This window comes from Caloenas nicobarica, chromosome 2 (assembly GCF_036013445.1).
Source record: "Caloenas nicobarica isolate bCalNic1 chromosome 2, bCalNic1.hap1, whole genome shotgun sequence".
NCBI lineage: Eukaryota > Metazoa > Chordata > Aves > Columbiformes > Columbidae > Caloenas > Caloenas nicobarica.
The window spans coordinates 125,595,039-125,656,130 of NC_088246.1; the positions used below are offsets into that span (position 1 = coordinate 125,595,039).

Genomic DNA, 61,092 nt, shown 5'->3' on the forward strand with positions numbered 1-61,092 from the left:
GTGGCTTATTGAATGGAACCGTGTTGGTACTATGTGGATTTCATTGACTCAACAACCTCCTTCTGTGCTCCCAGCCCTTCTCAGGGAGATGCTGGACCTGACTATTCTTTCATTGTTGAGTATTTGCCCTTTAATTTTCTCCAATCTCTCTCTTCCATTCTCTGTGCCTAGTAATTATCTGTTACTTATTATATGGACAGGACAAATTTCCTTCATTACTTCATCGAAAGCCCTTAAGAGGATACTGCTACTGAAAACCTTGGGAAGAAGGTAGGCTTGGGAGATGGTGGTTAGTACCAAAGGCCACAGCTAATTACAGATGCCAATATAGGAGTGTGGAGGGGAGCAAGAGGTGAAGGGAGGGAGCATTTGAAATGGCATAATCAGCAGATGTGGCTTGTTAGCAGCAGTGTTATAGCAAGTAGCATGACTAGTGAAGCCCTAGAGTTTTAGCCTGCCTTTATTACTTCCTAATAAAGTAATATAAAATAAAGTACTGTCTGTTTTCACACGAGAAATTCAAAGGATAACATATTCACTGTTCTCATGATTTTTCCTCTCTGATTTTAAGATTGTCTTATTCCATGTGGACAAGTTTATGCACAAACAAGTTAAGCTCTTATCTGATGCAGCCAGAAAAGAACCCAAAGCCTACAGTTAGCATACAGACTATTTATCAGCTAGGGTCCCAGAGTGACATAAATCCTGCCCAGGATGAGCAGAAAGGCTTGTAACCTTTTTATTTTCAACTACATCAGCTTTTTTTCCAACTCCATCAGCTGCTCAAACAAAAGATATTGACTCTCCAAATGAATGTTGCCTCAGCTATACTAAATCACACATGTGAAATTGCCATCCATCTCCAACTGTGGTCCTGATAATTGTTCTATGGCAAAGTCACTCTTTTGCAAATATGTCAGACAGGACAGTAATGGCGATTTGTACTTTTAGGTAGTAGTCTAACAGCTAAGGGGAGTAGGAAACCAGAATTTGGGCTTCTTCCTTGGCTGGGACAGTTCATGCACACACTGACCAATTCCCAGTAAATGTCCCCATCTTGGTGCTGTAGGAGAGGTGAGATACAGAAAAAGCAAGATACTTGCTGTCTTCTGTGTTACTATACAGAAAGTGAACAATACTCATGTAGCTGGAAAGGGAAAGTTAAAAAATGAGCAAATATCCCATTAAGTTCGTCCTGGAGAACCAGAATAGCCATATGAGCCCTGCAGAAACTGATGCTGCTTCTTTACATTTGGTACAATGTCCTTTAACACAGCTAGGCAAGGCTGGTACCTCAACAGGCTCCTGCAGGACTAGATCAGGCATCTCTCACAGATAACATTGTGCCACAAACACTAAACTTCTGGATCAATTGGTCCTCCTAGTGATTCTGATCTACCCCAGAAAGCCTCTCTTATTTTCATGCTTTCATAGGGTATACATACGTTGTTTCATTTCAGTTTATTTCAGTTCCATTCGCAGTTTATTATATCTGCAGCATTAGGCACATGCCTTACCAAACTTTGCAAACATTAAAGAAGGCAGGGCTCTCTAGGCAATATTTGCTTTTCACAAGCAAATAGCCAAAATTCTTTTATTATTTTAGTTTCTATATAAATTATATATACTTACTTAAGGTAAACAAAAAATGAAAGAATCTAATGAAATTGGCACTTAACTTGACTCTTCCTTTAGTCTACTTAATTGAAAGTCCAGACACACAAAACAGTTTGTATAAAGCGCTAACACAGATGATTTCCTCTACTTTGATGCGTTGCAAATCCTTCCAGCAGAAATTACTGGTTAACACTGTCTCCATTATGCGTTGAGTTTTCCAGCCAGGCTTCAGTCTTGTGAAGATTTAACGGCCTTGAATAGCTTTGGTCTTGCTAGCTCTACTGTCTGATTTACATACACATATGAGCTGCTGCCTTCAAGAGAGGTAGACCTATAAAGCCTTGGATTTGAATAATTTGATTGTAAACTCTTTGATATATCAGAAGTACAGTTGGGAGACAGCATTTTGCACATTACGGACACTCCACAATAGGATGTACCTCCATATAGTTATGTGCTGTCTCTGTAATCTTACACAATTATTGCAGATGTGGATTGCATTTTAGATACCTCCTTCTCCAGCTCACACCAGTACTAAAACAACAGCAGTAGCCAAAGTAACAGAGAAACACATAGAATTCACTGAAGACACCGCCAACAGCCTGTTCTTACATGCAAAATGAGTTCCCTCATCTTTGCTACTTATCCATCTTTTCCTTTAATGAAAGGAAGCCAAGAGAGCAGGAGATGAAGAAATTAGGAGAGGAACACCTGAACTGAAATGAAATCATTTTAAAAATAAACCCAGCTGGAGGTTTCAAAATTAAGGATGAGACCAAATTCATGAATATCAGCCAATATTTCTGTTGAGCAACTAGTGATTTTGAGTTCCTCACTTTTCCAATCCCAACTGCAGAATTCCCAAGCAGTCTGACAGTGCTCAGCATCAGACCTCTGGAAATCTAGTCTCTTTCATCAACATTAAAGTGGGCATTCAGAATTATTACTTGCTTTTTAGAAGTAGTAGACTTTGTGAATGTGCCCCTCAGAAGATAAACATTTGTCTTTTCATTCACTTTTCCTTTCCTTTTTATGCTTCTATAGCTGTTTTGTACCAGGCTGCCAATCAAATGCATCAAACGGGTTCTGCTGTTGTGATTTAGCATAGGCGTTTGTTTTAGGATGGAACAGAGAGATTAGTCCAGTAAAGGTATCTGTGAGTAAGTTTATGTATGGAGAAAGTATAATCCCATGAGTTTTCTGCCACATTATGGATGGGCTGCAGACTGACTCAAAAATTAGAGCTAGCCCTTGTTTCGGTTATGGATACCCAAGTGTATCTGTTGTCAGGTTAATTCAGGCTTTAGCAGAATCCATTAAAAATATGTTATCTGCACAAAAAAACCCAGCCCATCTCCTTCTGCCATTTGAGTCTGACAGATGTTCAAAACCCCCTGAAGATTAGGCTTGTGGAGATAGAATACGTGTGAGTAAAACTAAAGGTAAAACCCTAGCTTCATAAAAATAAATGGAAAATGTCCCATTTCCATCTATGGAGCTAAGACATCACACTGAGTGGCTTTGTACAGAGCACTTATATTTCCAAAAGCAGCCTTTTCATGGGGAAGCTAATTTATAATCTGGTCAGGATCTGTGGACGGGTGTGTACATTCTTATGGCTGCCATGAAAAATTTCTACCAGCCAATCACCACTCATGAGCAGACTGGAAGCTGGCAGAGTAGCTAATTACTCTCACTAAGAGAAAGCTGCTAGCTTGATTAATGCCTGTTTACCAATTGTTGTTGGTATTTCAGCTGTAACCTCAGAAAAGGGTTTGTTAGGGATGACTCTCCTGGAACTTTGTTTTTCAGTTTTCCTGTGCTACAGGCAATGTCTCATTCTTCATTCCCAGAGGCAGCTCCTGGGATTTCCACATAATGGTAGTGATAGCTGTGAGTATGTAGTAATTAGTATGGTGACTGTGTGGCACCATCCTCTTTCTCAATGCCATTCATCTGTAGATCTCAAACTGCCTTTGGAAGGAGGTATCACTGCCACTGTTTCACAGATTAGATCTGGCTGCTGAGGTTAACATTGAGGCTTCCACCTCAGTTAAAATCTTCCACCAGGGGTAAATAAATACTACCTTAGCTTAAAGACACAGATGTTGTCAGCAGGCACCTGACAGAGTCTCACTGAAGTTAGCAGAAAAACTAACATTGATTTGGATCAGGTTGACAAAGCAAGAAGAACAAAGAGGGTAACTTCAAGACTGCTAATCTCCTATTTCCATTTCCATCTTCACTGAAAAAAGTTCTCTGTCACTATGTAGAAATCTGCCGCAATCTCTAAGTCCATATTACTAAAAAAAAAAAAGGAAGTTCATTAGGAAAATAAAATTGTTCAGCATTTGTCCTATAGTTTATATCGCATTTACAGTGCAGATAGTGGCCATGTAATGACTGTTAATCAATGCTTGTTTTTTCCATAATATCTCTTTCTGCCTTAAGAGGTTAGTTACAAATGACTGGATGGATATAGCAATCACATTTATGATTTTGGTGGCTCTTGTACATCAAGGATTTCTTTTGTTTATGGCATATGTAGCACTGGGGTATGGGCAGGGGAGTCACCCAGACTATGGAAGAGCTGTCTCTTCCCTTACAAAGGGGCTGAAGTGAGGTGGTTAAAAATACACCATCCAGTTTGCTGTTCCAAGACCTAACAGCTACTAAATAGTGTATTGTCATTCTAAAATGAAAAAGAAAGAGCCATTACTGTCTTTTGCAGAATGTCAAGTGCACTTTAAATGACAGAAGTGTTTGTCCACCTGCACAAGCCCTCTTCCAACAATAATTCACCCTGCCAAGTAGGCTGTGATTGTAGTTGCTTGGGAAAATCAGAATGTGTGAAAATGCATCCTGTCTTTTTTTGGGAGCAGTATTCCCCAGATTCCCCCGTGAGCTCATTCTGGGGGCAGGAGCCAGTACCAAGCTGAGCCTGCCAAGCCCTTTCTGACTTAGACTGGTTGGCCAGGGCTCCCACCAGGCCCTGGTGCAGTTACAGATAACCAGAGCGCAGCTCACTCTCCCTTCTCGTGGGAAGGAGGCCACTGAGAAGGACTGGCAGAGGGACAGCTTCAAGGCTCAGAATCCTCCAGATCCCCATAGAAATAGTGCAAATAAGTATTGCAGAGTCTGTACAGCTGGCCCTGATACACCTTCATTATACCAGTGATGCTTTTTTGCATAGCATTTATACCTTAAATAACATCTTCGCATTTCAGCACTTAAAACTGGCCATACTGAGGGAACCTGGCTATGTTCCGACTTAGTGCTCTGGTTTGGTCTAAAGCTGTGGTTTGTGTCTGAACGTGAGCCTAGAGCCTGCTTGTATAGCTTCTATTGTTCTCTTTTGAGACTACCTCAGACAGCAGTCCTCCCAAAGGAGTAGCTTTGTGCTTTTTGAAGCAGCTCTCCCTCCTAATGAAGTCTTTTATCCCAAATGCCCTCAGAAACAGCCATGCGCAACAGTTCCTTCTAGCGTGAAACTTGACTCAGACTGAACACAGGGCTCAATATTTGTGAACTTCAGCTGCTTTTTGCAAATTTTAGAATACATAGGTATAAAACATTCAAACACCCAAGAAGCTGGCAAACTCCACCTTACCTCCACGCATGGGAGGGGAAGGAGGAAGAGGCTAGGAGGAGCATACCTGGCCATGGGGTCTTGGAGGCTACCACCGATTCGGTGCAAACCTCAGCAAGTCAGTGGGGCGGTTCACTCACATCTCCTGGGAACCAAAATGCATCACTTGTAGGTTATTAATCCAGAAGTGGTTTACAAACTTTTAATCTATTTTTATTGATGAAGGGGAGTACAATTGAGATGAGTAATGGATAGCAAACATTGAGAGAGAGAGCTGAGGCACAGTGCAGCCTCACAGACCATAGTCCCTGTGTATGTAGTGTACACGCTGCTGTGCATGAAGCACTGATGAAAAGAGCTGGGTGCCTCTTTCAGCTATGAGGAGTAAGAGTGTTTCTCTGTTGTGAACAAATTCTGGGGTAAAGACACCTGAACGGGACTCTTTCTATAGGAAAGTTAATGGGTTCTCTTACCTTCAGATCTCTCCCCCTTCTCTGTTGAAATGCAAGTTTTCTGGAAATAGTTCCTCTTCCAATGATATATGGGTAATTTATTTGCCTAGGTTGATGTTTATGTTTAAAAGCTAGCTATTTCTATTGTCATTCCTTACCAATCCAAACAAATAAGTAAAATAAAATTAGTTCTCTGAGGACCTTTTTGACATTTCACTGTCAACACGGCAATAAAGAATGTTTGACAGAGCCTCAAGGCAAATTATTAAATTCTTTATCTGTCACACCAAGGAAAAGCTGCTCCTCTTGGTAATAAGGCTATATTTGTTGTCCCTCAAGGACAAGGTGTAAAAGAAATTCGTGATTAGAAGCCATAAAGCTTTACTGGTTGTATGGTCTCTTTCAGGAAAAAAATAGCTCCTTTGGGTTGGGTAATAGATATTCCTTAATCGTCAGTTGTCATTTATCACAGAGATTTCAGAAAATTGTGAATTCCTGCACTTAAACCAGTAGTGTTTCCCTGGGAAATATGAAAGATGACAAAATCTGCAAAAGCAAACGGTACCAATAACATTTTTCTTTTCAGCCTAATACAAGTTCATTTCAGTTAAATATATTATTTTAGCTTTTTCTACAATTCAGCAATATTTAAAGGATTATTTTGTTATTTTAAAAATAGCCTTCATCTTGGGAAGATGTTAGATACTCATAGTGAAAATGCCCTGGAGACCATGATGTCATGAGCAGAAAGATGACGAATCACAAGTTGCCAGGAAAAAATCAGACTGTGTATCAAAAGCACTACCTTGGAGAATAAAATGTTATTGACAGGACTGAAGCAGTGCAATCATAGCTGGGGAAAAAATGAGGTAGTAGCAATCACAAATCTTTGGAGCCTTTATTCCCATAGCAAAGGTCATATTATCAGAGGTGAATGTAACTTGCATTTCTTATGCAGTATGTAGGATAGGAAACACTAAGCTTTGGAATTGGTATTTTATATTAGAATAATTCATGGGCAGGGCAAAAAACCAAGTTGAAGCTTATTTAGTTGTGTTAGTGGTAAGTAAAGGAACGGGAAAATCATGAAGATGGGCACCACAGGTGGCAAAAGACCTGAGCAACAAGTGTTGAAGGTGCTGTCTTTTTGGAGATGGGATCCTTCTAAAGTAGCACTGAGTGTTCTGAAAGCTGGTACAGGATTTAGAAATGCTACTTGATTTTAAGAAATAAATATGTGACAGTGAACCAACTTGAGGGTTTTTTTCTTTCTGTTCTGCCAGAGTCATGATTAAAGAAGTCAGAATATTATGTTTCTGTGGTTCAGTTGTGTTATTAGCCACTCACACTTAATCATAAAAAATATGGAAGAAAAAAAAAGCTGGTTAGTCAGTTCGCTGTGCTTTTGGCTTCTTTGAGGCATTGTTTGGTTTCAGGAGTCCCAGCCAGTGGGTTTTATCCTGACAACAGCACTGAGCTGCAGGCTGAGGCAGTGTGCAGGTCTTACCACAGTCTGCCTCTGCAAGCCCACTCCTGCCTCCTGTGCTGGGAGGCACATCTCTGCTTTGCACTGCAAACAAAATCTATCTGCTGGTTTTAACGCCGTCTCTGGTTGACACATTAATATTCCAGAAACAAGCAATGAAATTCTAACAAACCTGGAGAGTATCTGGCAAGGGTTGTTGTTTAACCCTAGCTGGCAACTGAACATCACACAGCCTCTCACTCAATCTTCCCCCAGCCGAGTGGGATGTGGAGGAGAATTGAAAAAAGTGAAACTTGTGGGTTGAGATATGGACAGTTTAATAGGACAACAAATGAACATAATAATAATAATAATAATAATAATAATAATAATAATAATAATAATAATAATAATAATAATAATAACATACGCAACATGAGTGATACACAATTGCTCACCATCCACTGACCAATGCCCAGTTTGTCCCTGAGCAACAATCCCAGACCGCTGGCCAGTTCCTCCCAGTTTATATACCGAGCAGGATGTCAGATGGTATGGAATATCCCTTGGGCCAGTTTGGGTCAGCTGTCCCAGCTGTGCCCCCTCCCAGCTTCTTGTGCATCTCCACACTGGCAGAGCACGGGAAGCTGAAAAGTCTTTGACCTACTGTAAGCACTGCTTAACAATGACTAACACATAAGTGTGTTATCAACATTATTCTCACCATACCAGCTACTAGGAAGAAAAGCACAAGACCTTGTTTCAGGTCAGAGGTGAGGTCACGTGTAAGAGCGATGCGGAGGATCTTGTGGAGTATTTGTTGGCAGGAGCAAAGCCCTTGGCTGTCTTGCTGCTGGATGAATTCCTAAATCCACTCATCTGTATTGCAAAAGACAAGGCAACTTTTCTAGAGTTAATCATAACCAATTTATGTTTCCAAAAGTGTCAAAATGTTATATAGAGAGAGTATTTTCTTGAGTAGCTTGTCCTATCAAATACAATGGCTTATTATTACTGTTTTCATTACAATGTGAATATTGCCTCATGACTGGAATGAATAACACCTTCCCTATTTAATTAAGCTGTTCAAGATTGCATTCGTACTTGTTGCAGCCATCACTTTTCTTTCCTGGGTTACCATGGCCGCACCTCAGCTCAGAGGAAAAGGTAAATTATTAAAAGATGGTTGCTTAATTGTGAATTAATCCAACTGCTGAGAGTGCTAACTAAACATAGTGGCTGGCATCTTTGCTGCAACACCAACCTTGTCATCGCCCCCACAGCTGCACCAGCTGGTTGGCTCAGTCCCTGGATTTTGATATGTGCTCAGATGGCACACAGCATGTGTAGATACTGTATAATGTGTGGAAATTATTTATGAGAACCTCCATTAAATGAATTTCATGGAAGTTATGCATGCTGCCTTCAAGGGCTTTATTAAAACCATCTGCATGTTAAGCTTGCAACATTTAAATGAAGTGCCATTTGCACCTCGCCTGTAAGATTCAAAGCAGGTGCACACCTTCTGTGGCATCCACCTCGTCTCCTGTGAGGTATTTTGAAGCTGAACTCTCAGGCCAGTATGAGACCTTGTAACACACACCAGAGTTTCCCAGTATTGGTCCTTAGCTCCTTCACAGAAACGCTTGCTTAGTGGTTATGCTCTGGGAATTTGGCTGGCAAATGTTCTAGCAGTCTGGATTGTAATGAGAACACCACTACCCAGTGTCTCTGGCAAGAGGCTTCACAAACCAGCAGTGTCCTGTTGAACTAGAAACAATGGTTACCTGTAATAATTTTATGTGCAGATTAAAAAAAATAACATTTGGGAGTGTTAACATATAGGAAAAGCTACGCTTCTGTGCAGGAAGACAAGCTGTAATTAATTTCATTTATATAGCCAATCTCTTCCAGGGAGAGGCTGTGAAGTCGCCATCCTTGGAAATATCCAAATCTGAAATCAATAACGCGTTGGGCACCCGCTCTAGCTTATTGTGCTTTGAGCAAAGGACTTTGGACTAGACAATCTCCAGAGGTCCCATCCAACCTCAACCATTCTGTGACAAAACAAACAGGTACTAAAAATACAAGAGTGTATTGATCTTCCTAATATATATTGTATCACAAGGTGAAAGAACTACTGTGTTATTTCCTTGTAGAGGAAAATATAAACTGTCCAAGGAAGAGTAGAGAGATTTAAAAGATAACCACATTTTAAGAAATCCTTTACAATAGTAAGGACACCTTCTTCCAAAAGCTTAACAGTCCTGTGTTCACTAGCTCATGCTTCAACCTGACATCATTTCACTGCTTTGTGAAATTAGTTCTGCTCTTCCGCATACCTGTGGTGTGCACTGCATACTCTGCCTTCTGTTTCTTTCATCTGTAAGCAAAATTACAGCACATAAAAATGTACACGCGTGAATGATGAGCGTACATTTGCTCATACTCGTGTATGTGACAGATTTTCAGGGAATCACCAGGCCACCCCTCCAGCTAGAAGCGGCTCAGTCGGACGACCTGCCTAACACCCTACACAGCTATTTCTTCTATAGGATGGCTCAAAAGCAGCCTACACTGCACTGTGTGGTCTCTCGGCTTTCCTTGGAGACAGCTGGCACACTGGCTGTCTCCACCCAGTCTTTGTTTTTCTCTTGCAAGTCCTGACAAAATCACACCCTGGAGTGGTGCAACTCTGGGCAGTTTTTAAACTTCAAGGGTTATAATACATTTTGCAGATGCTTGTACACTACAATCTCCCAGCTCAGACCCTGGAAATCATGCTGAAAACCCTGTTAATATGTGATGAGAGCATTTCAATTTAAACAGCACATATTATAAACCACATTATTGTGTGTCACTGGAGACATAACAGTTTTATCCCTCCTGGATTCTAGACTTCTTAACATATATATATCCCAAAGCTTTGTGTTAAACCAAAATAATTTGTTCCTATTTGGAAAGGGAACCTTTTGATGCACATCTGATAAAGCCATCAAAAGCCCCTGTTATTATGTGCTATAACGGCCCACAGGAGTGTTTGATTAGAGTATTTTCCTTGTCACGCTGACAAGCTACAAGATAGTATCTGCCTCGGGAGGCTAAATTGAAGACTTGAGGGACAAAAAGTTCTATTGTTATTACATGCATAATTTTGTGCCTGAAAATACCCCAAGGGATTAAGACAGCTCTCTGGATGTATGGAGTGAGACATTATATGTAAATTAGTTTTGTTTACCAACACTGCCGTGTTGTAATTATTTTATCCAGCTACACGTAAATTTAGGAATAAACCAGGGAATACACCAACTGTGAGATGATTGCTTTTTTATTTATATCAAATGTTGTTTCCTCATAATGGGAAGAAAGAACCGGTGTTGATAATGAGGTGTTTGTGTAGACCTTAACACAGGAAGCTCAGCAATGATATTAAACATTAACATTACATCAAAGCTCCAGGCCTTGACATCTTCTAAGAGTATTTACCTGCCTAAAATGCCTGGGGATGTAGAAGAGTTCTTCCACACAGACAAATAACCCAAGAAATCCAGGTCCACCTGAAACAAAAGAAACTGCTCCAGCTCTCTGTTAAACTTTGTCAGTGTCATGTAATATTTTTTTAGGTATTGCACTAGGAAAAAATAGAAACATAAGAACTGTGAGGTGCTATGTAGAAATATTGCTAAAAATACCTGGCTAAGTGCATATCAGGTGAGGAAAATAAAAAGAAGGAAGAATTTTAGGCCTGGGGGTGCTGGGACATAAGATGTTGGCGTGCTTCTTCATTTGCTTTTATTGTGGCAACACTGATGTAATTGCCACCAACCTTTGACAACAAGTCCCAAATATATATTTATCATGCCCAATAGATGTATTGCTTTAAGAAAATACTGCTTTTCTTGGCGGTAGAACAGTTGTTATGGTGACTTCTCTTCTTCCCTCATTTAATACAGGAAGCAGAGCACTAAAATAAAAATCATTCCATTTATGGAATTTACAAAAAAACCCACTCTGAAGCTGTAACTCAAGAGAGAGATCTTTTGGAATATTTAATGACATATTTATTTTAAATTATTTGACTTTTCATTCTGGAACTTGAAATTTTGTGTGAAGATCTAGGAATAGGAATGATATCAAAGCAAATGCATTTTTCTATGGCATATACTATATCCTTTGTTCATATATAATATTTATACAGTATTGTGGGCACTGAATGCGCGAATACTTTTTGCAGGTTAGGTACCTACTGAGCAAAGTTTACATAGGGTTCTCTTGGAGGACATCATTAGGAAATAATCCGGATTTTTTTTCTCCTTGATGACTCAGTTTTTATCAACACTCTGCAGTCTATCCTATGAGTGCTAACTATACTCATGGTACTATTATACTAAACAATAATTCTGTAATTTCTTGATATTATACTTGCTTTTATATTTCATAGGCTTTAAGCAGCAGAAACCCCCAATAAGCTGCTTTATTTTCAGTTTTTCACTTAGCTCAGAGTTATTTCTAAAGCTACCTTAGAGATTAAATTATCCATGACCAAATAAATTACTTAACATTTTATGGCAGCTCACAATTTTAAACAAATTTACCTCAACCTACCAGGTAAGTGTTGGATTTCTACTTTATAACTAAGAAGTCAAGGCAATCAAATGTGCAGGTTATACCCAGGTTGAGGTCGTGTCCACAGTCAGTGCAGATGTGATTTTGCAAAAGCTCGCTTTATCTACGAGAATTTGAGCATGTCCTATATTCATCAACGCTTCCAGGTGGACATCAAGGATAGGCAGCTCTGTAGAGTGCTTCATTCCTATCCAGTGGAGATAATGCCACTTTGAATGTTTCTTCACCAATGCAAAAGAAGAATTTGCACCTCCACGAAGCAGATGTGAAGGAGGCAGAACATGGACTGAATCAGCCATTGCCATGAATAAACAGGAGGAGATAATGGTAAAGAGACCTCAGGCACAAAGAGGGAGGGAATCTAGGGAATTACCAACTGCCAATCTTTAGAACAGGAAAAAAAAGAACAGACAAAGGAAAAATACCCAAAGTAGCATACAAGTCAGGATGCAGCTAGGGATGTGCTCAGGGAAGAACAAGGGTCTGCTGATTGCCAAAAGGGAAATCAGTCACAGCAAATACACAGTTCAACAATATTTCTCATACAAAAACAGTAAGAGGTATCTGTGGTGAAGTGTTGCATTTGAATTACTGTGAGGGAATAATTTCCCCAGGAACGGTGTTATCATTCTATCAGCCTCCTATAGGAAAGTAGCAGCATCACAGTGGATGAGAATTGCTAAAGTTTTATTAGGGCCAGACTATCAGTGTAACTTTTTAATGAGTAATTTATCACCCTTACGAGCCCTGATTTTTATTAACCTCATCTGTGGCTGAAGACAAATTGCCTTCCCAATCTGGGGGCCGGCGGTCACGGAGCATCCCCTTATCAGCAGCAGGCCATTCGCTTAACAAGCAGCTCTCATGGCAAGAGGGATCCATACTTCTTGGGAGTACTTCAGTCTAAGACAGATGCAGTGCCAGCGCCATCAGCTGAAAGGCTATAGGAATTCTTAGGAGATGTCAGGATGTACAAAAAGGACGTCCAGCCAGTCTGGCAGGTTTGCATACTTATCTGTTCAAATATATATTGTGCTTCAGGAGCTTTAGATTCGTCCCACCAAAGACAAATTTTTAAGTACCTCTGAAATCCCCGAAAGACATCATCCCCTGGCTACTGACCAGCCACAGAGGGTTTATGTTTGGTATTTGGGTAGAGCTACCTGCAGGACGTGGACTACAGACGAGTACTGAGGCACCCGCAGTGCTGGTGAGCTCAGCCCAAGGCACATATTTCCATGCTGAAGGGGCCAATTTGACTTGAAGTCCCCACACCCTATAATCTTCTGTCACCTCCAGGCAGAACTCCTGCTGCTCCTAGCCTTCTTTATTTTAATTCTTTTTTTTTTTTTTATTTTTCTTTTGAATTTAATTAGATTATGTGTTTTGGAAACCAAATTATACCAAGGAGTGCCATTCTCTGTGCGGAACCCCTGAGCTCAGCTCGAACGCTGCCCAGAGTGACTCAGCCCAGATCTGTGAGAGAGATGCTTAAGCAGGTTTGCAGAGGCCAAGCAAACAGAGCCAAAGTCAGACAGATGAACCTCAAGTCAATCTAACAGGGTCCGCTTTGGATCCAGCTGATGACTATACACCTTAGGTTCAAAATGCAACCAGAAAGCCTGTTGGGTTTTTTTAACACTTAAATCAGGTTTCTGGGGGCCTGATTTTATTCTGCCTTTAATAACTTTGAACATACCCTCTGTAAAGCCACTCAGCTGACACCTTACTAATCTGTCGGGGACAGGTTTAAATTTGTTTAAAATGGAGACCCTTAAAATTCTTCACTTAAGGACATTCAATTCAATTAGCTTGTAACTTTCATATCACGCTATTGTAATTACTATTTTGTAAACATTTCACTTCCATTCACAAAAATTTGATCTATTAGGGGTGTTGGGAGAAGGAAAAAGAAGACTATGTCTTTCTGCTGTTTGATGATAAAATATCAATGTGACAAAAGAAAAAACAAAACAAAACCAAACAAAAAACGGATGCCTCTGAAACACAAGGAAATGAATACCTGCGATGTGCCCATTTCACCTGATCCATTTATTCCCTCCCATTCTAGGGAGACGCACCAATCTATGGGCTTGCAGGAACAAAGAAACAAACCCAGAACCCACCATGAGATAAGGAATGTCTAAAGACAATCTAAACATAAATTCCACAAAAAAAAAAAGTTAACTGCTTTTCTGGATTTGATGTGATTGAGTAGTCTCCAGGAAGCTGCAGTAGAGACTGCACACAAGGCTAGAGAATAGGACACTCTAAATCATCTGATTGTAATAAATAATTTTATTGCAATAATTGCTATTGGAGCAAATCACTCAAAATGTCCACGATGACTTCAAATAGCTCGGCCAATAAACCCCAAATAGGATGGTTTAGAATGCACATACCACCAACTGCTTAACTGGAGTAGATGGTTATCACAGTGGTATTAATAAAGCGATGATAAGGTGTCCAAGGGCAAATTACCTGGAATTAAAAGTGAAATCACCAAACCTGAAAAAAATGCAAGTGATGTCTTAGATCAGAAAAACAAGCCATTTTTAAGGAATAGCTAATATGACACTTTAATAATAATAATAATAATAATGTACCTTCAAAAAAGTACCTTCAGTGTTCGCAATAGTGGCAATCTAGGAAAGCAGAATCACAGGATTTACCTGGGCTAAATATATGTGAAAATGAGCCAGTGAGAATCTGTATTCTTCTTTGTGGGAGCAAAGAGACAAAATGTTGAAGAGCACATCTGCAACTCTCTGCAACATAAAAACATGTCCCAACACATTGCCATACAAGTGATTTATCAAACCAGCGGGGAAATGAAATTCAGCCTTCCCTTCTTCTGTGTTGCTGCCAAGGGACAAAAATATACCATAGGCTAAAGGTTCTCTGCCAGCCCCAGCCAGTTACGACATAACATACAATTAACTTTCACAGCTGGTCACAGGCTTTGTCAGAAGCCTGGGGAAAATAAAAAAGTCCTGTGTGTTGGAGCTGCTTGTGAAGGTACTTTAAATATATTTCATTAAATCCAGTCCGAGCTACACTTGCTGCTAGTGGGGTTAGCTGGTTGACGGTGTGGGAACAGTACAACATGATCTATATAGCCAATAAAAACCCTTAACTTCCGTGGTTTAAATTGCTTTTGTCATTACACTATATGCAGCCACAGTGAGATCACTGAAATCATGCCTTTTTCCTAACTTTGGCTTCAGTCCTGCCCACAATTACACACATGTTCACAATTTACCATGGAGACTTATTCTACTTAAGCATTTGGACCTCGCCTGTTAACTCTCTATGGCCAAAGTTATCACTGCGTGGCACATCCCTACAGGCATGGCTATCAAAAACTCCACCACTGCAATAGTTGCCCCTTGCTGGACCCAAGGAAGCGTGGAGGGAACAGGGAGCTCCCAATTACTGCTCAGAAATGCTGACTCGGGTTTTTCAACTAGCAGACTGTCACTCGATGAATTTAAGCCATCTAACAGAAGACTTGTCCTTGCATGCATGATTTAGAGGTTTGCCACAGGCCTCGGGGGTCTGTGGATCGCTCTTTTGTTGTATCTCACAGTAAAATGGGCAGGGTACACGTGTGCACCATGCTGAAGCGATTCTTTTGTTACCAGACTGGAACTTGACCGTGTATGTTGGACTTGGAGCATTTGGACTTCGCTGAATTAATCCATATAGGTGTGATTTCAATACAGGATCCCCAAACCAGGTTTTTTAATGTCATGATCACCGAATGTTATTTGGGCTTCTGATCACTGCAGTTATGAACCTAGTGTAGCAGAAATGGTGGCTATTCAGAATTATGAATGATACAGTTCCTCTAGCTACATGGATCTGTTTATTTTGATTGAAATGAACAGTTCTGATCTTCTCTATCAAGTTCTACCATAAGATAAGGTGCTGGGTACCAGCTAAGGTGAATCAAAGCAGGTTTAATAGTTTCACTTGTGGTCTTGTAACTGTTTCCAAATGGTACCCTGGTTGGTTTATTTGCCTTAGTGAAATTAATGGGAATTTTGCCGTGGGTTTGACTAAGATCAGGTTATAAACACCAACACGTGCTGCATATAGAAGCTTTTAATCTCCACGTCATGTCCTGAGTAACAGCAAAGACAACTTCGATCTGTCTTTGAAATGCACTGGCATAGTTTAATGCCTCCAGTAGTGACTTTAAAGAGTGCTTTTTTGTCTAGAGCATTGAAGCTGATAGAAAATGTATAAACCACAACTTCACATGCTAAGGACATGCAAGTAAACACAAAATATCTTTGTATACACAAGAAGGTTATCCTTATGAAATAACTTCTAGATATAAATGTATTTTTTTGGTTCTATCTTCTGTGGCATTTTCTAGACGTGTCCAGAAAAAGCTTGATATTATGTATATAAAAGCCCTATGTGAACCGTGTAGTTTCATATTCCATTTTAATTATGTTTTTACTTGTAATTCACAGCATGATGTTGATGCTAGCTAGGAATAATATCACAGCCCTCCTGAGAGTACTTTAACATATATATATTCCTGGAGAAAGGCTGTGAATCTAACGGATAATGTGTCTATTTGTTTTACAATTAAGGTTACTCCTTAATTGTACTTAATCTCGCTTCTTTTCTAAAGCAGATATTCATCCAAGCTATTTTACAAGTAATGGAAGCCAACACAGTGTGGGAAAAAAAACAAACCAAACCAAACCAAAACCCAAACAACAATCATCTGAAACTGCTCCATAGACTAGCTTTGTTAGGAAAAAGAACAAGCTGTGCCAGTATATATGTCCATCCACCCAATAATGAGCACTATAAACTTCCCTTCAAAAACTGCATGGCATTAGTAAGATGTGGTAGTTTCTTTGCTAACAAAAGCCCCTACATCTGTTTGCACTTTCAGAAGAATTTAGCCTAAGAGCTAAGCATCAGAGACAGCAGTAAACCATTTAAATATTCACCCAGGAATGAAAAAACTGTTCCACATTTCACTGTAGATGCGTGTAACCCCAGTCTCTCTTAAAAACATACATTTATAGGTTATAAAAAATAAACTTATACACAGACCTCTCTTCTAGTAAGTGAAGCGACATTGAGGCATGTTCCCAGGCACAGGAACTGAAATCATCTATACTCTTAAACATCAGAAGGGTCTCTGACATGTTTTTGGCATTGTCTGATTTGCACTTTCTCTCACAGTTCTCAGGCACGGTTTGGGAGACAGTATAAGCCAAGGACCATTCCCAACAGGCAGCACACCTGTTTTGCCAGGTAATAGAGCATAACATGAGATATTTGGTTCCAGTTGTCACTGCTGCCATGGAATGGGTTTAGGCAACTTTAATTTAGTAGTGTAATATACTCTGGAGGAACCTCAGCCCACAGTGAATGGAGCTAAGTTGGCTTTGCACTTAGGCTGCTTTGAAGGTGAGAGCAGCCTTTAGTTTACACCTCAGCATTTATACAAGGAACCCTATTTCACTGCAGTGTGTTTGACTTCGGTAGAGAGAGAGATAATCCTTCTGTAGCCTTGTGGCTTCAGTGAAAGCATCTGCTTATCTGCTTTGTTGGCATGTCTCATCTCTGTGCAAACTCCTGGCAGAGGAGAGTTTTTCACTCTTACCATTAGGAAACTGTGTTAGATAGATAAGCTAACTTGATGTGTCACTGTTACCATGAGTTTAAAAAAAAAAAAAAAAACCAAAAACCAAAAACTCAAACAAAAAAACCCCAGCAAACACCTAGCAGATAGTGGCATCCTGATTCATGGACAACAAGGCCACATGAACCATAAGGTTCACTGCAGTGTTCCTGGACTAGCAGCTTCTGTCAGGATCCTGTTACCCAGACAATCCTCATCATCTTTCGTTTCCTGAAACTGGATATTCAGTAATGTAGAAAATCAGCTCCCCTTCATGCCCATTCGCTATTTATATGATTTGGGAAAAGCTCATTTCTGCATTTCAACAAATACATTTTACGGTTCGATTTCTAGGTTCCATTGTCAAAATTATGTTCCCGCATGTGGAAAGAAATAATTGCAGGCACTTCCAGGATATCTAGCTCCACATGAAGTACTCAGCTTACGTACAGACAGCTAGCTGTGCTTTGCTGATAGACAAATGCTTCATACCTCCAGTGACATATAGCTCTGAACTTTTAGTTCCTGGGCCTGAATACTGCTCTAATCCCACTCAGCACTTTCCTTGCAATTTTTTTCTCCCTTGTCAAAGTTTCTCAGAAGGGACCTTCTTCATTGTTTCCAGTGGTTGCTTCCTTCCCCCAAACTGCTTTTATGTCACGTGGTTGTGATGACCTGCACAGCTTTATCTGTCTCTAATGAAGCTTCTTGGTGTTTTGTTCCCTCTTCCTTCATTAGAACACATACCTCAGCCTGGAACAGGAGACTTCAGAAAAAGCTGCCGTGTGCCCCCAGGTCGTATTAATGAATTGTCAGGATAAGTGCTTTTAAAAAGAGAGGGAGAAAAAACATATTCTTCATACTTTTAAAAAATATCTCTTTCTGGAGGGGTATATCTTTCCCTGGAACGACTCCTAGCCAGACTTTTAATTATGAGACCCTCTGCTTTCCAAAGAGCAGGAAAAGCTCTGCAAAGATAAATTAGTTCCTAAGGAAGTCTCAGAGAGTAGAAAAGACTGTCCCTCTGAGATCATGGTGAAGGTAAAAAGAAGCTTGTAATAGCATCACATCCTAATGGAGTCCTTCTGCCAGGCAGGAATAACTCTGCAGGCAATATTACAGATCATGGTCAGCACTGTGATCAGTCAGACTGGTGTGGCCTGAAACCGAAGTTCCTCACATGATATTAAAATGCGTTCCCATCGCCCTGGCTGCGGCAGTATCCACTTTCAGTGGATTTAAACACAACAAATGTGGTGAAAGTAGAATTTATACAAAAAACCCCAATATTTACACAATGGAAAAAATATTGCAGATGTTGGCAACAAAGAAACTGGAGAAGCTGTGTGACAGGAATGCTCTGTGACTTTGTGCTAGTCAGAATTTTGCATTAGTTTTGTCTGTTGAATGCAATGCATCAGATAACATCACTGAGAGCGCTCGCTTTGAGTCATGGTTGTGGTGTGAGATCCCTCTGCTTTCCAGAAGGGCCAGGCAAGCAGCTACCTAGACCTAGCTAGCTAAATCTAGCTAGGTTTTGGAAGAGCTTTTTATTTTTTGAATAATGCATATCCATAGGTCCCCACACACCAAAGAATGCCGAAGTGTATTTAAATGATATACAACCTCTAGCATTGACAGACATATAGTTACTTTGAGGATGAAAGAAGACAGGTAGCTCATGTGGTACCAGCTGCAGTGTTTGGAGGCAGGCAAATTGTGGCCAAGGACAGAAAGGTGAAGCTACTTCATATATACATCAAGAGATTTTAATGTCTGTGCTGCTCAGACAGAAACACAGCTTTTGAAGTCTGGTATTGAATATTCAGCATGCGGAAAGCTGAAGGGAATTCAATTTATCCAGTGCAGAAAGGAGAAGGGAAAACTCAGTTTATCACAGCAGTTTTAGCAACCGATGCTAGAAATGTTACCAGCTGTGATTTTTAAAGTTTAATCTGAAAATCTGGAAATGCCACTACCCAATCTAAGCACTATCACCACTGCAAGTATGCCTTGCACTCCCTTTGAGCACTCTTCCATCATGTTGTGAACTGTTTGAGAAGGCAAAAAGGAGATTTTATGCATCACCACATGTAGGTTGTGACATTTCACCAATGCTGTGCTTTCTCAGCCACCAGAGCAACCTCAACAGTACCTTGACACACTGTCATCTGTCCTCAACGTCCTTCCTCTCCAAGGACCTCGACAGGGAACTTCAAGGCAGGGGACTGGTCTACCCCCCATAATCTTTGAAAGCTGCTAGGCCTTTGAAGACATGCCTGGGCTTCAGGTTTTGTGTATAGTCACCCCATGGGCCACTGAATCTTTCCCTGATCAGTGGAGCCATAGCACTTCCACCAAGTCGCTATCCTCCATGGTGGGGCTGGTGGCCTCCTTCCTCACCCTCTGGGACAGGGCGCTCAACTTGGGAGATGAAGGTAGGAGAATAACTGTAGTCAGCGAGGCCTGCAATAAATTGAGAGAGATGACAGAAAGAGATAGTTACCTCTCAGAATTGCCTACAGACCAAGCAGAGTAGGCGACCATCAGTCCAGAGGAGGAGATGTGAAGGTCTGTGGAGCTGTGCTTGGAGCTTTCCTGTGGGATGAGCTGAGTTGGGACTGGCCATCTGGCTCTAGGTCTACGGTGAGGTAACACACCAGGCATAGGCTCCTTGCTCCTGTAACACCGTCTGGCAAAAATGTGTCACTGAGTAAACCTAGCTTGTTGCTCAGTGTGACAGATGCTTCCAAGGTGCTTTTAGGACACCCTCTGGTGACACAGAATATCCCACAATTCATTCTTGGAGAGGAAAAGGTGAAATAAAATTGGGACTTCCTGTTTAGGGTCTGAAGTAATTCTTGTAATTCACTTTTCACATTTGGTAGATATAGCGAAGACACTGCAATCCTTGGCCAACTCCAACACAGGGGCAGAAGAAAAAGAAATGCACCAAAAGTTGGTGTTAAATGGCTTAGAAGATGAGAAATCGCTAGCTATAGAATTGTGTTCTTCAGAAAAAAAAAATCTTTGATTAATATTTAATGGACTCAAAAGTATGTATCACAATATCAACAACTATCAACAATACAATTGACAGTGTGGGAGTACTAGGAAGTAAAATAATACCATAAATGGAGGAAAAGCATCACTAAGAGCATACATACAGTTTGAGCTACCTCTTGCATCAAGACACTTCCCATCACAGATCAAATAAAGAGTTACAATGTTATTTTAGATGGCTAAAGAGAACATGAAGTCCTGTGGAGAGCAAAGAACTGGAGAACGCTTTGGTCTTCTATTTAATGAAGCCATTAAAATGAAACCATTTCTTCCTCCTATAAAGGAGGATATGTATCCACATGTGGACACAACCTGGGATATCTCTCTGATTGATGAAGTGACTCAAAAGCAATGAGAGCTGCCTTCAACAGATGGAATAAGAGCCTGCAAAAAGAAGGTGAACTCTGGAAGGGTCATGGGCTATGGGTTTTAAATGTGGTGACAGAGAAGTCTAAGCTGAAGTCCACTTTCAGGAAAAAGCATCTATCAGCCAGAGACTCCTGGCAAAAAGACTGTATTGGAAATCCTTTCCTCCAGTGACCTCCATGGAGTGTGAGAGACATTCACAAGCCCTGAAACACGCCTGAGCCGTTGTCAGCCTCACCCTTTCAAACGCGACACAGTACTAACAACAGCCTGCTGTCTTGTATCAAGCTCTTCTGAGAGGCTCTGAGAGACTGATGACTTCATGTGAATTTATCAAATTTTGGAGTCTGCTCCAAGCTGGTTTGGAAGATGGAGCACATGAGAAAAGAGGAAACTGATGGAGATAATATCCATCTGATCATTTCCCTTAGGATTTTCATGGCTCAGATTTTCATGGGAAAGCTTTCTTTTTAAGTTAACTCATCTATACTTCATACCACAAAAGCAGGACTGTTTCCTAAGTGTCCCAAAGGCTCAGGGGGCAATGCAGTTTATGTGTTTGCCACCCGATCCGTTGCCCAACAAGGCACTGAAGATCTGTCTTTCAGCCACACAGAGACATGTTATGGCAGGAATGAGAACATAATAATGTAGAGCTCTTAAATATTCAGTATATTTTCAGCCTTAGCAAGCATTTCAGAAAATCTGGAGTCAGGTTTTCTCATGTTTATTGAGTTATGGGGTCTTCTGTTTCATAGTGAAGTGAGTGTTTACTGGAGGTGTTAGAACACTGGGCAGCATTGCATATATTCTTAAGTCATACTTAAGTCACACGCTGTGCTTTTAATACATCAAACTGCCATTTCATTTGTTCAGTGGGAAAACAAAATACTTCTGACCATCGACATTGTGTGTCACTTGCGGCATTACAATTCAGTGTGACTTTCCTTCTGCTTTGTGCAGTGTTCTCTGTTACCTATGTCCTTTTAGTCCCTTCCCCTATTCACCTCACAAGGTACAGATTCTTTCAGAATGTGTTACCTGTACAATTTTGAATATCTTTTCAATACAGCAGGGGTGTATGCTGTGCACACCTCAGCTTTGCTCAGAATGTTTTGTGATCATTATTAAAAAAAACACACCGCACATCCTGTAACACAATGCTCTAAGGTTCATAACTGAATCAAACAAGTGATAGCCAAGGGACATGCAGAAACAGGATTGGTTTTGTTTACTTCTCTCATGGAGAGCAATACAGAATGTTTAAAATTGTATGTTGCTGTTTTAACACAGAATCTCATTTATTTTAAAAATCTATATTATAGATTTATATGTTATGTCTATGAAGAACATACATGCTTCATTTGTGTTGAGGAATACCAATTAAGTTTTTGTTGTATCTTGAGAATAAAATGCAGATGTTTTAAAGCTCTTTCATGTTGCCAGAACAGTGTTTGGGTATCAATGTAAATGAGAATCAGGTCCTACGAAAATCACCTGTCTAGAAATCCTGCATGGTTGTTCATAAAAAGCTTCCACATAAGAATAAAGAAATTAATTAGTACTTGAAAGGTATTGATTTCCTAATAGATGTTAGGATACAGAGAGAGCATGAATTCTTCCTTACCCACTTCTCCCAAGTATGAAATCTAAGAATTTGGTTTAAGCATTAAATGCATTCATGAGACCTAATAGTATGGGAACCGAAATCAGTGTCAATGATATGCCAGTGCTCACCATTTCAAATGTTGTGCCAGTTACAAAAAGCAAATGTTTTCCCATAGCATTAATCAGGAAATGCACACTAACATTAAAAATAATTAATATTTCTAATTTCAAACAGAGCCTGAACTCATAAAATTTACTACTGACTAATCAGTATGAAATCTATTCGCTTTGCATCTATTCACATCGCTTGAGGCTTGATAGTAGATATTTGATTCCTCAAGCAAGCCAGTAAACACGAGAATTTACTGAAAAGAAAGCAAGAGAAGATAAAGGGTACACTTTAAGCATCATTCTTATTGCTAAGGAAACCACCTCCTTTTGCAACAGGTTACAACACCTATTATATATCTCTGGTGCCTATTACCTTTGCTCCAGTACAGTTCATGTCATTGCGTGGTAGTAGAAAGAATTTAAAGTCTCATCACTGGTAATGGGTACATTTAAAAGCACTGCCTGGTAACTGATTCAGTTTCTCTGAATTTCATTATATAACCTGTATATATTTTTTTTCTGACAGATGATAATGTTCACAGGTTGATATTTTTGACACATCTGTTTACATACTGTTCAGTACCTGGGAACATTTACAAATATTTTAAATAATACATGCAGTGCAGTGAGGAATGTATCTCTTTTTTGTTTTTTTTTTTTTTGCTTTCAAGAAACAACACCACACACATCAGTGTGTAACATGACAAGTAGGACACTACAATGGACTAAAAGTAGCAGCTTATATGGACTGGAATAAAGCAACTGAATTACTTTGTACTAGACAGGCAGGACTATAATGTTAAACGAAAGAGGGAATAGAAGTGAATTTAGACACTAAAGCCCTGGGTGCCCACATTGCTTAATTGTCAACTTGCTCTGTTTTGGGCTGTTTCAATGAGGTCTCTCCAGGAAAACTCTGCTCTAGAGGAGCCGAGGGTTAAGCACTGTGGATACAAGCAGGTTAGTGCCACTTGGCCTCATTAATATACCAGTTCACATACAACTCTTCATCACAAAATGCAGGTTCTTGCATAGCGACTCAGAGTCATGGGAACCCAAGACCCTGCATGGGTCAGTGCAGACACCAGCTGCAGCCAGATGCAGCCCAGATGTGTTTGGTGGCAGAGCCACTGCACAGTGAGACTGAATCTAGACCTAAAGTGACACATTACAAGTCCCTGCCTGGTACCTTGTAGCCCACAGTGACTGTTGTTAAAGTGCTGTAATTTGCCAGAGAATAAGGAACATCTTCTATCGGTTAATTAGTATGGAAATCATGTGGAACCTTTTGGGAAAGACAGACTTCCTAACAATATCTACTTGATGTTTTGATTCATTTCTGAAGCTGAACATTTTATTCTGTGCATTGAATATTGCTTAGAAAAGTGCTATGATATCATTTCCTTTAGTCAAAACTTTTTCTTTCTTAGTCCAGAAAAAAAGGAGGGGATAAGCCTGATACTTTCTCCCCCATCAAAGATGTGGTTCTTGCATTCTCTGTTAGTCCTGCCTTCAATAACTACATTGATATTTTTGGACACGACATGCAACATGGTCGTGACTAGCAAGTAGTGATTTAATCATATTGGCTTCCACAAGGGTTTTCTGTCTCCTAATGTTGTTTGCCTACAGAGCTAATGATAACATTTTCTCCAGTCATCTCAGCTAAGCCTGCTCTATTGCATACAGCCCTGTTCAGTATGTAGTAACCACATGACATATTCTTGGAACAGGGCAGAATAGGCTGTTGTATTGGCTTTTAAGGCTGTACAGCCTTTGGTGAATATCAATATAAATATCTATGGGAAGAAGAGGCAAAAAAAGTTACCCATTCTCCTCGTAGTATTTTTTAATGTAATAAAAGTCACCCGACTTAGCCTTAAATTTATAAAACAAAATATTGCTAAAATGTCAAGGTTCAGTCTTATTTTGACTCCAGCCTCAGACATAAAGGAAGATAAATTTGTCTCATAGAATAAATAATCATAGTACTTAAAAAATAAATCCAAGTAATATGTGTACAAAAGACGACTTACAGTAGCAGGGTTCATTTGGTGCTTCATGGGACAAATCCCTCTGGCCTACCACTTTTCATAAAGGAAACCCAGGGAAGACTGCTAGATGAAGCACTTAGAGCTGAAATATTTATGTACCATATGTACCTAGGGAAAAGTGAGACCACAGGCATTTCTTCTCCATACGCGTTTGCATGGCCCAACACTTACAGTTACATCAACGCAAAACATTGCAGGGAGCCTCAAACTGTAGACCTCCCATCTCAATCCAACCACCATAGCAGACAAGACTGGGTCACCTGAAAGGTTTCATTGTATTGTCTTCAAAATTGTAATATTTACATTGTAGGTAGGATATTTCCATTCTTCTCCAAAAATAACATATATCTCCAGTGGCTGGGATTTTCATGGCTGGAGAAATCAGGAGTGCAGCTGAGGGCTTGCAGGGCATTAGATCCAAAATCTCTTGATGCTTAGAAAATGCCAGCCATTGTGCATCATCCAGATATATCTTTTTCTCGAGTGTAGCCCAGACAACAACATGGCCAGACCCACAGATTTGAAATAGTTTTTATTTCCCTTGTCATCTGCTTATTTGCTTCAGCTCCACTAGACCCCACTGTCTTAGAGTCACAGGCCAGTGCCTTTTATTTAATGAAGGAGAAAAAAAAATGCTCCTGTATTTCTTTTCAATGCATGGGTACTTTATCAAAGGAAAAACCCCACATACCTACGCAATGTCCTGAGTCCTTCCCCTCCCCAGGAGCTTCTGCCCAAAGGTTCATCTTTGGAGCACAGCGGGGTGCCACAGCTTCAGACGTTTTGATTGCAGTGGTGTGTGGATGCAGGGTTTTGCCTGGCACTTACAGAGAACCCTTCATGCTGCCGCCGGTACTGTTGCAAGAGGAGGATATGGGGCTGTAAAACCGTTCATTTTGTTCAATCAGAAAAGCAAATGGGAATATCAGCATTTGGCTACTACCAGCGGCAGATGGAGGTTGGAGAGAAAACAATAGGCAGAACAACACCAATGCACTAGTCTAGTCAGGAGAGGCTGATGAAGTGGCTTGCTCTTCCTCATGATTTCCTAAAGGTATAGTTGCCCTGGACTTATAAAATTCGCGTGTCAATTTTAAAGGGCCTTAGGTCAAGTCCATTCTAGTGTTGAGTACCTTTCCCGTATTCCTGGCAAATAATCATGTTGGATTTTGACATTTTCCCCACTTGATAAGCGGTTGCTTTATCTTACACAGTGACGTGGGGCTTGTCAGATTGGTGCAATCTGAATTAAAGAGGAATTTTAACACAAATGCCAGCTTTCTACAAAATCCTTCCTTCAAGGGAGACTTGTTCGGTTTATGTTCTCTGCTCCTCTCAGGTCTGTTTATGTAGTGGAATACTTGTAGATTATAGAAAGGTCCTGTTATTTGGATTTAAATATTTTATTTTAACACTTCATGCATATTTATACAGTTTCAGGGTTTCATATCTTTAAACCACTTAGACTGGTCTTTAGAAGTCTGGTGGAAACCGTATTTGTCACTTCCTCAGAACAAAGCAAGGCAGAAGCACAGCACTTTTCCAACCTTCTTTCGTATTCTGCAGCCCATGTGTGTTGTCTTTTGTAAACTTGCCTGGGATTAATTCTTTTAATTAGAGTATAGCTTCCTAAGTGACACATATATTGCATAATCTTATTTCTTTCTCAGATTTTTCTTCTCTGCAGCAATATGTTTCTTATCAAGTGAATTTTGGGACTCCCTGCTACCCATTTGAATGAAATTGTAAAATGAAATGCCAAAATCAACAGTGTATATTAAGCATATTAATCACTAAGTCATAGCGCTACAGAAGTATCTGAGGTGTCTCTAGTGGTCTCTCTCTCTCTTCCTGGTTTCCCATGAGGTAGTCACCTAAATTCCTTTATTGTTCCCTGCCTTTTAACAAATGTAGTGTCCTGGGGACTATATTATTTTTAATTAGAGTTGAGTTTTTTCTTTCTTCCGTATGTTACATTTACGTGGCTATAAGTTTGTCTTACTTGTAGAGGAATCTAAAGTCAATGAAGTAACACACTTAGCTTTATCGCTAATAAAGATAATTTATATTTTAGATTCTCTAGATGTTCTACCCAAATGTTCACTTGGTAAAACATGCTTTGAAATAGCCTTCTGGAATTTGGTAATTTCCTCTCATCCCTAAATCTATTACAGCTGTATATTTTGATCAGCAAAGCAAATTAAGAATGGGCTATGCTGGTTTAAACAGAAATATTAATGTATCATGTATAAATCAATTCACTGAATTCCACAGTGCTAAATGCAAATAATTTCATTAGCCAGTTTTTGTCTAATTAAAACAAATGTATTTTAGAATTTTCTCAAAGTAGTGTTCTATATCCCTTTAAATCAATTTCTTATATATTACATTGCAACACAGCCATCATTCCACTTTCATTTTAGGTCATTTTGTGTCTGTGACCAATGATTTAGAAAATTCTACTTTCTTTCAGCAGAAATATCCGCCTCCAAATTGCATCATAATAAAACCTTCAAGATGCACACCAAGGGCAAGAAAATTGTCAATGTACTCAGCTTCATAACTTCTTTCAGAAATTTCTTTGGCATCAAATATGCTATTTGCAGAAATGAGCATGACTTCAGTTGTTCTCAAATCAAATTATTGAGTTTCAAGGCTCTCTTAGGGACATATTGGCCTATTTAAAGTCACAAGAATATCTCCCTACCTCTCCCTATCTCCTGTTCACCATACTTACTGTTACTAGACATATATATATTTTTTTTACCCTTCTCTGCATTTTTGCACATTTCTAGGCCAATCCATTGACCTATCTGGAACACTCACAATCTGCAACACCAGCTTAGGATTCTCCTGTTTAATAGGTAACAGCCTCATCTGCCCAGGCATCTGGGGACCAAAGTACAGGAAAATGGTTGTTGTGCTTTATTTTGGAGAGAAAAAAAAATACAATGAAAACAGTTCAGTTTTTCTGAAATGCCGTTTTTTCACCACTCTTGCCAGAACACTCCTATACTTTGTTCAGAGTCAGAAAACAAACTTTGTTTGTAAGTGTCTGTATTTTCAGAGAGTCAGAAGACTGTTCCTGTGGCCAGGAAAAGGCATTGCTGCCCCTTCCAGTCATGCTGCAGAGCAGCTCTGCCTTGCTCTGGAAGCCGTGGGCTCTGGCCTGAGAAGATGACAGCAACTGCTAGCGGTGGTGGGAGGGAGCAACCCTGTCTCGTCTGTTCCGATGATCACCCTGTTCTGGTGACAGGGACAAGCAGTGGTGGTCTACCCACACTGTACACAACGAGGTGAATGCATGGCCAATCCAAACTATTCAATGATTCAATATTGGTTACCGTTAATGGCATCAAAGCCTTTCGAGCATGTTGTTCTCCCATAAAGCTGCAACCAACCTTGACAGCAGCATTGCAGAGTTGGTGGTTCCCAGTGCCATGGCCTCACCTGCCTCTGCAATGTTGTGACCCATGGAGTTAACCCTGAAGCAAACGTAAACAGGTCATTCTTGTTTCGGCCGCAGAATCATCACACAACTGCACAGGGCACTGCAGCACTAACACCTGAGCATGAGCAACACAAGACTTATGAGGAGCGGCTGAGGGAACTGGGGCTGTTTAGCCTGGAGAAAAGGAGGCTGAGGGGAGACTTTATCACTCTCTGCAACTACCTGAAAGGAGGGTGTAGCATAGAGGGTGTTGGTCTCTTCTCCCAAGTAACAAGTGATAGGATGAGAGGAAATGGCCTCAAGTTGCACCAGGGGAGGTTTAGATTGGATATGAGGAAAAAATTCTTCACGGAAAGAGTTGTCAGGCATTGGAACAGGCTGCCCAGGGAAGGGGTTGAGTCACCATCCCTGGAGGTGTTTAAAAGACATGTAGATGAGGTTCTTAGGGACATGGTTTAGTGGTGGACTTGGCAGTGCTAGATTAACAGTTGGACTCAATGTTCTTAAAGGTCTTTTCCAACCAAAACAATTCTGTGATTCTGTGATCACTTGTATATCCATACCACAGCTTATATTTGTGTTGTATTAGTGACCTAATGCTAAATCAGTCTTCTAGTGACTATAATAAATGTTAAGCTTTTCCAAAGTAAAACTAGTTGATAACAGCATAATAGGAGTGGGAGGCTAGCCATAGCCCCAGAGATAGTCATTAACTCCTGCAATATCAGCTCTGTATTATGTCAGTTCTATACTATATAGCATAGAAGAATGATGCACTATCCAATAGAGTTTCAGTGTTTGTTCTGTTGAAGTCAATGCGACATACAGCACACAAAAATACCCATTAACGTTGTCTCATCTTTACCCGAAAAGAAGTTGCTTACTCTCAAATAATCACATAGGTTTCAGGATGCCACTTAATAAGGCAAAATGAGACTCTACTCTGGGAAAAAATCAATAGATTTTCTGTAAATTATTTTAAGAAAAATATCCTTTTGGTGGAACTGAAAACTTATGTACTATGAAATCAAAACACCAAGTAAGACCCTTCAGAGTACTAAAGCATAAAGAAACACAAAGTCAGTTCTAAATGTACAGTCTTTCCTTATATTTTGGGGATAACATATTTTATGAAAGCTGCACTTCTGCATTCTAGCGAAGAATATGGCCCTTTGTGTCATTTTAGCATCTTGCACAAATTTCAGTAGACAGACTCTATAATCCAACAATCACAATCAATGCCTTGTTACGCTGTTGAACAGAAAAAGGGTTCTTTGACAGGATGATTCGGTGTTATACATGCTAATGTGAGCCATAGCATCTGCAGAATAGCTCATGAATACCCCAAATACTGTTCAGCACTCTAGTCAGAGATGTGTTTTACTTAGCTATAGTGCCAAGAAGCTGTTTCATTAACCTTATTTCTCTTTCTTTTCTGTAAGACATAATTCTGTTGTATCTTAGACTCACCAGCATACGTCATGGATACCAAGCAGAGTAAACAGTATTAACATAATATGCACAGTCTGTGCTTCCAATTTCCATGCTTCACACAGGAAGATGTGTAATGACTAAAGCCTGACAGTTTAATTTATTCAGTCCTATTAGACTGGTTTGTTAAAAAACCCTTCAATTTCAGATTCATTTTCCTTTTCTTAAACCATGAAGAAGGAAGTAATTTACTTCCATCCTGCCTTAACTTTTAATTGACCTGTACTGTATACAGTTAATGAAAGAGCTCAGATTTTTCAAATGTCAACAGGGACCCAGTCCCTAGTCTATATTTAAAATTCTGACCACTTCTTGGTATTGACCTCATGCCATGGTTTCTCAAAGTCAAAGAACAAATGAGTTAAATGTTTCTTCAGAAAATGAACATAGTTAGAAATACCGTATTAGAAGTAAGTTTCCAGGATGTAACGAGGTGGTTTGTTGTAACAGGAAGGAAGCTGTTTCATCTTCAATTTTAGCAAGGTTAAAAGCAAACCAAAAAAGAATCTATACTATGTCAGAAGTCGATGGAAATAAATTCATTGCAAGAATCGGTAAAATTAGTGTATACTTCTGAAACTGAACATTTTCAAAGAGACATAACTAAAACCTTAGTTCACATCTCCATCACAGGTTTGCACTGTAATCACTTATGACCAGATTTTTTGAAATATTTAGACACTAAATCTCATTAGACTTCTTTCTGTGTCTGTAGCCTCTTAATAACTTTGAAAAAAATCAGACTGTCATAAAGTTGATTTCCATTGCAGGGAGGATAGACATGTTAACTTTGCTCAGAGATGTGGTGGAAAGCATGTTAAACACTGGAGTAACTGATAACCTTTGTAAATTAAAATAAAAACAAAGAAAGTTTGCTTGTAAATCTCAGCTTTCCAAAATTCACAGAGCTCAGATTTTGAATTTTGCTTTATACAGTCTTTGATTGTCAATTTCTAGCAAACTACCCCTTCAGTCGTGAGAAAAGGTACAGTAATTAACCATGTCGGAATAGCTAACCTGTACAGATCACATTACAGCCTGGAGGCTCTCAGAGTTTGTCTACATGTGAAAGAGTTTTGGACTGTGCTACCAGCATAACTATTCTGATGACTGAACCGCTCCTGTTACATTATGCCTCTTTCAACACTCCTAATTTTAACCCCTTCAAGGGTATCGTAAACCAAACCAAATCCCCAACTTTCTTACTTGAACTTTTAGTAAGGTTACAATATTCACTTAAAGATGGGTAATCTAAGTCATAATACTTTATTTTTGTCACAGACTAAGAACACACATGAACATTTATCAACATGTGGTTGACGAGTAGCAGCTCATCAAGTCACAGATCAGAATCCTAAATCCTGCAATCCGTACTTCAACTTAAACCAGGGTACACTTTTCACACAATCAAACCTCTGCACTCCAATATGAATTCCATATAGTGGCCTCCTTGGTTAGTGTAATATTGAAAGCAGCTTCTGATGAATGAAATGATCCAGAAATTCAACTGTGCAAGCCAGTATTCTACTCACATTTGGACAGAAGCGGAGGAGTTTTGAAAATTCAGGGTATATTTAGACAAGCAAATTGAGCTTAATGTCACTACTGAGAAGAGAAATGCAGAAAGGTTCCTCAATGGCCAAAAATGTGCTCATTTTGAATTACTTAATGCAGCAATATTCTGTTGCGTAATTCAGCATGGTTTTCCCTTTTCTCTTCTTCTACAATAAAAATTGGTCCATTTGTTTCCTAATACTAATGTAGCATCTAATTGCTTCACAGGCACACTGTGCCAGTGGTGTCACTACAAAAGAAATCTCTCTGCTGATCAAAGATCTCTATCTAGTTATCGTTTCTCTCCTGCAAGTGGTATTCTGATAAAGATCACCCACAGCCTTTCTCTGGCTCTGCTAGAATCTGAAGGTGTTATGGCTTGCTAATATCTTTCATTCCTGGGCCAAATGCCAGCTACTTGGTGAAGCTAGCAATACCCAATGTAATTTCACAGTCACGGGGGTAGAGATACATAAAAGCATCCCTTAACAAATCAACAGTTTCTGATAGTGCCCAAACTTGAAAACTATTGATGGCAAATTGAATAAAAATCCGATAGAATAAGAAGCAGATACCATGTAATACGAAGTAATTTCAAACAAGGCAAAAAATGCCCTGTTGCCACTGATTACTTGTACAGCCACACATGAGATTTGGACCACGCAAAATATTCCAAGAGGAACAGTCTTTCCAGGAGCTCAGCTCCACTATAACTGCACTGCCTCTGAATATCCATCTTGGGAAGGTTTGGCCTGTACTAGTGTCTCATCACATAGCGTTACATAGTACACTGGAAAATGACGAGTGTTCAAGACTCTTTTTTTTGAAGGGCTTCTTACTTAAATGCAAAACAAGGCAGAGAGAGGAACCGATGTTTGCATAAACACCCTGGAGGAAACTCACAACAACTTGTTTTCTGAAGGCAGGCTTACCCATGAACAGCTTGTAGCTCCTAAATAGCAAATCAGTCCAAAAGCAGGAGTTAGCTCTTCAGCAATTCTTTTGATGACGTAACTCCTGCTAATGTTGCTTGGCAGTGCTGTAGCAACCAGCGGCTCTTCACTGAGTAGCAGTGAATGAGAGGAGACCCAGCTTCACCCATCATCAGGGTACGTACAAATCTCCCTCAGTGTCCATCCTGAGACTTTTTACTAGACCCTTTCCCCAGCTAGACTACAGTTTGTTAGCAGCCATATTTGACAAGAATATGACTTCACATTGGACAACTTGAGATGTAGTGCCATAGCAAGGCAGGTAACAAGATCGTGCCTTTACTCAGAGGTGAGTTACTAGATCACTAGGTGAATTTGGAGAATGTCAGGAGTATTTTCGTATTCATCTATGGGGAAGAAGAACAATGAGGCAGAACTGCGGAACTGCCTAACCCTCCGCTATTATAAATACAGCTGGGTAGAAATTTCTCACCCAAGAGATTTTTCAACTGCAAAATGCCAGACTGTCAGAACTGACATGTTAGCGAGGAAAGGGCTTTAGTTTCAACAAATATTTGTTCCTGAAGATATTTTGGGGAAAAAACAACATATTTCAAACCTGTCAAAATATCTATTAGCATCATTATTAATTGGGAGATTTTAAATCTCCTCTTCTAAGTTACTGATTTTGAAATTCAAGCTACTTCAAGCTATCTAAACTAAACAACCAAGAAATCATTAAAAATAAATGACTGATTTAATTTTGCTCATGAATATTTTTCAATATTTTAATATTTCATCCTGATTTGAGAAGGGGACAAAACTGATATTAAAAAGGAAATGAGTAGAAGAAAAACATTTTACTTCCAAAATTAAGTTGTAGTTGACTCTCAGCTGCTCTAGTTTGCAGAAACCTGCAAGCATCAATCTACCAACTTATACGAAGTGACTTTTCTTGGCATTTCTATGCTTTTGCTTTGTACAGCATACTGCAAAGACTTACTGGAGTCCTTTTCCAGGATTCTTTATTTATAGACATTTTTCAGCTGATGACTTTTTCCAAAGTTCACATATACTGCAATAGCACAGATGATGTTTGTCATCTCTCAGCTTGCAAGGTGTGGCAGGTTCTATGATTCCACCAAGGGCTGTCCCTGCTAACGCAGATTAATGGGAGAGCACATCCAGATTTCTATCATTTGTCTGCAAGTGCCTAGAAGATACTGTTGTGGCTGCTGAGTAGCAGCCAACAGCTGTCTCTTGTTATTCACCTCCTTTAATTCTTCTTTCCCTCCTCGTTGTGTCCATTTACTATTTCAGTAATGAGGAAAGATTAAAGAACTGCCAAAGATGAGAAATGCAAAATGCAGAAATAAAAGGAAAGGTTGCATGGACAGGATGCCTGTAGATGACTTCCTAAAGCTTGTGCTGAGTTAAAGGTTAGAAGCTTAAGTGCATGGGGATGAATTATTGCCCATGTTCCCTGGAACACTCTAATTTCACTCTCCAAAAGGAAGGAAAAAAAAAAAAAAACCACAACAGGTCAAACTGTGTTCCAAGAAGGAAGAACTAATAACATTATAAAAGAAACAAAGACAAAAAAGAATAAACATCCCTTGGGGTCCAGAACACAGCTGAAATGTGTTTGGTTTTTTTTTTCTAGATGCATCTTTCTGAGCATTACTGTACAACTAGAATCTTTATTTTGAAAAGACAAAATTTTGGTTGTTTCCAAAAGAACTGGAGACATAATACAATTTTATAATGGCCTGTACAAATAATGTGAAAGTAAGCATGAGAACTGTGTATAATTCTACTTATAAGAGACAGAAATTTAACAAATCCATTCATTGCAATTACCATTAACAAATTAAATAACAAATTGGTATTTCCTATGATTAAATTACTTATGAGCTGTTGCCTGTGCTTCAGCTGATGTTCCCTAACAAACACTTCACCTTAACTTATGGTAGGACTGTGCACTGACAGACAGGAGGAAAAAAAAGACTCAAGGACAATAGATGCTTCCCAGAACTAGGTAACCAAGAGACACTCATATTAAGAGCATTTTGTGCAAAATATATTTTTCCTTGAAAACTTTACAGGGTGCAGCTTTTCATTTCAGATAACAATTCAAAGTGGTAGGGATGTTATTCTATGCAAAGATTATCTCTTTACAGATTCTTTCTCAAGTGCCTGCCATAAAACGCAACTGGAAGTTTCAAGCATGTCTTTGTGTTTGCAGTAGTACACAGGTATTCCCGTAGGTGTGAGCTATATTGAAAGTCAAGGAATCACCTCAACTTGACCTTTAGTTCATTGGTAGCATTTTGCCAAAACTTCCGAGAGTTCCCATGACTGCTGCGTAACATGTTGTTAATCTGTTTGCTTGAACCAGCAGAGGAACGAAATGCTATATATTGTCTTTTTGTTTTCTATTTATATAGAACTTAGTACTGTGTCGCCTTGGTACATAACTACAGCTCTTAGCCTCACAGCAATAAGACAATAATATTTAAAATTAGAAAGCGATGCAGTAATGGTATCGGCTGGGAAGAAAAGTTTTGAAGTGCTGGCTTCAACGTCGGGTCTGCAGCCCCAACGCACTGTTGTACCAGCACCACCTACTGGTACCTCACATCAGTCTTCTTTGTAACGCCCTCGGGAAGTCTTTTCCTTTTACGTTTTGAGTTCAAAAAACACTTGGGGGGCATTAGAAAGAAAGTTTGTAGTTTCCTAAACTCTTTTGAGACCATACAGAACAATTTGTGCTGACATTATTTGCTGTATGGAGAACAGAACAAGAGGGTTATCCAAATCTCTTAAATCCTCAGTTAGGCAAACCTTGCACTGAAAACAGTGAAGAGTATCTGGAGAGTTGACTTCTGATTTTCATAATTTTTTCACTTGTAATCTAGTTGACCATATTTTTGCAGCTGAAATAATTTTGGATTCATCAGGACAGCAAATGATCCTGAACAGATTTGTAGACACAATTTGTTTCACCTGTTGTGGCTGTGAATAGTATCGGCCTTTCAAAAGGGAGATTCATTTCACCTACCACGGTCATGTCCAGGAGTATGTTCCCGATCAGCTGAGTAGGTCTGAGCAGACGCGACTGCCACAGCTTGTCCCAGAAACTCCCCCATGCTATTCTTGCAACAGTACAGTACACATCATGCTAAGATTGAGGTGCCTCAGCTCCCCCAGTATGAAATCAGTAGGTATCGTAGGGCATCCAGCCCATTATACACTGAAAGAGGCGTCAACGATTCTTCTGAGGGCTCTCTGATTGAAATAGATGCTCTGCCAAACTGAGAGTGCAGATGCAAGCCAAAGTTCATGTGGGACTGATGCATGGACTGTATCTATAGAACAGCTGTATCTACAGAAGGCTTATATATCTAAATTACTGATAGCTGCATGTTATTTTCCCGAAGGGACTGCCAAGGGAGACTCGTGAGACTGTACTACTGTTAGAAACATTAGGAATATAGAAACTCAAAATTGGGAGACATTTCAAAGGTCATCAAATCCACTCCATTTCTATCATTAGATGATACAATAGTTTTAGTTTTTACTAAATCGAAGTTGAATTCTACTTTCTTTTTGCTAGGTGTCCAAATCTAGTGAATAGATGCCCAAGTGAAGGAGAGAGAACATATTCATGCATCAGAATAGGGCAATGTAGGGATGATGAAGCCTGTTCACTCTTCTGGGAGGCCGCCAGCCAGCCATGGAGGATACGTGGAGCCCTGGACAGGCCACAGTAGATGATGTACCTGGTTCAAGTGATGGGTCTAAATAGGTAGGTAAGAGAGATGTCAGAGGAGATGGGACATTGCAGTGCAAGGGTGCTGGGGACACAAAAAAACCACATGGTGTTTACAGAAGGGGCTGAAGGTATCCAAAGGGCCTTAGGGAGGATGGGAGAAAGGAAGAACCTGTTTATTTTGGTTTGGATATCACTGAGGAACTGGGGAAGGATATAATGGGAGGAGGTACAAAGGAAGAAATTGAAAAAGTGAATGCAGGATACAGATTTGTGGGAATTTTGCTTCCTTAGTTCTATGGTACAGCTTGTCTAATATTTTGATTATTGCAGCTTCCCCCCTGGCAGAGGTGGAGGGAGGTCTGCTGCAGACTTGCCTCCTGTAGACTTGCTCTCACATCCATACAAACACACCCTCACTGCTTTTCCTCCTCAAGACGCTTTCATACTGCAATCTCTTAAATCTGTTTTGTGGCATCTGCTGCACTACAGATCAACCATCAAAGCTCTGAAATCTTCATCTCTTTCTGTACTTTGCCTCCATACCCACCAATTGGCCCAAGGGATGCATGGAGATGGCTACTACAGCACCAAAATGAGGTAAACATACATTAGCACTGGTGGGATTAATTTAACTATCCTGATTTTCAGAGCATCTGCAGAAAGAATAGAAAGACTTTATTTTTAAATACCTTTAAAATACAAGAAAATGTCTATTTTGCTTTTTATTGTGTATTGTATGCAAAAGATTTGTCTGATATCTTTAAATCCTCCAGTTCTTCCCTATGTGTTTTTGAACGCTTTGGTCACATAGTGTCAGCTGCAAAGCTAAGGTTGCTGGGGATGCAAATGACTTGTATCTTCTTTTCAAAGGTATTGAAGTGGCCACCCTGATTTTGTCCACTGGAACTGGAAGCGGTTCATTTCTGCTCTTGTATGCTACAACTGGAGCTGTAGTTTTGGGCTGAGTTTTTTTGTTTGTTTGTTTGTTTTTTTCTGAGTTCCATTCTCTCTTAGTCTTTAATTTTATTCTACTCTTCCCATTTTGATAGAAAAGTTTGCACATGTGCAATTCTTATCAAATAAAAGCCAAACACCTGTCACTTCTAGATCCGCTAACTTAATTATATGTTATTAAATCTTTTCAACATCCTACATAAATATAACCAGCAAAAAAAGTGGTCAGTGATGAAACATTTGGAAACAACCAAACAACAGTGGGGAAATGAAGATACTGTTGATTTTTTGTATTTATTGTAATATAATGTCTGTAATAAAATCCAATGCAAATTGCAGAGTTAAGCTGAAGAAATTCTGGGTTGAAGTGATGATAAAAATGGCAGAACATTAAACCTGAATAATGACAAAAAGTCTTTTAGAGTATTTTAACATATTGAGGTTGAGAAGTATAAAGCTTTAGAAATTAGTAATAATGATATATTTTTAATGCACTATGTTCTGTTTGTTTTGGTGGTGATTTTTTCTTTTTAAATACAAATGTGAATCTCTCAGCCTCTAAGAAATTTCCTTTGATTTATCATACAATGTTAGCAGCTGCCAAACAGCTGGTACACTGTGACCACGAGACATGACAACCCATTGTGTTCACTACAAACCTTTTATTTTCCATATTTTATTTTCTATGGGAAATTTCCCTCTAACACAGTTCACTCCACAACCACAAAGCACAGGGGTCCTCCTCCCTATTGCACGCTTCCTTTTTCCACACCAGGTTCCATGCGACTGCAGCTCCTAGAGAAGCAACTCAACCAGGGAAATGACTGCTGACCACAACTCAAAAAAACTGATCTTACAGGACTATGTGTTTTTAGGCAGAAAACAAGCATCTGGATTTAAATAAAAGTGTTATATCAGCACTCACTAATCTGGTGTTTGAATAAGAAAGATACAAGTTTTCTAATCAAGAAGATATTATACTTCACTGTGATTTCAGAATTGCCTTTAAAAGATTTTGTCTTCTGCATCTTCATTCTCCAAACTCTAGGGTGGGTTTTGTTTTGTTAGCAGGGTGTATCCTCCCCAAACCAACCAACCAATCAACCAATCAAGATAAAAATAAACAAACAAGATAAAACCAACCAGACAGAATAAAAACAAAACCCATAAAATTGGAAAAAAAAAAAAACCCACGCCATATTTTCAGCCTGGAAATTGATCACAGAAATTCTGTGTGAAGCCAAGTCAATTATAAATGAGGCATTCAAAGTCTAAATTCTGCAGAGGCACAACGAATGTCCAAAGCAATCTAGCAACAATATGGTATCAAAAGGTGGAATGTTCTCAAGAGCTATTGATAACCTGAGATTTCAGCAAAAACCTCACTTCTAAAGCTGTCTTGAACTCTGAAACATCTCTTCCAGCTGCCCTGGTTACCAGATTTCTACATTGGACACTTCTCAGAGTTTCAGCAACGATATTGTGCCTTCCCAGAGTTATGACAAAGTGCACATCATGGCAATATCTACCTCTAGCTTTCCCTCCCAGTCCTGGGAATCCAGTTTTGGCCAGGCCTAGGACAGGCAGGATCTCTCCCTGTTTTGGCAGGTCATAGCTGGAGTAAAGCTAAATTGAAAGAAAAATGTATATTCTATGTAAGGCTTAGTCTCCGTGTAGTAAAAACTCAGCTAAATACAGCAGCCAAGTTCAAGTTTTGGGAAAACCACATCAAAGTATCAACAGCTGTCCTGGTTCTACCAGAAGATGTCTTCCTTTAAACCCTTTGTATCCAGGAACATTCTTGACAGACCTTTCTGAATAATCTGTGTTCAGAGAACTGAAGACAGGAGGCTCTTCCTCACAGAACAGAAATAGATGTTTTACAAGAAAGTACAATCCAAACAGTTATTCTCTATCTTTTCCAAGAAAAAGGTAGCACATTGAACAGAAAATCTTAGAGACTGCATGCAGATCGCATGCTGCCAGTCGAACCACATTAAGGAATGTACTAAGTAAACTAACTAAACCCTCTGGTCTTTCTACCTCTACAAAAATATATGCATTTAAAAAAATACTTTTGTTGATTTAAAGATATACTTCTTACTTATTTTTGAAGATACTTGCATTCCTGGTTTTCAAGTTATAGAAAATTACCTTCCAAATTTATAAGTTACCTAGTAAATAAAAGGGTCGCACATATGTTCCTAAGGTTTGGGGTAATCCCAGTGTGCCCATCTGTAACCGTTTTGTATCTAAATTATTTTGTGCTGGTTTTGTTTAGAACATAAATTTAATCTGGTATCACCAGTCCTTGAAGTTCAAAGACCCAGCACTACATTACCTGTCTTATTTCAGTCTCGTTCCAATGAGCATTTACACACGTCAGGTGTCAGGTCTTTATCTCAGCCTCCAAGCCCATTACACTGGTTGTTTCTTAATGTTTATAAACCTAAAAATAAAAATTTTATTGCCTATCCCTATCCTGATCACAGTTTTTGAAGCCTCTACAATGCTTTTCTTTTGAACGTCTTTCTAAGAAAGCTACTATGAATTTTACCTTTGTTCTAACTTGATTCTTCTTTCCTTCTCTCTTAAGTTACATCCAAATTTTGGGGTAGTGGGTGGGTTGAGTTTTAATAACTGGTTTTTGTTGCATTTTAGTTGTATTTTTGCTTCTGGACAGCACCAAATGCAGTGAAATTTTGAAAATAATAGACTTGTTGTCTGTCACCTGAGTTACTTCTAACTAGAAGACTGTAAAAGCTTCTAGTATTAATCCTCCGAGGAAAACATCTAGGATAATTGAAGAGTATTTCAGACATAAAAAAATACAGAATAAACTTCAATTAAGGAACTAGAGCTGCCAGATAGTAATTAACTGTTTTAAATCTATCGTTGTGTGAGAAACCGTTGGTTACAATAATGATGTTATGCAAATGAAAACGGCTGCTTGGGATAGACAGATTTAAATTTCCAGATGTCTGTGACTACATAAATTTCACTGAGAAAAAAATTATGTGCTAATCTGCATTCAGGTGATCTCTTGAAACATTGTTGGCAGCCTTAATCAAAGAGGAGGCAATCACAGAGAAAGATAGACAGGAATAATGCCAATATTTAGGGAAGATACACCTGTCAAAACATGGGACACCTAATTATAAAAAACTGATTTAATAATAAAATTATTTGGCTTTTAAAGTTATTACAGTCTAGACATCTCTGCTAATTCAGTGTGTATCACCACAGGGCATTTTCATTTGGACAACAGCTGCGCATCACACATCAATCCAAGGAAGGCTCAATGAAACAACACATGACTACATTTTTATTCTTGACATATTCAGCATATGAAGGCTTCAAGTACAGGAGCCAACTGAAGGGGAATCTTATTTCTATTCAGTCAATTTCTTTTCCTAAATAAAGCAGAGTGTAGGAGTTCTTTACAAGCATACATAAGCAGCTCATATAGTTCAGAATATGGGAGCTATGTGAAATGCATTAGGTATTTTAGAGATATAGATATAGATATAGATATAGATATAGATATAGATATAGATATAGATATAGATATAGATATAGATATAGATATAGATATAGATATAGATAGATATATAAAATACATCCTCAGCGGTGCCATTCTTCGTTGTCAAACACCCCCCAAAAATCTGCAGAAAAACCCAATCATATTTACATTCTCCATAAGAACAATATTGCTATCAGCGTAGAGCAGGTAGCATTGACCCTTCAGATGGATCTGGGTTCCCACCCACAGCTTTCTCCCCGTTGTTCATGGGCAGTAACAGACCATTCTGTCCACATGATCACCAATGGTTTGGCTGACTCCGAAGGCACAGATGTAAGTGCATGGTTTAACAGTTTGGCTTAGAAAGCTCAGTTGTGGGTAATCGAGCATTATGTGTGAGTGCTGGACAGTTAGTGATTTTAGCTTTCAGTCCACAATTCCAAATCAAATCCTGATTGCAAACTGTAAACACTTGCATTTTCACCAGTTTGGATCACAAAAGTTTTCAAGTGCCAGTCAACTCAATGAGTCTCACTCAGGACAGTGATTTATTTGTGTGCAGATACTGTGGATCCACATCTTCACGAAATATTGAAATGGAAACTGAAATATTGATTCCTATTTGTACTATTAGAAATACTTCTTTCCTGTTATACATAAAACCCCTTGTTTTATGTCAAAGAACATGTTTGCAGTCAGCCTGGTTGTCACAAAGTCTTGCCCTATAAACCAAATGGTAAATACTAACATCTGCTGAGTATTTAAAGATTTCTTTCACTGCCATCTTTCTTTCTTTGTCTTAGGTTTATTCTTCAGAAGCTGAAAACATCCACTTTTACAAATTAGTCCCTCTTCACTAGTTACATTTAGGGTCATTCCAGGTCTTACCTATAGCATTCATTTTTTTATTTCACTGAAGATTAGCACATAACATTTCAATAGTTCGTTGTACTGGGTCTGGCTACAATGGAATCAATTTTCTTCATGGCAGCCCGTAAATGCTGTGGTTTGGATTTGGGACTAAACCAGTGTTGATAACACACCAGTGCTTTGGCTGTTGCTGAGCAGTTCTTGCATAGCATCCAGATTTCCATTTTCCCACTCTGCCACAGCAGCGAGTAGGCTGGGGGTAGAGCCAGAAGCTGGGAGGGGACGCAGCTGTGACAGCTGGCCCCAACCGAACAGGGGATATCCCTTATCATACAATATGACATTCAGCAGTAAAAGCTCAGGGGAAGGAGGAGAAAGGTGGGATGCTCGGGCTTATGGTGTTTGTTTCTCTATGTAACTGCTATGTGTGATGAAGCCGTGCTTTCCACGAAGCAGCTAAACATTCACCCGACAATGGGAAGTAGTGAGCAACTGGGTGGGCAGGTAGCTGGGATCTCTAAGTTCTCCTTCCTCTCTACTCTGGTGAGACCGCATCTGGAATATTGTGTCCAGTTCTGGGCCCCTCAGTTCAAGAAGGACAGGGAACTGCTGGAGAGAGTCCAGCGCTGGGCCACAAAGATGATGGAGTGGAGCATCTCCCTTATGAGGAAAGGCTGAGGGAGCTGGGGCTCTTTAGCTTGGAGGAGACTGAGGGGTGACCTCATCAATGTTTATAAATATGTAAAGGGTGGGTGTCACGAGGATGGAGCCAGGCTCTTCTCGGTGACAACCAGTGATTGGACAAGAGGCAATGGGTTCAAGCTGGAACACACGAGGTTCCACTTAAATTTGAGAAGAAAGTTCTTCACAGTGAGGGTAACCTCACCTAGGTGTTCCTGCTCCGGCAGGGGGATTGGACTAGATGATTTTTGAGGTCCCTTCTAATCCCTAACATTCTGCGATTCCGTGATTCTGTGATTTTAAGACCCGACTCGCCCGGCGATAACCGGTCCCGCCGTCCCCATGGAAACGGCCCCGTGGGCGGGGCTAAGTCGGCCCGGCCCCATCCCGTTGCCATGGCAGCCGCGCTGGCGGCGGAAGTGCCTGGCGGTGCTGGCCCCGCCCCCCCCCCGCCGCCGCCGCCGCCACCGCCCTCGGAAGATGGCGGACGGCGGCGCAGCTCCAGCGCAGCAGGAAGGGGACGTGTCCGCGGCGGCCGGCGGCGGCCGGAGGGATCGGCAGCCGCGGAGCGGCAGCGGCCGCCCGCCCAGCGCCCGGGACTTGCAGGTGAGGGGGTGGAGATGGGCGTTCCGCTCCCTCGGCGGGGCGGAGCCGAGCGGGGCGGAGTGCCGGGCCCCCGGGGGAGCCCCAGGCCTTGCCCCAGGCCTTGCCCCAGGCCGCCGCGGAGGGCAGCGGGCGGTGCGCGGCCCCCCCGCCCCTCTCGCTGCCAGTCGGGGCTGCCCCGCCGCAGCCAGGCAGCGCTGGGCGCTCGGGCAGAGGCTGCCGCCGTCTTTTCTTCCTTTTTTTCCCCCCTCTTGAGGCGGGGAAGGGAGGGACGCCTCTGAACAGGACTGGGCGCGTTCGGAAGCGGTGGGCGGCCAGCCTGTGTGGTGCTCAGCTCGGCAGGGACCGGGACGGGCTTTCCCGGCGCTTCAGTAGCTGGGTTTTAACTGTATTTGAAGTTATTTTGGCGCCATTGTGTTTCCTGATTGATTATTTGGGAGGAGCGTCCTTCCCCCCCATGACAATGTCTCCGCAAACGTGGTGTAAGGCTAAGGACAGGATCTGAGAGTGTGAGCACAAATGTAACTCAGGGTTGGTACCTAAGGGTGTAGTTGCAGACACTTTTAACAGTATTTCTTTTTCGCGTGCGACTTTAAATCTGTATGAAGATTCAAAATATTTTAGCAACGAATTGGTTGGAAAACAGGTGAAACTTTCAGTTAACTGAAACTGCCCATATTTTATTTAATTGTAAAAAATTAACAGAGAAAGATGGATATTGTTTTCTTTTTTCTTGGTTACTATTTGCAATTTTCATAGGTCCTTCCTGAGATTAATTTTGCTACAGAATGTAACATTAATAAAGTCTGTGTTAATACTTTTTGTTTCATAATGCCTTTAGTTAGTCAACTGAACCAGACAGGCGTTTGGGGTAGAAGATTATTGATAAAATGTTAAAATACAAAGACATACCCTCTTGGGTCAGAGTAGCTGCCCATCCATCCATCCATCCATCCAGCTGAGGACTTCTTCTATCGTGACACCGTAAGAGATGTGGTATGAGGAAAGCACAGAAGCCTGATTGTGCCTTTTTACACTCCCTCAGCATCGCTCAGTTTTAGGATTAGGGACGGCACAGGGTAGATCTTTGCCTATTCCTTTTAGTGTCTACTTTTGGGCTTCTGTCTATGACTTACCCCATCAGTTTTACATATCTAAAATATATTTACTTGTATCCTCAGGTAGTATGGAGGTCTTCAGTGGTTTTCTCGATCTGTCTTGTTGCTCAGTTTGATTTTCTTAACAGGAATAATACCTCAGCTCGTATTTTTCCACTGCTGAAAATGCCTCACAATAACATGGGATTAATGTCCTATGTTCATAGCAGTGTGTGTTGAAGGACAGATGTTTCATTTTATTTTAATGTGTATTCCTTGAACACAAAACTGCAATGAAATTGTAGCCTAGCACCTATTCTGGTGTGTATGACAAAATGTTAATATGACTTGCGTAGTGTGAACAAAATGGTTTGGGGATAAAATTAAGGATGATTTGGCAAACAAAGAGTATTATTCAAGACAAAAGTAGGATTGCTAAAAATGACATGTTGGAGATGCCTCACACAACTTCCTAAAAATGAACTTGCCAGTGATATGGCAGCATTTAGGGAACTCTTGGGGTTTTTATTTTTTTTTTTTTTAAGTATTTACAACGATGCCTTGCATTCAAGCCAGCAAGGCTGAATTGGTTCTTAATTCCACTACAAGCTTATTTGGATTACGTTTATTATGTGCTTCCCAGTCTTACCAGAGTGTTACCTAGCGAATTTATTTCAATTTTTTATCATTGATGAGATGATGCTCGATATATACATGTGTATATAATCTTGTGATTCTGAACCTAACACAGGCTGAATATAACTAGTCAAGCAACGTGAACCAAACGACAGCAGAGTACAAATTCCAAGTCACAACGGCATTAAGCATCATGTGGTTTTTTTCATAAAGCAGAAAGGAAGTTGAGTTTAGAGAAGCAGTTGGGGTTTCTCATGTTTCTAATTTTCTGGGGATGCGTGCATTTTGCATTAGTTTTTGTCTTATTTCTGTTCCATATGTAATTCTAGAGTTACAGACTTCTAAAAAGAGTTCTGTTTCCTCCAGTTGGCCTTGGCAGAGTTATACGAAGATGAAGCTAAAAGGCAGTCACTGTGTCCTGACAAACCAACAACTGCAAAGATTAGTAACACAAAAGTACCACAGAGGTGAGATGTGCTTTGTACTTCAGAAATGTGTTGAATAGTTACTGTATTAGCTCGCAAAACTTCGTCATACTTACTTGACCTCCTCTTCATACAAAAAGTGATCTACAGCAGTTCATAATCCAGAATTGTGAATCCCTGTAATAGTGCATAGTCTGTATCTTCTCAGAATGCTTTTTAAATTGTATTTATTTAGGAGCCTTTGTGCTATATGGTATTCCAAAACACTTTAAACCAACTTCAGATAAGGTTAAGATGTTATAAGTGAAATGCAGTGTTACTCTCTGTTCACGCAGATAGATTTTGGAAATTTGCTGCTTCAGGACAGTACTGGAGTTCATTGCTTCCTCAAAATTCAGCAAATCAGTAGTTTGTGTGAAACTTGGCAAGTGGGCTGCTTTAAGTCTTGTACTTACATCAGTACCTGATGAGACAAATATTAATTTGAAAAATTATTCATAGGTTCATTAGCAGGCTTCTGTGGGGTGAGGGAAATAAGAAGGGCTTCTTAATGAATTTGTCTGGGTTTGGCAGGTAGAAGGAAAGACATGTATCTGTGTATAAATGCAACTTTTACTGGCCTGCAGTGTTTGCAGTTCGCATAGCATTTGAAGATTCAATGTGGTTTTAATTTTTTTTAGGGAAACCTGCCAGTTTTTAATTAGTTTTCATTTAAATTGTTTTAAAGAAGAGAAGTCTTTACATCATTACCATCAGTGATGCCATAGCAAATCTTATATTTGGCTTGTCTTTCAATCGCTGCTGCCAATATGGATCTCTGTTTTAAAGGAGGTTAAGGAGCAGAAAAGTTCTTAGTCATCAGAGTCATCCTTCAAAGGCATCTACAAATGCACATCTTCAGGAAGAGGGATTTTAGCACAGTATGTGACACTTGGAAAATAATAGCTTTTTTGTTGTTTCTTTTTGCTTGTTTGTTTCGATGAAACCACCTAAGTTGACTAATCAACTGTATAGAACACAGTTTATAAACAAATAAACAGCTCCATTTACTGATAGGTATCATGAAGTTACAACTTCCCATTTCACCTGAAGGAAAAGCTGCGGTACAGTATCTCATATATTTCTGTGTGATAGCTGTTGGCAAACACTTGTTCTTTTGCAGTTACACTGGAATCTGAGAAAGAAGAGATGGCTGCTATTTGCATGGCATCCAAAATGAGATTTTTCTTTCAGTAGACTTCAGTTTGCTCTCTGATGAGCAGTGTATTAATTGCAAGGAAACATAGTGCTGCTCTTGAAGTCATCTACTTGACTTGCTGTCCACAATTGCAGCTATTGAAGAATGTCTCTAGGCCCTGCTTGGAACCAACACCATATCATGTTGCGTAAGCTCCTTTAAGAAACTTAAGACTATTGGCACAAAAATACAAGTCCCACAAAACCTACAATGCAACAAGGGAAGAAAACAGAAGAGATTAAAGTGTTTCTAGTGCACCTGACCTAAGTATATAACAATACATTTTTTCTAAGTAATAAGAGGCAGATCTTCACTGGGATATAGAATTACATTGTTTTATCAGCACTGATACTTAAAAAAAGCTCTTCTATGTTTTGATTTCACAGGTGTAGTAATCATGCATAAGTCTGAACTAGTGAGCTGTCTTCACTCATGTGACAGATTGTACATATGTTCTTATCCCATGGTAGTCAGATACTTCATATACATCTTGCATTAATTAATTTTATAATCAATTATTACAGGATGAGAGTATATATCTGTACAGTTTTTTCTGGCATTTTATAAGCTAACAACGTTAGCTTGTCCTGTGGTAGCTTATCGATCTGTCCATATCATAAAACAGAACCTGATTCTGTATTTTAATCGTCTCTTGAAAGTCTTTGCAATGTCGCCATTCAACATATTTTTATAATTGTGTGAAATAGAAGTGAGAACTACTACTGTTTAGTTTTTAGGATCCCCACAGACAGGAACTCCAGGACATCAAAGAAAGCCAATGTTGACTTCACTAGGCAACTTACCACTTGATAAAAACAGCTAAAATGTGGAAAGAATTTGAAGTATAATTAATTCTGGTAAGCTGGGTTCTTGAACAGCTGTTGCACTTGCATATTACCTGCGTTATCTGTGAGACCAACAGTGGTGTAAAGCAGAATTCTACATAACCCATGCTAGAACAGAATAGTTCAGTTGGAGGAGATCTACAGCGATCATCTAGTCCAACTGTTGCTGCAAAATGCCTCTGCCACACGCGTGCCTTTTCCTGCTTATTCACTGAAAAGCATCCACGGCTAGTTACTTGGGCCAAAAAAGTATGGTGAGAACAAAAAAAAAACCCAACAATGTGATATCCTTAGTTTTTGAAAAATAAGTAGTTTCAGAAGTTAGATATGAAGTACTTAGTGAAGCGTATGTACCAGTCATCTTCAAATGTTTTCTTTTATTCTCTTGGCAGTCTTAAAATTGATTCTATTAGAAGGCTGAGAAGACCAGAGAGAAGCATGAGCGATGACAAAGAAAACCAAAGGTATTTTTAAAACAAACAATTTAACAATTGTGAAGGTAATTGTGACATTCACACTTTGTTCCTCCGTTTTTCAAAATGTGTGTGAGCTAAGTCTGTCCTGCAAAGAGCTAGTAACTACAGAGATGCTGTGTGACATTTTAGAGTGTTAGTTGTACGCTGATGGAGTAAAAGTATATTTAGCAGAATCTGGCTGCAGTTACGTAGGACCTGTATGTGCCTCAACACTTGACTGTATGGATGTATAGGCTGTAACTTACGCTTGGGCTCAAAAGCTTTTTTGCTTTTTCTCAAATATCCTAAATTGTTCTGTATATGCATTACTCAAATATTTGAGTACTTCCTTTCTTTATCGAATACAAGCTCTGATGAGAATTCTTGTCTCATCTCCCTATCGCTGTAATTCTTTTAAATCTAATAACTAAAGATTTTATATATAAATGGTGATTGAGATAATATATACAGATATATGTACAAAGGCGAGATGGTACTAAGGGATTGCCAGTTTAGTTATTGTATCATAAAACCAGTATAATTATACTTGTACAGCACCTTCATACCTGCTGCTGCTTTTGGGTAGTTGTAAAATATGGTGGAATCAACAGCATTTTGGTGACATTGGCCTGAGAGACAGTTTCGCATGGATTAATTGATTTGCCTTGCCCCAAGTGGTTAAGGTTAAGGAAAGTAGAAAGCCCTTACTTTATTAATTATTAATGCTTCTTGTAATCAAAGAAAACACACTCTCAAGTTTGCCAAGTTTTGTATTTATATATAGATTTCTTACAGCATCTATTCCATTGGTATTTAGAGATTTATAGCACCTTTCTCAAGATAATTCTCGAGGAAGATCTTGATCTTCATAGTTAAGCAGATGCAGTTTTAAATATAATTATTTGTAGTTTAACCTTTTATCTTTAAGAGCTAGAAATGGGGCTATGTTGAAGAAAAAAACCCACAAATTAGCTTTCACAGCAGTTTCTGCAGATTTTAGAATGCCCCGAAAGATCAAATAAACTTATTAAAAACTTGCGATTTCTGGTATTGGCAGGAATTGAAGTATACTAGATCTTTAAATTAAAAGATCATATTGTAGCACTGTTCAGCTTTCCCAAGGAGAGTTTTATGCGTGTTCTGCCAAGGCAGTGTTAGATGTGACTCTGTATTCTGACTAGTCCAGCCGCAGTCCCATGCACAGAACACCCCTGAGGTAACTGGTCATTCTGGGAGCAGGGGGCATCCACATAAGACGAGGTGTGTAAAGCCGTGGCTGCATCAGGACTGTGTTCACTTAAACATATGGCCTTGGCCCCAAAGCTCTGGGGTCTGTTCCAGAAGGCACGTTGGTAGTTTTGTTTGTGAAATGTCTGTGGAGTAGTGCTGTTTGGATTGCTGGGAAGGTCAGAACCAAGCGGAACCTTTCTATGATCAGAATGAAAAGGGTTTATGCCAAACTTGGCTCTTCGTTTGTTAATTTTTTTTTTCTTTTGATGGGAAGAGGAAAATTCTGCTTGTCGTTTAAAGCATTGTTGCTTATGAACGTTACTGTTCTAAAGATTTTATTCAGGTGACTCGGAATATAGAGGATTACAGATTTCTGGGGCTTCTAATAGTCCAAGTAAAATTGTTGCTGAACTCTTCAAGGAAGCAAAAGAACATGGGGCTGTCCCATTAGATGAAGCCTCAAGAGCATCTGGTGATTTCAGTAAAGCTAAGGTAAAAGTTAGAAGATATTTTGATCTCTGTTTACATTAGTCTATCTGAAACTCATCACATGAGAGCAAATACGCCTTTTTGTGGTTTGCAAATAGCAGAGGATTTGATCAACACAGTTGTGTATTAACTGCGCTCAAATAGCTTGCTCTAGAAAATAAAGCAGGGAGGAACCACACAATTTCAGGGGAAATCATTAGAAGTCAACCTGAACTGGAATTATTTGCTTTATTTTAATTAAAATGGATTAAAAAAAATTAACTGCAATTGCACCCAAATCAAAATCTCATCTGTTGAATTACTAATATTTGAAAAAGTGTACAGATTAAAACCTGCTTAGCCTGATTACGGTTAATAGGTACAATTTTCCACTTAGAAAGTATACAAGTTGGAACAGTGTATTTGCTTTTTATCACAGAAGCAAGCTTGCTGATTCTTTTATTTGCACCTATGTACGAATTTTAATAAACTGTTTCAGATATTTATTTCAATAAGCTTTGCTATATATCTTTTCCAGTCATTTTCTGGTGGCGGATATAGATTGGGTGACTCATCACAAAAGCACTCTGAATACATATACGGAGAAAATGAAGATGTAAGTAAAATTCTGAATATCAGGAAACAGAATCTCCAACAGATGTCTGCTTAATCATGTTTACAGCTTGAAATGCCAGGATTACTGTAACTATATTTATGAGGAAAAACTAGTATCTAAATATTAGATCTGTGTTAAGTAGAAATTGTCCGTGTCCACAGAAGACAGATGTTCTTTAGATACCCCTAAGACCTCCATTGTGGAATTTTCTGATGTAAATTACTTTGAAATTCTTAGCAGACATTCCTTTCAATTACTTTCCTCCAGCTGTTGTTCTGCATTCTCTTAGCTGTGCTAATCCTCTTAGGTTAGGAATTGTTTCTTGCTGTGGCTTAGAAAGTAGCCAATCTCAAACTGGAGGGCACGGATGTCTTCTAGGAATGGTGAAACAGCAGGTTAGAGGCCTTTTGAAAATTGTCTGGCCTTTCTTTCCTCTCAGTTAAAAAGCAGGAAGTGAAAGAGAGAGCGCAGGGAAACACAAAGTTCTCTATGCTTTGTCATTTGTGTGAATGGCTAGAGCAAATGTTCAGCTTATTTAGAAACAAAAGCCAGAAATGAGTAAGGCCAAAGGATATGGTTGAGGCTGGGGGGTGCTATCATGTCACACCCGAAGCTGTTACATTTTACACTTTGCAGTAATCTTTCTACCTTCTTCAGTAATCTTTCTGCCCTCCAGTAGTGTCCAGCTGTGCTGAGACAGAAGCCTGTTGCTGTGGGGTTACCATAACTGGTGGGTGGGACAGTTTTCCAGGTAGGTGAGTTTGACTGGATAGGGAAGCCTTGTTGTGCTGGACTGCAAGGCAGTTGCAGGGATGAGAGTGCAGGCTCTGAAGGTGAAAGGCCCTGGCTGTACACAGGCACACAGCAAAATAAAAAGGGAGTGAAGGAGGCTGCTTTCCAGGATTCTCAGCATTTGAGCTGAATAGAGCTCGTATTGACTTTGTTGCTGCTCAGCATGCAATAATTTGAGGAAAGAATAGTTTTCGCTGTAACAGTGTATCAGCAGTAATTTGTAATTTTGTGGATTTATTTCTTAATTTATCAATGAGAAACATTTACTGGTTTTAAAAGTAATTAGAACACTGCGAAAATTGCTACACAGTCACTATATCATTTCTTATGACATGGATAGCAGATTATGAGATTTTTTTTTCCCAAGGTGTAAAAGTGGTCTTAAAGTAGATAGTAATCTGTAACTATTATTTGCTTTTTTAAATGTATTCTAACAATGGTCTGCACAGTGCCATGCTGTATTCTTCTTTTATACTTTGCATTCTTGTTTATGGTCTGCTACAGTACTGATCAAAAATGTATAACTAGTCTGTATGAAATTGAAATACCTTATTTGTCTATCTTCACTTTTGTTTCAACTTTTTTGCTTCATAGGTTCAAATTTTGCTGAAACTCTGGAGGAATGGCTTCAGTTTAGATGATGGCGAGTTGAGATCCTATTCAGACCCAACAAATGCTCAGTTTCTTGAGTCTGTTAAAAGAGGGTGAGTTAAAATGACAACTTTTTTGACATATGTCTTTCAATTGAAATGAAGAAAAATGCTTTTTCCACATGTTTATAATTATTAAAAGCTCCAGACTTCTTCTCTGCCTGCACTCATAAAATATATTCTGTGCTTGTCATCAGACGTGTGGGGCATTTAAAATTTTGAACACTTTGATTCGTTCTGGTGCTTTAACTCTGAATGTTACTTGTTACAGATGGCTTTTAGTTCCACATATTTTTTCAGTGCATTTCAAATTTTGACTGTCAGTACTTTCTAGGTTTTAACTGTCAGCTCACTCATTTTTTTCTTCCTTTAGGATGAAATCAGTTACTAAAACAATCAGACATCTGTGACTTTAAACATACTAATAGTATCTGTTCATATTGTACTGTGGTTTTTGTGTAAACTTGTATTGCAGTTCAAAACATAATTGGGAAACTTTTATTTTTGTAATTAAGGGAAATTCCTGTGGAACTGCAGCGACTTGTTCACGGTGGCCAGGTTAATTTGGATATGGAGGACCACCAAGAACAGGAGTACGTGAAGCCTAGACTGCGATTCAAAGCTTTCAGTGGTGAAGGGCAAAAACTTGGAAGGTAAAAACACTAGGTTTTCTGTTCTGTGTCTGTATGGTATCTTAGTCCTCTGTTGGAACTGCTTATAGATGTGCTAGATGCTTTGTGCCTCTGGTCTGGCTCAGCTGCCATACATATTGTCTTTTATCGCTGGGATCATCACAAAGGGAACAGGAAGTGCTATTACAGTAATATCACTGATGCCTGACTTAATGCGGATGGAAAATATTTTTGTATGGGAGCAACTCTTTTATATTTTTTTTCTGGAATGAAGCAGGAGAAATGCTGTCCTGAAACGTAACGTTGTAAGCTGTCATTCATTATAAGTTATACCAGGAAAATCTGTTAGCTTTAAGAAAGAGAAATAATTTGATAAACTGTTTTTTTAAAAATTTGATCCAAAATAAATGAGCAGTAAGTTGTATCTAAATCTCACAACTTTTACTAGGTTTTGATTAAAACTTCAAATGATGCTTCAAAAATCTATAGTAGGGGATGGGTTTATAAAAGTGAACAACCAGAGGAATTGTACATGATCCCCTACATGAAATAATAGTGCAAAGCCTGGATTGTGGGAGAGGAGCAGCTCAACTTTTAACCTACAGTTGGAGCCCCCACTTCCTCCAATTCTAGTGTCATTTCTAACTACAGTATAAAGTTCATATATGTAGTAAAAAAAATGAAATTTAATTATTTAGAAAAGCTTAACACCTCGTTCTGTTTCATTTGCGGTCCTGGTGCAAGTGTAGGCTGATGCTGTTAAAACACTTCAGGTTAAGTTGGTCAGTAAGCAAACAGTAATGTGACCTCAACTCTGCCAATCATCAACTTTTCCCCATAACAATTATACACTTTACAGCATCTTTTTCAGCTGACTTGGTGTTAGCTGTTGAATTGTAAATACTTGATTGCAAAAAAAAGGTATTAATGGTGTGCTTCTGCAAGTAATTTAATTCAATTATTGATGCTGAACTGTTTCTAATCTGTATTTCATCTTTTTAAAAATGAGGAAGTGTGCTCAGTAAAACTGAGAAGGTAGTAAGCTCTGGTAGGGGTGACATTGGGGAGCAATTATATATAATAACTTCTTCACTGGAGCACTTGCTCAGATTATTAAAGAAAATAGGTGGGAAAGAGAGTTTATGTATATAAGAAAGTGTGCACACCTGTTGTGTGGCATTTGTGTTAATTTTGGTGGTTTATGAAGTCCCAGGTATGTAAGCAATGAAAGGGCCAGCCAAATGGTTATCTCCAATCAGGTTTATATTGTTTTTATACTAAATGTAAAAAATTCCATGCTTATTATGTGGTGATATCAATTACCTGTTAATATCATTTGTGGTCTAAAAGAGTGGGGGATGCCCAGAATCATAAAGTAGTGCTCCTGAAAGCAATTACTAAAACAGTTTTGGTCAGTTTAGTACACTGTAATGGTGCATGATTATTTTTTAATATAGTCCACGAAGTATAATAGATAAATCTTAGTATTGAGATTGTCGTTTCGTGCTCTGTAAGTATGAACAAAGATAGTTCTGTTTGTACTTGATTATCTATTTAAAATCATGCAGATATGATATACAGAGTTATAAGAAGAATAAATATGAAGTATTGCAGTTATTGACATTGTTTGTGTCTCTATTAGAAAAGCTGTGTTTATACTAGTTCAGATAACTTTGAGAGGATTTTCATTGCGCATTTGTACTAGCTATAGATGGTAGTCATTCAATGAAAAAGACAACTGAAACATTCAGTTCTGGTTTGACTCCGTTAGTAACTGGTTTGTTTTGTTTGTTTGTTTGTTTGTTTGTTTTTTTCCAATCCTTTAGCCTTACACCTGAAATAGTCAGCACACCTTCTTCCCCAGAGGAGGAAGAGAAATCCATTCTTAATGCGCCTGTTCTGATTGATGATTCCATGCCAGCAACTAAAATTCAAATTAGATTAGCAGATGGAAGCCGATTAATACAAAGATTTAACCAAACACACAGGTAAATTGATCCTGCATCAATGCAGGTAACCATAACTATTTCCATAAGTTTGCGTTTTGTCATTAAATTAGTATCAGCAGGACGTCAGAAAAGGCTATAAGTACAGCTCCACTGAAATTCTAAAGCTCTGTGCCGTTTGTGGATTCTTCTTCTCTGGAGATATTCAAAACCCACCTGGACACATTCCTGTGCGATCCACTCTGGTGAACCTGCTTTAGCAGGTGGGTTGGACTAGATGATCTCCAGAGGTCCCTTCCAAACCCAACCATTCTGTGAATTCTGTGAATTTTTGTAACATAAATGCACTGAAAAATTGACTGTGAAAGCAAAACTCTGTGCTTGGAAACACAAGATATTTGATAACTGCAAAATCACAAACTTTTATGACCAATTATGTCCTGTAAGGACACGGTACCAGCCATAACTGTTCTCAGGGCTGCTGAAATCTGGACAGCCTCACTATGTAGTCCTCCCAGCCCTGGGCCCTTCTTGGGAGGAGCATGTGGCTGGCTCGAGTGGCACTGTGAAGGCACTTCACTGCGAAGCATGTATGATAGTGTCAATTGGAATATAGCCCTCACTACAGGCAGAGAAATCTTGTGGCCCATCATCAAGAGCTCCAGCTTTCTACCTCATTATACTTGAGACTGTGACTAAACATGACATGGGTTAGAAGTGTAGACTGCTGCCCATATGCAGAAGGGTATATGGATATAACATACTCATCTGTAATTCTGGTATGTGGGCTGGACATAATACTGAGAACCAAACTTTGTTTTGTTTTGGATGGTCGTCTCCTAGGAATTCGCAGCGTGTGAACCTGGTGGGTTTTTTAGATCTGTTAGTAGCTTGCCGATTAGACCTTGCCATCGGTTTTATTGACATTGTTGGGACATTGCCACCAATGGTGTTGGCCGACCCCATTTATTTGCCTAAGAGGTTGTGTTAGTGCAAGGTTCTGCAAAGCTCTGCTTTGCGCTGCATGGCTGAAAGAACTTTGAGCAGAGAGCAGAGATTTGTGCTGTAGTTTCACCCATACTTCACAGGGTTCAAGCCAGTCCCAATCTGAAATCTGCACCATTGTGTTAGAACACAGCTGAAACTGAGCTTGAATCCTGCCTCGTAGGTGGTGTTTGTATGGACCCAATTCCATGTTAATATTATTATATGGAGAGTTCACCTGTTTCCTTTTTTTCCTTCTGGCTTAGAATAAGGGTAGAGCCAATGTGCAGCTTTCTTCACCTGACAACATACACAGACCACAACGAGGCAATTTTAGCAGAGATGCCAATAGGGAGGAAGATACAGCATTATTTTTTCCATATTTTATCTGACCTGATAATGTACACTGATAGTACAGGCCCAGATCCTTTCTCCAGAGCACCTGCTGGAGAAGTGACTTAGGGCTTGGGCTTATTGGGACCCTGTGTAGCCATGATGTGTTTTCTTCTGTCTGCCTGAAAGGGTGGAAGTGGTAAACTTCCCAGTAACATCTGTAACCAAGGATGTGTTGACAGAAGCTTATTTTCATCATTATTAACTTTTTCTTGGATGTGAATCTTTTTAGGTATCTTTGCCATATGTATGATCAAAATCAGCTACTAAAGTGCATTGCTTGTGTCATAAGCCTTGAAGACTGATAGAAAGTTAAGTCGCTGCTCATTTGGCTACAGTAAACCTGCCCGCTTACTAGTACTGCCTACTTACAATAGTTCTTTAATAGATCAGCTTACTGCCTTAGGAGAGAAACCTTAAATTTCAGGTTTTTATCTCTAAAATCTCATTCATTTTTCTTCCATGTCTTATAAAACTAAATTATTCTTGTGATACTGTTGATGTGACTGTTTTATGAACTATTGTTCAGAAGTTCGGTGCCAACTGAAAGCAGGGGAAACCTCTCGCCATTGAAGTGCATTAATAATTCCCCTCTGCTTTCTCCTCACTGTCACTGTGTATTTTAAGATTACTCCTTCAATTAATAATTTAATTTAGCATTTTTGGAATATACTAATTAATAGTGACATTTTTGACAGCTGGTGTTGAAATTGCTTGACTTTCTGTTATAAGTATCAGTTTTCAATATACTCCTATGTTACAAATTTTATTTCTGTTGAGAAAATAAGCAAAATTAATTTTAATTTTTCAGGTTTTTTGTGAAAAAAAAAATCTAGAATACAACCATTAGTCACTTGGATCGAATGGAAATTTAAAAATCAATAAGACATATCAAATGTTTAGTCTGTTAAAACGTTTATTGTTCTCTTATCATCATAATTTTCAGAGATTTGTGTCAAAATGAAATCAAACAGTTCTCATGTCCATATCCTTTCCACAGGATTAAGGATATTCGAGATTTCATTATCCAGTCCCGTCCAGAATTTGCAACAACTGATTTTGTTCTTGCGACTACCTTTCCAAATAAAGAACTAACAGATGAAGACTTGACACTACAAGAAGCGGATATACTTAACACTGTGATTCTTCAGCAATTAAAGTAATCCTACAGTTGGTATGACATAGGGAGCGTGCTGTATTGTCATACAATATGTTTCCAACAGATGACAAAAAAGCAAAAATTAGTGTCCTTTTGTTCCCTCACTTCCACAGATCAGATTTTGGGTTTTGTGTCTTCCAGCTATAGCATATCTAAATTTTTAATTTTTCTACATTGTTGAACTTTTTTTCAGTGTTAAAATTAAACCATGTCTTGTACTAAATGTGAAATGAGATATGACTTTATGACTTTTCATTATCTGGGGGGTGTGGGAAGAACAGGGGAGAAGCGTTTTTCTGAACGGGACAGTATCTTTCATACAGTTGGTAAGATTTGCACTATGGTAATGTTTTAATGCTGCATTGACAAACAGCCATTTGAAAACAGCCTGTAGGTTATGTTTACCTTCCAAGCTGTATTAATAATATTAAGGTGTTCTGTTTAATATGTTGATGGATAATTAATGCCCTAATATAATTTTTGTATATTCTGTTTATAGTGTTTCATGGTGCAGTATAATATTTATATTCTAGTTTTTATGTAATTTTCCCCATATCATTGATTATGTGAGTGAATCAGTTCAGGAGATGAAAACCGCAGCTGTTGCAGACTACAATAGATTGTTCTCATTTGTATTCTAGTTGTTCTACTTGTGGCGAAAATAAGTATGAACTTTTTTTTCTTCTTGAGGTTAAAGAAATGGGAGAGACCACTGTCATCTGGAGAAATGCTGTGATTTAGATTTCATAAGAGTGGGCCTGTGGTCACTTTGAACCTGAATATGCAGTTGAACTTTGTGCAGCTACATGATTCTTCACATGAACAGTTACTTAAATAACCGCAAACAAAAAAACACCAAGGTGCACAAACACAGAACTTGTTTATGCCATCACTTGCATGCACAAAAGTAGACATGTTATTTGATCAGGTATTTTTGACCTGAATTTCAGGTCTTTGTATTTGAAATTTTGGCTAGAGGCATTTTGTAATATTCAGTGGGGATCTGGTTGTGCAGCTCTCACTATTCTCCTTTGGAAGCTGTATAATTAAACCCCTCAATCTTTGAAATTATATATTTTTTCAAATAACTTGGCCCTACACTGCAGTATGCAGGTAGGAATCTTATGTTGTGGGCAAACTGGCTGCTGTTCTTTAGAAGAATGCAGTTTTGTAGTATTTGTGGATTTATATCAGATGAATGGATCATGGTCTGAAGAAGGGTAAATGGGCTGTATCTCTTGTACCGATCTATGTGTTAAAATGCTGGTTTCACTGATTATTTTATTCTGAAAAATCAATACTTATTTATTTATGCCAAGCTTATAATTGCTCAGTATATTTGATTAATCTTACATTTTTACCTCAAAGTAGATATTTGACTGAGTAAATTTTAAACGTGCAATTGTATTCGAAGTATTTTGTTTTGTACGCTGAATATCTGCATGATTTTAATCATAATTAATTTCACGTGCTAAGTAATTAAACTTTTAAGTGACAAAGACCATAGCCAAAGCTTCTTGTTTTCTTCCCAGTTTATGTTGTGATAAAGTGGTGATTGTGTTGCTGCCAGAAAGGAATGGGCACTTGCTATGCATATATTTAATATACTAACACTTCTCTACACAAATGCAAGGCCCGAGTCAGTATTTTGAGATCAATCTTGGGCAATCTGTGGTTTGGGAATATTTCAGTGCAGAATATAGATAAAGTTACATTGCTTATTACTTCTGAAGTCCATCATTAATTAAACACTGATGTATGAAGGACCACTGTTAACTAAATTGAGGGGGTTTTCCTCTTATTATGCCAAAACCCACAACGGCACATTATCACAATCTCTTTGTTTCAAATAGCTGGTAACTTTCAGTGTTCAGGAACAGCTGAGAGTTAAATGGGGGTCCCAGTAGTTGACGTTATTTTGTCAAGCACTAAGAAAATATATCAATGCTTGTGTTTACATATTTCACTGCTTTTCAGTACTTTAAAACCTGTAGAATCTTCTGTCTCCTAATTTTATGTCATACGTTTTATTAACGTTAAATTCTCACTTGCGTAGCTAACATCTTAGCATTTTTGACACAAACCAGTTCTTTGAGTATAGACTTATGTGGATACGCAGTTAAGACTGGTGACAAGGGAGAAGGAGACTGGAACTAAGGAGAAGGAACTTGGTAGAAGATGATGTTCTTTCCCTCACAGCAAGGCTGCTGAACTTCTTGGGAATTCCTCTTAACTTCCATGAAATACAGGTAATAATGCTGTCACTTGCTCTTGTAGGCAGCTAATGAAAGGCTCAGACTTTACCTCCACTTGTCTTTCCCAGAAATTTTTTATCACACAAGAGCCAAATAATCCAGAACTGATTGTTTTCTCTCAAGAAAATCTCTCTGGACCTGAATACTTGTGCTTTTTTCTCTTTTTTGTGGTTGCTGGTTTTTGTTGGTTTGTGGTTTTGTTTTGTTTTGCTTTGTTTGGACACTACTCCCATCTTTGTAATAATTGATTCTGGATAAACACAATCAGGCTGGGTAGGTTTTGGATTTTTCCGGGTTTTTTTCAGCAGCACATTGAGACGTTTGTAAACATTCTGCTTTAATCAGCCTACTGGACACACTTGTATAATTAGCATGTATTAGCAGTTATGTCATACTGTGCTTGCTCTTTGGTGAAAATCTGTCCAATATTAAATGAACCAAGGAAGAGCACGCAAGTGCTCGGAGGTGCTATTACTAGCTCCCTGCTCAGTTGTTTGCACTAACTTGAAGCTCCCATGATCACTATTATTCTGTGCAGGGAGGCCAGACAGAGATGCTCGTGCTGGTTAAGCCTGACAGGCCTCAGCGCAGGCATGTGCTGTTCTATGGGCAGATGAGAGGGTGAGCAGCAAGACTCTGGAATAATAAATGCTGAATTCATGGCACGCCAAAAGCAGTAAGCTTGCGGTGTTTCCATGAGATGTATGTATTTGGAATGGGTTCTTGAAGAGATTAAAAGTAGGACTGGTAATTTTTAGGTTAGTGCAATGACAAGCAACAGTAGGCAGCAACTATGATGAACATTTAGTGAATTGTAGCAAGTGGATCTGTTGCATCCTTAACCCAGCCAGATGTCAACTATTGCTACTCAGACAACAAGGCAAAATAAGATGGCTTCATTTTTGGAAAGCAATTTATTTTGCCTTTGTCCTGTCATAGTTACAATCAATAAGATCTTCTGTATATTCTTCATATTGAAAGGCCGGAAATGTTATGTACCTCACTGTGCATCTTCAATGTTTTCATTACAGACATTTAAAAAAAAGTCTGCTGAACTTCAGAGATGATTAACAGAACCTAGATTACAGACCAGAATTCACCTTCTTACACTTCTTACTTGCAACTCTTCTCCTTTACTAATGGTCTTGTTCTCTCCATAATTGAAGAGCTGTCTGGCAGCACATCTGAAAGTTAAAGGAAAGAAACTAAGTTCAAAAAATTTGTCTTCTAAAACTGAGACGTGGGGAGGCTGTTGAGTTATTTTGTGTTTGCTGAGAGCTGTCTGCTTTTGAGTTAAATGTGTGATCTAGAAGCTACATATTTGCATTCTTTTTCTGGTGTAGGAGAAGATAGATTTGTTCTTCCAAAGTGCATTAAGGTAAACTGAGCAAGACATTTTTAACTGTTGAACCAAAAAAAAAAAAAACCAAAACTTTAGGGAATTATTCTGGAAGAGCTACTATTTTACATTTATAAATCTACCTCAGTCCAAATTAATTCGGTGAGATCTTAGACCATTTAAATACTAATGAGCATGTATTGCCAAATGGGAATACCCAGGTGTCATTTTTCATATACAATATTTTTAGGTGGTGTTTGAATAGATGGAATAACCTATGCAGGGCAATGAAGCTGGTATTTATTTCATTGAATTCTTTGTGTCTTACTAGGTGCTGATATAAAAATTTTGATTGTCTATTCTAGCAAAAAAAAATAGAATTCATAGTGTTCACTAGCTCTACCCTAAAAATTACCAAATAATTGCACTTTGAAGACAAGTTAAATTTTCTGATTTTCAAATTAAATTGTGATTAACTTTTTCATGGTAATAGCTGTCTACAATGTTTTGAACCAATGGAAGCCTCAGGACCTTAGTGCCTGCATTGTGCAAACCCTGGACAAGTGTTCTATTTCAGTGAACATAATTCATTCCTGTTTATTTTACAACTGTTCCTAATCAAGTTAAATCATCATTATTTAACTGTTCACAATGAAAATGTCCTTACAGTCTTTTGTGCCAATTTAGTTAATCCATTTTAAATTAGATTTTACAAATAAAAATCTCTGCCTGAATGTGAAAATGTAAGTGTTAGGGTTTTTTTGAAAGCTTGCAGTTAATAGAGAAGAACTTAAATACCTGCATTTGAATTCTTCTCTTAGTAAACTGGTTCTTTTTAAAAGAAATTGAGAAATTTTCAGTGGAGAAGACTTTGCCTCTGGATGTAGAATACTGCTACCACTTTTTGTCCGTGAATGGGTACTTTGATACATGTGAATACTCGTTTCCACTTTATCACTTTTTATATATTGATTCTCTTGTTTTGAATATGTTATGTCTATGGTTTCAACTCTTCTAGCTATAAAATTATATTCCTGTGTATTTTTAATATAGTGCTACTTCCCATAGCAGTCTCCAATTCCTGTTGTCTAAAAGGAGTCACTGAAAGCAGAAGAGGGAGCATAAGTAGATATAGGCAGACAATTTTGTTAAAATATTTTTCACTGAATGATTTGCTCCTGCTCGTAAGAGTCTAATAGTTCTTTTGGTTTTCTAAGGGGTCTTCCTGAACGCTATTTTTCCTGGAAACAGATACAGATCTTAGACCCAGTTGGAGCTGCTTTGTAACCTTGATCATCACTCAAAATCTTGTAAGACAGGATCTGGTCTGTGTGAAAGGTGCGAATGCTTCATCTGGAGGGATCGGACCATTAGACCTTAAAAGGATCTTCTCAGAGGAAAAAAGTGAACCCAGATCTTATCTTAAATCCCAACACTGGGAAGGTTCAGTTGTACCACTGTGTTGGATATGCATATTCAAGATTTATCTTTT

General features: G+C 39.1%; 1 protein-coding gene across 2 annotated transcripts; it reads left to right on the plus strand.

Moving 5' to 3' along the window:
• The first annotated feature begins 42,318 nt into the window (after positions 1-42,318).
• Positions 42,319-57,508, plus strand: UBXN2B (UBX domain protein 2B). Of its 2 annotated transcripts, XM_065628128.1 has the most exons (11): positions 42,319-42,444; positions 44,541-44,641; positions 47,074-47,145; positions 48,699-48,858; positions 49,373-49,450; positions 50,837-50,946; positions 51,408-51,545; positions 53,351-53,512; position 54,215; positions 55,698-55,724; positions 55,820-57,508. In XM_065628128.1, the coding sequence occupies exons 1-11, from the start codon at positions 42,319-42,321 to the stop codon at positions 55,940-55,942; spliced, it is 1,098 nt and encodes a 365-aa protein (XP_065484200.1). In that variant the 3' UTR covers positions 55,943-57,508. The 2 variants fall into 2 exon arrangements, with proteins under 2 accessions (XP_065484200.1, XP_065484199.1); XM_065628127.1 differs by lacking the exons at position 54,215; positions 55,698-55,724 and having other exon boundaries at positions 55,848-57,508.
• Positions 57,509-61,092: the final 3,584 nt, after the last annotated feature.

What these genes read in the sequence shown, in the direction of transcription:
- UBXN2B (XM_065628127.1), top strand. Translation starts at nt 42,319, where the DNA reads ATGGCGGACGGCGGCGCAGCTCCAGCGCAGCAGGAAGGGGACGTGTCC. An exon ending in AACACAAAAGTACCACAGAG is followed by an intron (nt 44,642 to 47,073) that starts GTGAGATGTGCT and finishes TTCTCTTGGCAG; the next exon opens with TCTTAAAATTGATTCTATTA. An exon ending in CTTGAGTCTGTTAAAAGAGG is followed by an intron (nt 50,947 to 51,407) that starts GTGAGTTAAAAT and finishes TTTGTAATTAAG; the next exon opens with GGAAATTCCTGTGGAACTGC.